General features: G+C 35.7%; 1 protein-coding gene across 1 annotated transcript; it reads right to left on the bottom strand.

Moving 5' to 3' along the window:
* Positions 1-27,119: 27,119 nt before the first annotated feature.
* Positions 27,120-46,423, bottom strand: LOC149153496 (pentatricopeptide repeat-containing protein At1g69290-like). The gene is made up of 4 exons (XM_089443833.1): positions 46,293-46,423; positions 28,137-28,438; positions 27,587-27,967; positions 27,120-27,442 (listed from the first exon to the last, which is right to left on the bottom strand). The coding sequence occupies exons 1-4, from the start codon at positions 46,421-46,423 to the stop codon at positions 27,120-27,122; spliced, it is 1,137 nt and encodes a 378-aa protein (XP_089299959.1).
* Positions 46,424-72,089: the final 25,666 nt, after the last annotated feature.

Below are 72,089 nucleotides of genomic sequence, written 5' to 3'. Positions count from 1 at the left end.
ACAAAAGATAGAGTATTTAGACAAAAGGTCATGGAGGAGTCACAGGTGGGAATTATGCAGGAAAGGCCATTGCACAGAAAATCTTGATAGCTGGGCTATGTTGACCCATAGTACATAATGACGCAAAATAATTTTGTAAAGCATGTGATGTATGTCAAAGAACATGAAGTCCATATAGAAGAGACGAGATGTCACTAGTGCTACAGGTAACTTTGTAGGGCTTTGAAAAATGGGCTATTGACTTTGTTGGACCTATCAGCCTGCTAGGAAAGAAGACTAGTGTGAGGTATATCATGCCTGCCATTGATTATTTGACAAGATGGGCTGAGGCACAACTAGTGAAGGATTAAAGTGCATAAACTGCTGTGAAGTTCATATTTGAATATATATTGTCTAGGTTTGGCTGTCTGAAGATCTTGATGAGTGACCAAGGCACACATTTCTTGAATAAGACCATTAAAGCATTAACTAAGGAATTTCAGGTTTACCACCAGAAGAGCACTCCTTATCATCCTAAGGCAAATAAAACAATGGAAGCTTTCAATAAGATTATGGAGAATGCATTGACCAAGGTATGCAATGTGAACACAAATGATTGGGATTTAAGGATTCCAGCTGTGTTGTGGGCATAAAGAACACCATGCAAGAAATTGACAGGGCAGACACCTTTCAGGTTAGTATATGGACAAGACGCAGTTATGCCTATGGAATACATTGTGCCAAGTTTGAGAATTGCAACTGTCACAGATATGGCGGACCCTGAAATTATGAAGGAAAGGAGAAATTGACAGGGCAGACACCTTTCAGGTTTGTTTATGGACAAGACGTAGTTATGCCTATGGAATACATTGTGCCAAGTTTGAGAATTGCAACTATCAATGATATGGAAGACACTAAAATTATGAAGGAAAGGATGTTGCAGATACTATCTCTAGAAGAAGACAGGTTCATAACATGGTTCCATCAGCAAGTGCAGAAAGCAAGGGAGAAATCTTAACATGATAGGCATAGCAATAAGAAGACATTCTGGGAAGGATATCTTGTATTATTATATGACAAAAAATTCCCAAAGTTTCCAAGAAAATTTAAAACACACTGGTTAGGATCATATATCATCAAGCACATCTCTAATGGTGGTGCAGTTCAGCTCACAAAGCTGAATGATTAGCTGATTCTAGGATGAGTGAATGGTAGTAGATTGAAGATATATAGGGATGACTCTATCCCTGAGCTTCACATTGAAAAATGAATGGAGGAAAGTCTTAGTGCTACCTGCAGTTGAAAGTGGATGTGAGACCATAAACTACTCTACAGGAAGGGACTTTGCCAAAGAAAAATTACTGTGCGATACTCAAGAGTATGACGAAGTCCGAAGAAACTCCGAAAAAGAAAAGGTGATTGCGCCATGAGGGAAGGTTCATCGAAGTTGGCCAGAAATATGACCGTTGGAAGGAAAAATATACCATTAAGAGGAAATTGTCGTTAAGGTTCGCTGGAAAAGAACATTTATGAAGCACAACTAGTTGTATCTAGCCCCATACTTGCATTAATTGAGAAAATATTGAACCAATCATGAGTATGGAATTCAAATTCATTATAAAAACCATATCTCTGAGAAGAGTTTTGAGGAACTTGTTAGAATATTTGAAGAAAGAGGATTAGCGGGTATTATGGAGGCACAAGAAATGAATATACCTATGTCCCCAAGTGCGCGAGGTCACTGAGAAAGTAGGTACTCACAAAACCACAACCACAAAAGAAGCAGGAGAAGGGACCAGCTGAGGTCTCCGGGGCAGAACTAAGAACATCCTCGAGGAATAAAACACAGAAGGAAGTGTGCACAAATAACAAAGAAGATAAGGGGAAGAATCCTATGCATAAAGAAAATAAGCTGATGTAGCAGAAGGTGCCTCAAAAGATCAATGATAGTGAAGAGGAGGTTGAATTTCATCGAATGGAGATAGGGGATGAAGGGATTCCTATTGTGCTCCCACCTTACATGCCACCGTGAAATCTGAGCACCAAGCCGGTTAAGGATCCAAAGGATGGAAAGTTTGGAACATTTACTCCATTGCCAATAGAGGAAGTGATAATTAATGTTGAATTGTTGGGGAAGATCCCACAGTTGAATATGGAATATTGGGACTTTAACGATCAGAGAAAATACCCACAATTTGAACCAAGTAGATATCTGAAGCAACTTCAGTACCCAGAAAGTAGATTCATGAGGCTCGAGCCATACCAATGAGCCGTAAGATTGTAGAGAGAGGGCCTCTTGAACATGTTGAATGTGCCACACTTCGATAGAAGCTCATCTAGTACAACCTGTGTGCGACAAATCCTTGCACTAGTACTTGATGGATGCCTCTGGCTAGGGACAAGGATCCTGATCGATGAGATGTCAATCAAAAGAATCACAATGTTACGTCATCAGGGAAAAGACCCTACAAAAGAATTTGTGGGAAAAAATAAGATATATATATATATATATATATATATATGTGGGAAAAAATAAGGACAAGGATATGGCACAAATGATGAAGGACAAACTCAAACTAGTAAAGAAGTCGCAGGGATATGATATCAATTCCAGCGATGACCAAGGAATGTGTTTTTCCGTGCACATATTGGCAAGTAAGATAATGAGGAAGTACATGGCCAATGAGGTGCCTGCAACTGTAGTATCTTTGGTTGCGCAGTGCAATATGGTGGTCCAGTTTAACTGGGTTGTCTATCTGTGTAAGGAAATTTTGATATATTGCAGGGAAGAACAGGAAGAGGGGAAGATGTTCCACTACGCTTGTATGATAATCCTCATCGCGCTAGTTGCATGGAAAAAACCAAAAGAATCGCAGTTTCCATGTGTTGAGGTGGATATTTGTGAAGCAGCAAGGTATGCCTCCCTCTGGTTTACTAAGGAGACAACACAAGCAACAAAGAATAGAATTTTCTTTGTGGTGACGTCAATGGATCTACACATGGTGGTGAATCAACATCCAATGTTGTCACCTAGATTATATAAGCATGTTTGTCACACTGGGGACTTCAAAGCAAACTTCCACAGAGCCTATGTGAAGGCAATGAAGGACTCGACTAGGACATGGAATTCATTGCCATACTTAGTAACCGAAGATGATTTTATTGCAGTAATACAAAAATGGTCAAAAGAATGGATGACTCCATCCAATGGAGCGATTGGAACAAATAAGGGTACCTTGTACGATGCAGGTACAAGTGGAACGGATGTAGAGATAGAAACAGAGGAAACAAATCATGAGCATGAGGAACCCCTCAATGATGCAGGAATATTAGAGTCACCTTTTATTATAAAAAAGAGAGTACCAACAACTGCAGTGGGCAAGAGGAAAAATCAGAAAGAAAATAAGTCTAAGGGTGCAGTACCGCTTGTCCTGATTGATAGGGACATCGACGAGATCAGAGAGAATATCCAAGAGATCACAATGGAGACCTAGGACAAAAGTGACGATTGCTATAGAACGATATTGACAGAGGTACAATAGGGAATCGCGGATTTGAAGGCTTTGCTGCAAAAAACAAAATAACCAGAAAAAATAACTCAGCCACTGCAGGTAGATTGGAGAATAGAGACATGGTTTGGCGTTAGAATTTTGCAGGTGCCAACTGGGGCACTATAGTTCTCCACACCAGAGGACAACGAATGATCCAAAGCATTGAATAACATTAACATGAATATTTCCATGCTACCCATGCAGGTGCTTCACGAATTCCATCAAAGTTTAACAACCGAGCTACAGGGGCAGGAACATAGAACCTCGATGTTGACGGTGCAGGTGGAAAAGGAGAAATTTGTGCTGAAGAAGGAGTTGGAGAATGTGGCTAAGGAAAGAGACGATGCATGGCAGCAATGACAACAGTTGGAAAACACCATCGAAGATACTTGCAACACAATCCTGTTGTGGTAAAACACAACCCCCCCATATTTTTTATTTTATGTACTCAAAATGGGGACCCTTTCTATAAATTTTTGGCTAAAGAATCTTTTTTGATTTTCATTTAAGATTGTCTTACAATTTTGTCATTTTTTTATTTTCATCGGATTTATGTTTTGATTGTTTCATTGAATCCAACATTTTACAAGCTTTTCATCGATACTTGTTTCGACTCATTTGGTCAACCAGGTTGTAAATGGCACTCCTTTGAAGTTTGATCGTTTTCTCGCGTGGATAAAAATGTAAATAACCGTATAATATTTCAATTTTCGTAGCTAATTAAATTTAATAGTCATTCATTGTAAATATTGGCTTTTAGTTAGCTTCTATTAATTTTTCTTTTTTTCGCCAACGGTCCTACAAAATGACCCAACTAAATCATACAATGGACGAAATCATGTTTCGGAATCTTCGTAATTTACTCCAATTTATTATTTTAAAACAAATTACCAAGACCGGATTCTCAAAAATACAAAATAGCTATAATTCAATTTATAAAATTAATAATTTACGCAACCCCACACATCTTTATTAATTTAATAACCCCAAAACCCAAATCACAAAAAACTTATAAGAAAAACATTTCTCACAAAAAAAACAATATCTCATATCACAAACAAAATTTCTCGCAAAAATATTTCTTTCAAAATATTATCGCAAAAAACTTAAACGTTAAGCATGAACGTTTAAAAATGCGATGTGCAAAAAGCCGGTGCGATAGATCTTTGAAATCATATTTTCATTACGATTAGTTTATTTCACTTTCATTTGTTTTGAATTCATTTTAGTAAAATGGATAATGTAATATGACTTATATTAAAACATTTTAAATATAATTAATTAAATCAATTAATATATGATATTTTTTGATTTAATTAAATTAAAATTAATGGTTAATTAGATTAATATTAATTATTAATTAGTTTATAAATAATTAATTTGTTTTATAGTTAGATTAAAATTAATTACTAGATAATTAAAATCTAATTTAGAATTAGAATTTAATTAAAATTTCTGATTTTTTTAGCCCAACAATAGAATTTCCACAATTAATAGATTTAACTCATCAACTTTGGAGGCTAATCGATTGAGTTTTACTTGGCCAAATGAGGCCTAGGATAGCTCATTGGAAAGATAAAATCATAGAAAACATTTTTGAGCAGGTTTTATTAACAGATTTGATCATTAATTGGGTCTAAAACCTAGCATAAGGTCAAGCTTCGAATTTTGAATAAAATTAATTTTCCTGAGTTTTATTTTCTGCAGTTTCATTTGCCCAAGCCTCTTCTGAATACAAATCCATTCGTCAATGATATCCTTAGCCAATTAAATCATCATAGGAATCATTAGAAAGCTTGGATTTCCTTTTCAATTATTTATTTAATTAAATTTGATTAGATTTGTTTTAATTCCAGATTTGGCATCTTGATTTTATTTTTACATTTTAATTTTGTTTTGATTTGTTTTTGCAGGAAAATAGCTGAAAAGATGAGGAGAACAAGATCTCAATCAATGAAAATGCTCTAGTAATTAAAGAATGGAATTTTCAGCAGATGAAAATTGATTGAAAAAATCTCTTCTTCAACAAATTTTCTTGTAAAGAATTCCTTTGCAAATATTATAAATAACAGATTGCAAAATGTAATAAGGGCTTCTCTCCTCTACAATTCTGGAATTCTAAAAGCACTTTTGTAATAGGGATTTAGTGTTGTAGGTGAGAAGAGAGGAATCTCAAATTTGGAAATTATTGAGGTTTTTCTTTTACATTCTGAGTTATGTATAATGAACAGAGTTTGCACTATTGTAGCTTTGTTTTTGAAAGCAGAAACTCAGACATTATAAAAGACTTTTGGAGACCAGAGCTAGAGAATGTATTCAATAAATTGGTATTTATTATATTATTATTTTAAATGCTGGTTTCATTTTATGATGACAGGATTGTGTCAATTTACTTTCATATTTGTGCACTTTTGTCGATATGGGTAATTTGTCTCAATTTTATGTTATTATGTATATCTCTACTCTTATGGATTAAATTCTGATTTATGAGTAACTATTTACTTAGAAATATGTCTTATAAAACTGATTTGTTGAATAGTGATATGTTGTGAACTTCTTCCTGAGTGTTGTTGATTGATTATTTCAGTTAAGAGGTCTCAATAGGATGTGTTAGGGTATTCATACTGTCAGTTAATTGAACTACTTCATTAACTTGATATTCATTATAAACCAGACATATTTAAATCTCAATTATTTAAAATTATCTTGTTTTTAATTGGATTAGATCTATATCTGCCTAATTGAGATAGGATTAAGATAGTTGCTTTTATCTGCATCTTATAGTAAGTTTGCATTTAGATTAATTTCTACATTCTTTTAAGTCCTCTTCCCAAAGAGGAAAACTTTAGTAGTGGCTTGGTTGAGCCCCAAATCAGCTTAAGGATCACTTTCTTCCCTGATCAACAAGAGGGTTGATCTGATGTCTCTTCTCCATTGGTGAATGAAAGTCATATTTTAAATCCATTAGAGATTGAGAGAAGGTAATTGGACCTAGTTGAACCAATCAGAACTACCATTTTAAACGGAAAATGAGCTGCTTTAAGGTCTGGACCGGGTGGTCATCCCCTATGTTGTTGCAGCGAATTTCGAGGCTTCAACATTTTGGCACTAGAAGGAGGGCCTGAAACTTGTTGTCTAAGTAGAGTCTTTGTAGTCTAACATCTTATTATTTATCATAATGACTCCCATTAAACTTCCAATTTGGAGTTGTATCCATGGGCGTGCATCTTCAAATACTCCACCCGAAGTGGTAAGATGCTTGTTTCAGGTAACGTTTAATGGTAAGAGAAACTCTTATGCTTTTAATCATATCTTTCAATTTATTCAAAATATTTCAAATTACGATTTTCAAGGAATTGATGAAGGCATTTTATGCAGAATTTTTACTCTCACATTCACGGAAAAAGCCAAAAACTGGTGTCGAACTCTTCCAGTTGCCTCAATTCACAGCTGGGATAAATTTGTTACAATTTTCATTTGTCAATTTGACGACTATGATTATGAACATGTATGTGATGAAATTGAATATCTACGAAGGTTTGAAAATGAGTCTGTTAGTGATTTTAATATTTGATTTCATTTGAATTGTTTAAAATTTAAAGTCGAAGATAAACCTCCGGAAGAAGAATCTTTAGATTGGTTTGAACGTATTTGTTCTCTTCCTCCCATTCCCAATCGATATGAAATTAGTTCAAGCTTTGTTCCATCCCCTTCCAACATAAATGTGAATTCCAATATGGATGTGCAAATAAATTATGATGAAAAGGTCTCACAAAGATTGGAAAATATTTCTATACAAATGCAAGAAAACAACAACAAGTTTGGAGAAAGAGCTAACTTGAAATCTGAAATTTATTGTGCATTGAATTCAGAAAATCAGATATCAAATCAACAAGTACAAGTAGCAATCAAAGAACCAATAACTCACAAACTGCTATACAGATTTATGAATTCTTTCATGATGAGAAAATGTCAAAATTAGAGCAACAAAGCAACCTTCTTCAAGAAAGCATGAGTACACAAAGGAATGATTTAGAATCTGAAATTTATAATGAAGAGAATGCACAAGAGTTGTCAAACAGAGAAACTTTTAAGTTCATTATTCCTGATTCTCATTTTTCCCTTTATCATGATATTTTTATTGATGGTAAGTTTTCCCCTCTTGGTATTAATGATATTTCAGAAAATACAGAGGCTGATCTAAATGAAATGCCAATTAATTTTTATCAAGATAGAGAAACAATATTCGATCATTTTTTTAGCATTAATAAACATGTACTTTATATTCCTTCTTGTTTTAATACATTGCATGAGATCGAAATGAATTCTAATAAATATCATGAATTCATTTATGATAATTACTCTAACAATGAAGATGTTGATTTGTATTCTTCTCAAGTCAATCCTCATGAGAAAATTCAAAACACATATGAGGATGAAAAATGCTTTAATTCATAAATTATTCCAACTAATCCTCATTCTCAAGCAGCAAATTATCTTCATGTTTTCGACATCCAAGAAATCATTCCAATTTATGATTCATATCATGATCAAGCTCTCATTCCTATTCATGGTCATAATTCTCTTTCTAATTCACAAGTTGGAATTCGCAATCATTCAAATTCCATTATTCTGGCCAAATCTTATGAAAAAGAAATTATTTCAAAACAATACCAATTGTGTTGTGACATTAGTTGTACCAATAGTAATTTTATTTTATTTTTGTTTCCTAACTTATTTTGTCTAAAATCATATTTAAATTCTAATTTTATTTTTCAAATTTTTGATACTTTATGCTGGCATATTGAACATTGCACTATCAAACACTCAATTGATGCATTGCCCTATTGGGAAATTGAAGTTTCATATTATAATCATAAACATCAAAATCTATCAATATTTCAATTTAAATCGATGCTAATTTTTTATCAAAAGCTTTTATCTTCTCAAAAGCAGTATCAACAAGAAAATGTATTTTTACAATTTGCCCAACAATCTAATTCAATTAATACTCTTCCATTGTATCTGACGGATTTCCATTCATTTTTCATTAACTTATTTGAAAAATATTTAGAAAGTTTTCCTTCATGGAAGATTGTTAATAGCTTAACACTTACACAACACTAACAATTTTTTTCAGGCTTGTGAATCTAAAAGCTCATATCCACAATCTAGCATGTTATCTTCTCTTTTTAATCTCTTCCAATCATTAATCGAAATCCATTTAAATTTTTGTGATCAATTGAAATCCAGTTGAAAATGGCATTTTAAAAGAAGGAGATTTTAAATAAATTGCTAACAATAACTGTACATTCAGCTTTCATATTTAGCTTTCTTACTTTAATTAGATTTGTATTTCTATTACTATTGTTTTCACTGTACATATATGCAGGAATTAAAATGAGAGAGTGGTTACATTGGAAATATGACTATACCTAGTCATTTTCATGTATATAGTTAGGAGAGGAGTAGAATTAATGTAATTAGTTTGCTTATATAGTTAATTTATTTTTAACAATTATGCAGATAAAAATAAAGCAAACAATCAACCATTCTCATGTCATATATATGTTCACAGAAATATTTTCGTCTTATCATAAACTTTTTTATTTTTTCTTCCCATCTTTAAATCAAAAATTTCTTACAACAATACCTCTACCCATGACTACATCGATGCTTATTTCGAATAATGTCTTGACTGAATTTAATTGAGTATGCACTTGGCACACATCACCTCAAAGCCACTTTTCTCTGTTTCGACATTTCCTTCTAAGATTTTCTTCTTAGATTGTTATGTTGACAATTTCGATGATGCAAAATCTTCCTAATATCATTGTCCCGTAAAATATATGACTCTCTAAGCTCGTAAGCTTAATGCCAATTCGATTATTATTAATCAATCTTAATTTTTGTTGTAAACACATGAAATAATTTGTTAAAATGACCTTAAAAGTGTCCATTTCGCTGTGGGCGCACATTTGAAGTTGTGTTGATATTCTTTCATAATTAGTGGCTTTATTCTATTCTAATCTTTACTTTATTATTTGATGTTTTAATATGCACCATATTTATTTACTAAAGGCATTATTGAACAACCACCTTATCAATACAGGCTTCGGTTAAGTTAATTCATAATGAGCAAAGGTAATAATCACTGTTGCAATTCAAAGAGGAGCATATTTTCATTTACATTTTTGATAAATTCTATAAATTTCAGATTTCCTGAACATGAATAACTTATTTTCTTTAAGTTGATTGCACACTCTAGTTTAGAATAAATAATGAGATGATTTTGAACAAAATCCGAATTTTGACAACTCCATGGAAGAAATTAAAGATTCATGAGATAAAATTTACAGACAAATTTTCTTCCAAGTACGCATTCATCAGTTCATTTTTATCTATTGTTGGTTTTTTTCCTTTTTTCTTAGTTTATTTTTTATTCTTGTTCTGTTTCATTTGCAAGTTTTCATTCATTTTCGAAACTTGAAGTAAGCAACAAACCCATTTCAAATCCGCAAAACGTTCAGGAAAATTTTGTTTGTTGTTCATTAGAATTTGAGCATTCTTTAATTTTGCTTTCATTCATTAGAAAACCCAATAGGCCTTTAAAACATTATCGCAAAATTCATATCGAAATATTTCAACTTGACTTTCATATCACTGATACTACGATGAATATACATTTGTGATATTCCCTTCTCGTTCATTTTTATCAATTCTTTCCTTTCAATATTACATCATCCATATCACAACTATTTGTATCGCAATATCCCATCAGAAGCAGCCCTTAACATCACTGATAAAAAATTGTTGATACTAGACCTTTGATGTTCTTTTACACGCCTCTCTCGCAAAATTCCACAATTATCATATCGCATTTCGCATATCCAATAGTTGAATTTGCCAATATTGCTACGTTCACTCAATTCCAGACCCAATATAAAATTTAAATCAAGTTCATTAAAAATATTGTGTCCATTCAATTGCAATAATGGTAAGGGCATAGTTTTAAAAGTCTCGATGTTTCGGATCCGATACGATATTAAATTCACATAATAAATTTATCGGGTCCGTTCTTCATCACACATAGGCGTATCAACAATGTTACATTATGTACTTAAATTTTCCGATCGCCGATTTTCTTTGGGATCCAAAGCCGGTCCCACCAATTTGCCACGTCATCAATCACATCCCCGCAGTCGCAGAATAATATGGGCATTTTCGACATGACTATTTCACAATGTCCCAATATGCCAATATCACAATCGCTTCATTGTAATTTTTATTAATATGCTTATATCACAATTCTGAATCTGTGATGTGCAATGTGAATATTCCCCAATATAACGATTCTTTGATATTGTCATCGCCCATCGCATCACATATTTTCACATAGCATATGTCCATATCACAAATTTGCCACCGCAACAAATATATCGCATCGCAAAACTCAAATGAAGCTTTACCTTAAGATTTTCCGCTGTGATAGACTCTGATACGTGCCCCTTTGCCATTAACATTCAATCGGCCAAGGTAAAAATTGTGGATTGAAATTTAAGTATATTGAAATTTAAGTATGGCGAAGAAACTTGCAATGCGAAACACCCACTGAGGCATTGCGTTGTATAAAATGTTTTTAGGCAATCTTGGGTAATCACTATGGTATTAAAGCAATTAATAGGAAATTTGCAACAAGGTTAGATCATTTCGATTTCTCTTATATTTTAGTTTTAGATATACCACTCGATATTTAATATGAAATTTAAAACCTTCCCATCTATATATATAAATTTCATTATCTCGGATTTGGTCTTAATTCTGGACAATTTATGAAATGGAGTTGATATGAAACTTATAATATTATGAGAACATTCATCGTTGCAAGAAGCATAATTTCATTCTCATTTCTGATGGATTTATTTTACTTTCGGTTCTCTGAACACAAAGCATTATCTCCTTATAGTTTATTGGTTGCTTTGGTTTAAATAAAACAAATAATGATTTTGGGTTATAAGATTACGGTTAGTTCAATTTCTTCATGCTTTTAATTTTAATTAAAAGAAGTTAGCCAACATTGGAGAAGATGATGCCTTACAGGTAAAATTAAATGCAATTATCTAATGGTAAGTTTCATATACCCACTTTCAAATATTTTTATTACTTTACTTTAGTTTAATTTTTGTTTTTAAATTCTACTGATATAAAAATTTGTTTTGCAACTCTTCATAAAAGCTTTCAATCCTCCACCATATCAGATTTTGAAGCCCTATACTCTTTCACTGGTTTTCTTTCAAGAAACAGCTACACTAGGAAATTTCTGAACCCTTAAGATTGTTTCTTTAAGCATTCCCTTTATTAGAAAACGATTAAAATGATGCTTTGAAACAAAAAGATTGACACCAGACATAAATTTTTTCATTGTGGTTGAATTTTATCATCACTGGTATCTGAGGCCTAAAACTCTTATAACCCTGCAAGGTAAAATTTATTTGAATCTTGACATAAGAATGAATGGTTACGTGATTATTTTCTTTTACTTCATTTTGTTGAGAGATTGGTATAAACATTCTTATTGGAGTTTATCTTTTAAAACTTGGATTTTCCTTTCTGCTCTTACCTTTTTCATTTTTATTTTTGTTTGTTGATTTTTTTTGTCAATCCAGGGTAGGAATTATTTTCTTATTATTTTTCAGTTTTGATTTTGGTGACTCTGCCATAATTTATATGAAAAGCCTTTTTGTTACCTAACAATGGTCAACATGTGCAGAAAAAAATGTTAATAGTCTACTATTGGTTTTTTCTTAAATCTCTTAATAAAGATAGTTTTTCTTATTATAAAGGTAGACATATTTAGGGAAGAGATTACAAAACAAGAGAAGTTGACAAAGTATCATAAAATCTGAGAAATTTCTTTTTCATCAAAATTGTAATTATTTTGAGATTTCAATATTTTATTAAGATCTTTCAAAATTTTATTATCAGTCAAGAAAAGTTACTTTTAACCAAGTAAAGACACTTTACAACAAAACATATTTAACTTTGAAATTGCCATTCTTAACTCTTAAGAAGTCAATAATTCTCCCTGTCCAAAAATTCTTGTTTTTCTAAAGTGTAATCCAAAAATATATTTAAACTTAAAAGATAAGAAGTCTCATCATGAGCTTGCTTACCATGATCATAGGGGAAAAATAAGCTAACATTACCAACACTGTGAAACAAACCAGGGTAATGGCTTATGATTGCAAACAATTAGAAGACAAGGAGTCTCATCGTGAGCCAACTTGTTTAGTCCAATTATAACCAGTGAATGTCATTGTCAACTATCTGGCTACCAAACCAGGACAATAGTTTTTAAGAACTAAAAATAAAAAACAAATACAAAGAAAATAAACATATATAAATGGATTTATCTCTAAATCAATAATTCTTAAATAGATGGGATTTTGAATCGTTGATGATTAAATGGTAACCCTATCAAGACTATAGATGTTTGTTGGCAGCAGTGGCTCTACCTATGACAAATGAGTATATTTTGAAAGCTAAGTTGTAAAGTGACCATTGCTTTATCTCTACAATTAATTAAAGACTGATATAGAGTTATGAGATATTTTGATTTATGAGGAATTTTAAGAAAATTATAGTTAGATGATTCTTGTTTTTATTCAGACTAATTAACCTAGTCAAACATTTCAAAAATAATTCTCTCTTCTTCAATTATTTTTACTTTAATTTTAGGAAAATCTCATTCATATAAAACAGAGATAACTAGTTCTTCTCCTGTGTGTCGCCATTGTTGTGGTAAAACACAACCTCCCTATATTTTTTATTTTATGTACGCAAATAATGGGGACCCTTTCTATAAATTTTTGGCTAAAGAATCTTTTTTGATTTCCATTTAAGATTGTCTTACAATTTTGTTATTTTTTATGTTCATCGGATTTATGTTTTGATTGTTTCATTGAATCCAACTTTTCACAAGCTTTCCATCGATACTTGTTTCGACTCATTTGGTCAACCAGGTTGTAAATGGTACTCCTTTGAAGTTTGATCGTTTTTTCGCGTGGACTAAAAATGTAAATAATTGTATAATATTTCAATTTTCGTATCTAATTAAGTTTAATAGTCATCCATTGTAAATATTGGCTTTTAGTTAACTTTTATTAATTTTTCATTTTTCGCCAACGGTCCTACAAAATGACCCCAGCTAAATCATACAACGGATGAAATCATGTTTCGAGATCTTCGTAATTTACTCCAATTTATTATTTTAAAACAAATTGCCAAGATCAGATTTTCAAATATGCATAATAACTATAGTTCAATTTGTAAAATTAATAATTCACGAAAACCCCACACATCTTCATTCACATCTTCATTAATTTAATAGCCTCCAAAACCCCGATCAAAAAACTTTTTCATAAAATTTCTCATATCACAAACAAAATTTCAATTTCTCGCTAAAATATTTTCTCGCAAAACACTTTCTCGTAAAATATTACACAAAAAACTTAAATGTTATGCATGAACATTTAAAAATGCTAAGTGCGAAAATCCGATGCGATAAATCTTTGAAATCATATTTTCATTACGATTCGTTTATTTCACTTTCATTTGTTTTGAATGCCTTTTAGTAAAATGGGTAATGTAAAATGACTTATATTAAAATATTTTAAATATTATTAATTAAATTAAATAATATATAATATATTTTTTAATTTAATTAAATTAAAATTAATTTTTAATTAGATTAATATTAATTATTAATTAGTTTATAAATAATTAATTTATTTTATAGTTAGATTAAATTTAATTATTAGATAATTAAAATCTAATTTAGGATTAGAATTTAATTAAAAATTCTGTTTTTTTGTCTAGCAACAGAATTTTTAGAATTATGTCAGATTTAACTCATCAACTTTGGAGGCTAATAAATTGAGTTTTACTTAGCCAAATGAGGCCTAGGACAGCGCATTGGAAAGATAAAAGTATGGAGAACATTTCTGAGGAGGTTTTATTAACAGATTTGATCATTGATTGGGTCTAAAATCTAGCAGAAGATCAAGCTCCGAATTTTGAATAAAACTAATTTCCCTGAGTTTTATTTTCTGCATTTTCATTTGCCCAAGCCTCTTCTAAATGCAAATCCATTCGTCAATGATATCATTGGCCAATTAAATCATCAAATGAATCAATAGAAAGCTTGGATTTCCTTTTCAATTATTTATTTAGTTAAATTTGATTAGATTTTTTTTTTTTTTTTTATTCCAGATTTGGCATTTTGATTTTAATTTTACATTTTAATTTTGCTTTGATTTGTTTTTGCAGGAAAACAATTGAAAAGATGAGGAGAACAAGATCTCAATCAATGAGAATGCTCCAACAATTAAAGAATGAGATTTTTAGCAGATGAAAATTGATTGAGAAAATCTCTTTTTCAACAAACTTTCTTGTAAAGAATTCCTTTGTAAATATTATAAATAGCAGATTGCAAAATGTAATAAGGGCTTCTCTCCTCTGCAATTCTGGAATTCTAAAAGCACTTCTGTAATAGGGATTTAGAGTTGTAGGTGGGAGGAGACGAATTTCAGATCTGGATATTATTGAGGTTTTTCTTTTACACTCTGAGTTATGTATAATGAACAAAGTTTGCACTATTGTAGCTCTGCTTTTGAAAGCAGAAGCTCAGGCACTATAAAAGAATGTTGGAGACCGGAACTAGAGAATGGATTCAATAAATTGGTATTTATTATAATATTATTTTAAATGTTGGTTTCATTTTATGATGACAAGATTGTGTCAATTTACTTTCATATTTGTGCACTTTTGTCAATATGGGTAATTTATCTCAATTTTATGTTATTACATATCTATACTCTTATGGATTAAATTCTGATTTCTGAGTAACTATTTACTCATAAATTTGTCTTATACACCATACATATTTAAATCTCAATTATTTAAAATTATCTTACTTTTAATTGGGTTAGATCTATATCTGCCTAATTGAGATAGGATTAAGATAATCCCTTTTGCTTGCATCTTAGAATAAGTTTGCATGTAGTTTAATTTCTACATTCTTTTAAGTCCTCTTCCCAAAGAGGCAAACTTTAGTAGTGGCTTGGCTAAGCCCCAATTCAGCTTAAGGATCACTTTCTTCTCTGATCAGCAAGAGGGTTGATCTGATGTCTCTTCTCCATTGGTGAATGAAAGTCATATTTTAAATCCATTGGAGATTGAGAGAAGGTAACTGGACCTAGTTGAACCAGTCGGAACCACCATTTCAAATGGAAAAGGAGTTGTTTTAAAGTCTGGACTGGGTGGTCATCCCCCACGATGTTGAAGCGAATTTCAAGGCTTCAACAAGTCCTAGACGTGAAGGTAAGTGAGAAGGAACAACTAGCAGAGAAGGTCGCGAAGCTCACCCTTGTGATCAAGAAATCAAAGAATACACTGGAAAAGGTAAAAATTTGAGTATGAAGTGCAGATATCAGAGCTGCAAATAAGGCTACAGCCAACCACGCCACAAGAAGTGTGGGATCAGAGGCAGAAAGACTTAAAAACAACATTAAAAGGCATCTTCGAAACAATGGTAAACTGCGGGAAATTATTGGATTACACGATGCAGATTTGGACCTCACTGTCAGAGGATCTAAACAACCAAAAGATCGAGAAGGAATTACAGGTGAAGCAGAAGTCGTGCAGCGAGATCTTGGCAGCTGTGAAGACCCTACCAGTCTTACAGAGGCTCGCTAGTATTCCCGAAGGAAAGAACCTTAAAAAGAAGATAGATGATCTTCGGAGGAAGGAGAAAATTTGTAACCGAGGACTCATCCATGGCAGGATGACACCCTCAAACTTTCTAAAGCAGTGGACAAAAAGCTCAAAGAATTGAAGAAAATGGAGACAAAAATACTACAGAAGGCTGCTAGCCCAACCATAAAGGCATTGTTGGAAGAGGTGCGTCGAGAGGAGAAACAAATGGCAGAGACAGTTCAACAGTATAATGCAGTTTACAATGGAATTGCAACGAAAATAAAGGGAACCGCAACTAACTGACTCGGGAAGAGTCACGGGTGAGTGTTGGGAGCTTGTTGGGCACATCCCATCTTGGTCCAAGTTTTCATTATAGACTCCACATTTTGAGGAGCGGAGCTGGTGAAAGTTCTATTCATCACGCAATGTTTAGGGGTTGTGGGGTGGGCCAACGTCCCTTATTTTGTAACGGGTATCGGGTATTATTCCATTGTTTTATCGAATCCATGGTATGTGGATCATGGTCTTGTAGTAAGGAAATTTATGTATAGAAAGATGTAATTCTTTGTTGAAAATAGCTAGGCATAGAAAAAATTCAGATATTGATCATATTTTCTATCTTGGGTCTGTATTTTTGGGAAGGCTCTGCAGCTGAGTGCGCGGAGGCCTTGAAAAGTCTACAACTGAGTGCGCAAAACACCTGCAGCTGGGTGTGCAGGTCAGATAAGTGTATGTATTGAAGATCCTTATTAATAAAGAAGAATTTTTGGCGAAGTATTGTGCATCTTTTTGTTTTCATTATCTGTTGTTATAAAAATATTCATGCATGTCTTTTACTGAATTATGTGAAATACTATATGTTATATTATTCTCTATTATTTTTATGTGCTAAGTACCAATCTGTGAAGTTAATCATCAGCATGAAGTTATTAATGTATGTGAAGTTGTAGATATATATATAAGGCATAAGTGAACACATGGGTGCTACAACGTATATATCCCTTTGGATGCAGAAACCTGGTTCTGTAATATCCCATAACCGCTTTGTGTGAGACTCCAATATGCTTGCAGGTCGTTTTCGAAAGTTCTAGTGGTTGAGGGTTTTGTTGGTACGCGGTACACTTGGAACCTGGGTCAAGCCACCTTAAACCAACATGACACGTTGTATATGCTCTTCCCAAAATTTTTTATAGATTAGGATGTCATCAAAAAATACTAACATAAGTTTTCTAAGGAAGGGCTTGAAAATATAATTCATCAAGATTTGAAATGTTGAAGCTACATTAGTAAATCCAAATGGCATGACCAAAAACTCATAATGAGCTTCATGTGTTCCAAAGGTTGTTTTGGAAATATTTTTCCTCATTCTAATTTGATGATATCCAGAACAAAGATCCAACTTTAGTAAAGAAAATGTATCCATGCAATTCATCTATAATTCATCAATGAACAAAATAGGGAACTTATATTTGTTTGTCATTTTTTTGAGTTGTTTATAATATGGAAACATATGCTTGACCCATCCTTTTTTATAACCATCACCACTGCAGAAAAGAAAGAACTTTTTCTAGGTTGAATGATGCTAGCCTCTAATTTTTCTTGAACCATATGCTCAATCTCACTTTTCTTTTCATATGGATACATGTAAGGCCTAATTTTAGGTGATACACTCTAGGTTGTAAACAACTACCATGGTCATGAACTCTAGTAGATGAAAGACCCTTAGGCATGTTCCCAAATATCTTGGAATGGTTTTTGATAACTTTTTGGAGATCCACTAGAATAAAGGATATAAATGTTTGAACATCTAATAAACATAATCATGTAATTACACCATGGTATCCATTTTTTAATAATTTTGTCATGCTATTAGAGCTTATCACGTTATAGGGTTTCCCTTGGATACCTCTAAGTTCAATTACCTTTCCTTCTAAGGAACCTGTAACTATGGCTTGTGGTACACCAAACTGGGCAACCACATGGTTAAAAAAGAAAATAAGAGTTGTTTCGCCACTGTTATTCAATGTTGGCATCGCCTCGGCCCATTTGGTAAAATAGTCAACGGCGACTATAATACACCCATGCCCCCCGGCCGAGGTGGGGTTACATGTCATAAAGTCAATGCCCTATTTGGTGAATTGTCCAACAACAATGATTGGATGCAATGGTGCAGGTGGTAATATGGTTTTTCGTTCATATATCTGGAATGTGTCATAGCTTCTGATAGCAATAATACAATCTTTGAATATAGTTGGCCAGAAGTAACTGGCACAAAGAATTCTCTGTGTGATCTCATATCCAGATAAGTGTCCACCACAGGCACCTGAATGGCAATCATTCAATGCTTTCTTAGCTTCCTCATGCATGAGGCACCTCTGTAAAATCGTATCAATACCATGACGGTAAAGAGTGTCACCAATGATCAGATAATCTTTGGCTTGGTATCGAATACGTCGTTGTTGCGAGCGAGAGGTATCAGGCTGGAAAGTTTGGGTCTGGAGATAGATCAGTATATCTCCATACCACGCGTCAGATGATGATATCAGAAATAGAGACTCATCCAAGATTGATGGTTCAAATGTTGAATCAATGGAGGTTGAGGGAAGGTCGCAAAGTAACTCTGTGAAAACTAGAGATTTCTTTGATTTGGACTTGCTGAATTCCATATCAAACTCTTGCAAAATGACTATCCATTTTGAGTATTTTCCCCCTAGCAATTGATGTGACAAAATGTGTGTCATAGGGTTGCAATCCGAAATGACAGTTGTTTTCTGGCGCATGATGTAATGGCGAAATCTTTGAATATCTTGCACAGCTGCTAAAGCTAGTTTCTCGATATAAGAGTACTACTTTTTGTATCATTGAGATTTCGGCTCAAATAATAAATCAGATGTTCAATCCCATTTTCCTCTTGGACTAAAACCATGCCAATGGTTGTATTTGCAGCGGCAAGATACAGGTAATAGTCATTTTGATAATTTGGAGAATATATTAATGAAGCTCTAATCAAGGTATCTTTAAGAGCATCAAAGGAAGCTTGCACAACCTGATCCCAATGGAAGGGTATCTCCTTTTTCAAATGATGTGTAAAACCTTTAGCCATCTCAGCATAATTAGGAAAGAACCTCCTCAGAAAGTTAGCCTTCCCTTGGAGTCTCTGTAGCTGTAAAAGATTTGAAGGTGGAAGCAGATCAAGAATTGTCTGAACCTTTAATGGATCGAGTCGAATCCCCTCTCTAGACACTACAAATCCAAGCAACCGACCAGAACCAACACAAAACACACATTTGTGTGGATTGAGTTGTATCTTGTAGTGTCAACACCGTAAAAATATTGCTCTCAAATGTTGTGGGTGATCAGTCCACTTTTGTGAATGAGCAAGTAAATCATCAAGGTAAGGTTGAACAATGTGCTTGATGTCATGGAAGGCATAGTTCATTGCCCTCTGAAATGTGGCCCCTGCATTCTTCAAATCGAATGGGAGTTTCCTATACGCGAATGTGCCCCATGGAAAAATAAAAGTTGTTTTATATTGGTCCTGTGAGTGGATATTGATTTGATTATAGCCGAAAAACCATCCATAAATGAGAATATTTCGCATCTGGCACATTCGTCAATAATCTGGTCGATAAAAGGAGTAGGATAATTGTCCTTTGGACATGCCTGATTTACATCCCTATAATTGACGCACACTCGAATTGTCCCTTGTTTCTTCATGACAGGAACAATGTTGGAAACCCAGTCAATAAGAGGTACAGGGTAAATGAAACCAGCATGCAAAAGTTTTTCAACTTCTGCTTTAATTGCAGTGGCCTTCTTTGGATGAACAGGTTGAAGCCATTGTCGTACTGGCTTGACATTAGGGTACATTTTGATTTCATGTTCAATAATACTAGAGTCAATGCCTCGCGTCTCCTCGTAAGACCATGCAAATATATTTTGAAATTCACGAAAGAGATTACGGTAACTATCAAGTTCTGATGGAGAACAAGATTTTCTAACATGAATGTTCTATACAACATCAGGTTTGGTTGAAATATTAATAGAAATCATTTCTTCAATATTTGACAAGTTTTGCTTAGATTCTACTGTGTCTATGAAAACTGAATTCGAAAGGAAATCAACAACTGAAGGGTGGTTTAGTTCATTTGAATAATCTTCGATGTCATCTGGAATATGGCAACGATGATGATAATATTCCCAAGGTTCTTCTCTTAGCATCATTGATTGGACGATTCCTTCATCCGTAGAATGTATACGTGAAAAAGGATCTGAAGAAGTACCATATTCTAACAAATGGTCTACCCATACAATTGGTGAATGTGGATTTGGGTTTGCCGCACAAGCCAGAAAAATTGATTGCTATGCTAGCTCAATGAGGCTTAGTGGCATAACCTCAGTATAACTATCAACTTCAGAATTGTTGGTAATCCTCCTTAAATCAGATGAGGTGGAGGAAATCATGTTGCAAGTCTCTACTCTTGCCACTTTTACCAAATCAGATGGTGATGGTAGTGTAAAAGCACCCATTAGGGAAGGATCTTTAAAGAGACCTACTCCAACAATTTGAAGTGACAGCGAGGGTCCGTGTACCAATGAAATGCTTCATGTAGCCTGTGAACTATTGGAAAAGAAGGTAAGTTGATTGATAATTGTGATTCCACCCTTATGAGGGAATGAAATAGTATGGAAGTACGTGGAAACCATAGCAACCATAGCATATACCCATGGCCTTCCTAATAAAATGTTGTAATCGAGGGTTCTGTCAACTACCTCAACTTCAACAGTAATTGTTTTTCCCCTAGTTCGATTTGCAGGTTACTCAAAATCCCACAAGGAGTATATGTTAATACGTCAAAAGCTTTTAACATGGTTGGTGATCATGACAATGATGATGAACCAAGTGTTTTCCAACAGCTCATTAACATAATGCAAGTAGATGCCCTCTCATCAATAATAGTTCGGTGAACATTCTTATTGAGAGCTTTTACTTGAATTAGGAAAGATAATTGTGCCGGTAACTGTGGTGTATATCCCGCATGGTTAAAAACCATAAGATTGGAATCTGTAGGGTCTATTCTGCCAATTGCTGACAGTAAAGCCTGCTTCTGGGAGGGACAGTTTTGTAACACCTCAAGTGTCAACATAGTAGAAGGTGATTGAGCAAGATATTTCACTATGTTATACTTCTAAGCTGCTTGAGCTCGAAGGTTAAATGTCGATTTATGCATAACTCCCTTTGGTGGTTTTATTGTCAATTCTGGTGCAATAGGTGGTGGAATATTTTTAGATGAAGTCGAAGTCGAAGGATTAGGTTGATCAATGGCCTCATTATTCGACGATGATGGTGGATCTCCATAATATTTATTTCTCGTTGACACTAAAACTTCATTTTGTGGCTTTGTGATGGATAACATGAGTACTTGGGATGTGGAAGCATGGTCTGTCGCAACCAAATGTGTCTCTGGGTTTGGAAACGGATCCCTCAACACTGCAGATGTGTTAGAAGTCTTTATAATTTTAGAGATTTCTGAATGGTGTGGACAATCTCTTGTAAAATTCTCGTCATTACAGATCATGGGTCGCATTTTCGCAATCACATGATGGCTGAGTTGACTGCTAAGTTAGGACTGTCACAGATAGTTCTACCCCTTATTACCCGCAAGCGAATGGACAAGTTGAGGCCATCAACAAAGTCTTGAAGAGGATGTTGCAGAGAATGACAGGGGTTCATAATAAAAACTAGCACTTAATATTGTACTCTACCTTGTGGGCATATCGAACCTCAGTGAGAAATACAACTGGATTCACACCCTTTCAATTGGTGTATGGTTTGGAAGCAATCTTACCGATACAATGCGATATTTCATCTCTCAAACTCGCAATTGACCTGTTACCCGACACTTCTGAAGAAGAAGCATGTTTCTTGGAATTAATCCATCTGGATGAAACCCGTTGTGATGTTGCATTGGCTAACGAAGCACATAAGAAACGAATTAAGGCGCAATATGATAGAAATGTCAAGCCTCGTATCTTCTCAGAAGGAGACCCGATCTTACTTTACAATCAGAAAACTGATAAACTTGGAGCAAGGAAATTCGAACCGATGTGGATGGGTCCTTATATTTTCAAGCGTGTTCTGGAAAAAGGTGCTTACGAGTTAGTAGATTATGATGGGATTCCATTGTCACAGCCCCGAAACAAGTTGTACCTCAAACTTTACTATGCTTGATTAAGTGTAGTAAAACTCACTGTATATATGCTTTCATTGCATATGTGTGTGTGTGTCTTTTAAAGTTTTTATATAGTTGGTAATCCGCTTTGCATTTTTTGCAGATGTCAGAGTCTTTGGAGCCTTTTGTTGGTTATGTCGATGGTGCTAGTCGTAGTACGCAGAACTTGTCTTCTACAACATGGGCTATTTTCGCTCTAAGTGGCGAGTTAGTGAGTTTTCAAGGGATTTGTATCAGTCGATCGATAAACAACATTGCTGAGTATAGCAAATTGATTGAACTTCTCTCTGATTCCATTTCACTTGGCATTCGCCGAATCATTGTTAGGCTGGACTCGCAACTCATTGTACTACAACTAACAAACATTTATACTATCTGAAATCCAACAATTTTCCGTATGTTCCTTAGAGTTCATATTTTGGAAAGGCATTTTGAACACATTCAATATCAAGGTCGCCAATTTGTTTTGGAGAATTTGGTATCTACGAATAAATACTAATTCCCTAGATAAGTAGCCATATCTAAAACAACAGTTTAAAGTGTTGTAGACTTTCCCTATAAGCAATAGATAAGATGAGAAGATGAGAAGACCTACTTGTAGTTCCGCTTTCCTCTCGTCTCCTTTATATCGATCCCGTCGCTCCTTCCCGTACTTAATACGCTTGAGAATTACCTGTAAACACATCAGAAAACAAAGAATCGATCAAAGCAAAAGATCTATTGAATATAAGTGAATGGAATCATATACATTTCACACATATAATAATTATAAAACAATACAAACATATGGGAGAAAGGTTCAAACACTTTATTGAATAGAATAAGGAATTACAACCATTTGTGTTTGATTCAAAGCCATTCCTCCAACTTGGATCCCATCCACATCACATCAAAAGCATGACAAACTTGTAGCATTAAAATACTTACTTGAAAGCCAAATCTCATAGCAGCATTATCTCCTTCCAATTCAACATAATCCAACCCCTGATCACTTAGATGAGGGGACAATTTATAGGAATATGAAGGAGGTTTTGTCATAAATGGTGGCATTGAATGGCCTTCCATACTTAGAATTAGTTCCATGGAGGAAGGGATGAGAGAATAGGATGCATCTTAACTCATTCCTCATCCATTTTCGAGCTCATAGGAGTTGATAAGTGAGGGAAACTTCTAGATGACTCCAAAAGATGAGAATATTTCCCAAACCCTATGTGAATTTCACTCAAACTCGCCCAACACAAGTGAAAAGAAGCCTAAGTGCTTTGGAGAGCACCCTGGGTGGACTTAACTGCTCTGTAGCACACCTTTACATGGGCCTGCCTGCGCTGGTCCCTCTAGAGGCTATTTCTAGATGTCTTCGAGTCATGAAAATGTCTGGGAAGGAGGCATTCAAAGGGGTGACTTGTTTATGGCATGTAGCAACTGAAATTAGGGTTTGATGAACCCTAAAACACTGATCTGGATGATGGGATTGATGTGCCCAAATGGATCTGTAACACATATCAAGCTATATTTGGGAAGAAGTCTCTATTGAATTTATCACAGGTCTACCAAAATTAGAAGGGGAAAATGCCATCATGTTGGTAGTAGATAAACTCACATAGTATGACCATTTTCCCTCACTATCTCATGTTTTTAAAACAAGTACAATGGTCCCCACATTCATGAAAATAATTCAAAAGGTACATAGAGATCTCAAAATTATTATAAGTGATAGAGGTCCTATTTTCAATAGCAATTTTTGGATTGACTTGTTTTCTTGTTTGAGTACTCAACTAGCTGACAAATCCTCATACTATCCCAATTTGATGGGAAAACTAGTAATGTAAATAAGAATTTAAAAGTTTATCATTGTTGCTTGCATCTAATAAATGGTCACAATGCCTCAAGTGGTTACCTTTCACAAAATGTTGGTACACCATTACATACCATACATATTCCAAAACATCCTTCTTTATCACACTATACGGGGAGCATCCTCTATCACATTCCATAGCAATAAGAGGTTATCCATATTTTGAATTACAGTAAAGTAAAAAAATTAAGATGAAACAAGTAGGAAATATACATCATAGAAAAAGGCACTTTAAGGTGAGGGATTGAGTAATTTTGAGGTTGCAACAACACAAAATGATATCCTTAAAGCAACAAAATATTGGAATCCAACTACTATGTTCCCTATAAAATATTGCAAAGCATTAGTAGTATTTCTTGTAGATTGGTATTTTTTATTTCTTCACATGTACATATCATATTATGTGTTTCGTGTTCAACGAAGGTAATTGGTGACGATATCCCAATTCATACTATTCTTCCAAAGATCAATAAGAGGGAATATTCATACTAGGACCTAAAATAGTGATTGAAACAACAATTAAGAAACTAAAATATATAGCTATTACTAAATACCTCATCAAGTGAAAGAATCTATCGACTTTGGGAAGATGATGTAATGCCCTACTTAATCTTATCATGCAAATTTTACTAGTGTTTAAATTACCTGAAAATATTGACTTATAATTATCAAGAAATATTGGTACATACCTACATTGGTGAAACTGTAAATTTATTACTGATATAAATTTTATTATTTCAATTCCCAACTTACCTCCTCGAATTCACATTTTGATAAGATATGGTCTCCTTCCATTTATCGCAATTTAAATATCCATATCCCCAAAATGTCCTCTCAAATTTACTTGGGAGAAGATATGGCCATCTCTAATTAACTACTAAATTATATATTCATATCTCAACCCCAAAATGTCCTCTCAAATTTACTTGGGAGAAGATATGGTCCTCTCAAATTAATTACCAAATTATATATTCATATCTCATCCCCAAAATGTCCTCTCAAAATTACTTGGGAGAAGATATGGTAAGAAAATTCAAATGTAAGGATGAGGGGGTAGTTATGACATTAATGACAGGTGGTTGAAGTGAAGAAGAAAAGGGGGCATAAAATGGGAAGGGTGAGGAGAGGAGGGGGGATACTTGGTCTCGGTTTTGGTTTGGTTCTGTTTGGGAGAATTTTGTTTTGGAGGAGGGATGTGGAGAAAGAGGAGGGAGATCAAACTTGGATCTGGAGAGTGTTTTCAAAACATGGACACACTACATCTAGTTGGACTTGGGCTCGGAGGGCTAGGGAACCTATGGAGGTTTCTTAGGATAGGAATTACTTCCTAGTTGGCTGGGAGGCAAATCTAATAGGGTTGTCAAGAGGATCATGGAGCTTAGGAGCATCTCAACTAAGCTATTGGAACATGTATTATCAATCATTTATTTTAGCTATGTAAATTATTACAAGTTATACATATTGCAGATAATTTGTTATACATGTAGATTAAATTAATTTATTTTCATGCTTATGATGTATTATAAACCTGAAATTTTCCTTGTTATAAAAATTAGCGAAATTTATTTAAATGAGTATAGCAGTAGTTAGAGGACCTATAGAGGGGCCCTCACACATGGTATGGTATCAGAGCCCAGATTCAAAATCTGGACCCAAAACCCACTAAACCCAAATTTCCGCTATAAGAACTTGTAACCCTCATAATTACTTGTAATCCTAATATATATATATATATATATATATAGATGACCCTATAAATATATAAAAATTTGTTTTTATATTGAAAATGATACGTCTCTTTATTGCCTTGGAAAGCAATAAAATTTCAGTAAAGACATGTTAGAGCTGGTCCATCCTTGAGATGATTCTCTGTGAATGTACATGTAGTGAAACAATTGTATGTTCAATTAGGTGATCATAAGCTAAATGAACAAACACATAAAAAATTTCCCCTTTTCTTGTACGAATCACCAGTTATCAAGGTTTTAATATTAGGTTCTTTTAGTCTGGTATTGTTTATAACATGAGTCATACTAGTGATTTCTGAATGAAATCTGGTGGAACTTGTCCTTGTTTGATGAAATTGGATATATCAGATCCATAAATTGCATAATATGGGTGCAGTGGGGGTTTGCAAAACTGCTTAATCCATATGTGAATGATCAAGATCTGTAATTACAAGCAATTAGATGGTGAATTTCAGGAAAGATTGGATTGTTGGATTCCAGTGAGCAAATCAGAAGAGGGGTGAATCATTGGCCTGTTATCGTAATCTGTATTTTGTTGGTTGAAGTTGACTATTTAACTAGGTGTAGTGAGGGAAGTAGTAGTATTAGACATAAAAGTGGAATATACAGGGAAATCCTTCACCCACTCAAAACATAGTGACCTATTTAGTTTCTACGAGTCCAACATGCCTCCTAGAAGATGAATTTGTGTCTTGGGATTAAAGATAGGGCTTAATTGAATGAGTTCCAGTAGTAGTTGTTAAAATTTTAACCATACTTGATCATTGATGAATGCAAGTCCTATATGCCTAAGGAGCTTGAATTGTGTCCTTAAATTCAGTTTAGCCCTTAATTTAAAAAAAAAAAAACCAGGGAAAATAATTTATAGTAGAGATGAACGTTGTAAGCATTCTGCAGATGTCATTTCAATTGAAAAGTCGAATGTTACACTATTGCACCCATACAAACCCAAATTTCAAAAATGCCATCCCTGAACCTTGCAGGCTTTCAGTCAAACTCAGCCCTTCACCAAAACCCCTGCTTCTCTCATGTCCCTAAAGAGTGCAAAGGCTGCTTTAAAATATTGTGTCATCATGCAAACATCTACCACTGCATCATAACTACTCGCATCAAGTTCAAGCCTAGCCATATTGAGATCAGAGACTAGTTGAGTAGCTTTCGTTGTTAGTTTTTCTTTGCAATAGGCTTTGAGAAGTGAAAAATAAACCCCAAGTCCGACGTTGGCTCCTTGAGTATTCATTTCATCTAGTATGTTATGTGCCTTATCTAGATAACCAAGGCTTACACACGCATTAATTATATATACACTAGCAGTTTGATCTGTAGCCACCAACTGTTGTTCCATTTCTTATGACCTGATGATGAATCATGTGAGATATTTAGTAGTTATTACATCCAGGAGACCCTTTACAAGCATATTATAAATTTATTCATTAGGGAACACTGTGGCCTATGGACCACAACATTCATTGACTGTCTCCACCAGATTATCACATTTTTGGCATGCCTTTTTCAACACAAGAAACACAACTTCTGAAGCAGAATCCAAATCACCTAAACTCAGATACCCACTAACCAAACTGCCATAGAACTCCCCAATATAAAAAACCTTGTAAAGATTCATGACCTCATCCAACTTCAGAATCTTATCTTTAAGACCACTCTTTGGATAGACATAAGCAAGTATACCAAACCTCCTACCATTTTCCCTCAAACCCACTTCGTGTAGCATTTTAAGGAGTCCTTTAGCTCGTTCTACTGACCCCAGACTTAAGCAAGCATTGAGAGTTTCATTAAAGGCTCTCGTATCAGGTTTCATATTAGTAGTCAGTGCATTGTCTTTCACTTCACTCCCAACATTGCAAATTTCAAATGAAAATTTCCAGAGTCCAAAGGGAAGTACCCTCTACCCTAGACATGTGCTCGACAACAGGGCTCCATAGGCCGAGATGAGGATAACAATGGTTTTTTTTCAACATAGCTTTTATAATGGTAGAAGCAGGTACTGTCATACTGACCCTCTCAAGTGTGGAGACCAAATGGGCTATTGAGCCCATATCAAGTAAGTGATGTTGTTGTTTTTCCAATAGAAGAAAGACAATGGAAAAATATCCTTGGAGGCTATGTAAGTCCTTTGCAGATGTGAGCTCATTCACTAATTTATTCAATAATTCCTTATTGGGGAATGCTCTATTGGTCCTCAAAAATTTGAAGGCTTTCCAGGCATCATTGACTTTGTTGTGAGCAAGCGTCATTTCAAGTTCTCTTTCAAGCTCAGAATTATCAATCCGCTCATTTTTTTTGGTAGATGGTCCTCTGAAGCCAGAGGTGGAGGTGGAGGTGAAGGATTAATAGTATTAAATACTCTAGGTTGAAGGAAGGAATGGATGATGGGTATTTTGGCAATTGACTTAGAAGACGAGTATGTTTTTTTACCCAATGACAAAAAAATTGGCAAGCTACATGGTGATGATGACTGTGATGATAGAAGAAAGGAACACCTACTGCAATTTGAAAGAAGGAAAAAGTAGTAAAATATTCCAGCCCTTCTCATCTCAGCTCATGCTTATTTATCATAATATTAAGAATAAATGTTACATGCAATGCCATTCAGCAGAAGGGCATCTTGTTTGTTGATTGTTTCATTATCCTGTCTGAGAAAACAATACCATGTGATTAGAATCAACACTTCCGAGATCCTCTCGAATTTTCATCCATATGGGGTTCTAGAGACCATGTCACTCTATGGGTGAATTTTGGAAGGTTATCAGCATAAAATTCTTAATTCCATGGACTCCCTGTGTTTTCCATCCTTGAAATTAACTATGTCAAAACATTTCACAAAATTTAAGCATAAAAACATTATGGTGTAGCTCTTATGGCGTAGATCCGTTTGTGTGGGGTTATTTAAATTTTATGAGAGGAGTGAAGTGTGGGACTCAAAAATGGTTTTACATAATATTCAAATTCAAACCCATCTTAGCCTATCTTTGCATAACATCTAAACAAATCATTTCTCCATCCAACATTGTGCCATGTCTCCACAGATACCTCTGTACCTCAAAGGATAAATCTTAGAGTTGATGACCCAAGGAAGTGGTCCCATTCCAGGAGAAAAGAAAATAATGTATAGTGCCAGTCCAAGAATAGCCATCCAACCATACTGGCTTGGGCATCCTCGGGTGTTACACAAAAATATCGTCACCATGATTATTTGCAGTCAGTATGGGTCTATCATCACTTGTACTGTCCTCCTAAGCAAGTCTCAGACCTCAGCTCTTCAAGTCAAGCTTTGAAAATGGGAGAAAGACATTAAAAATCAATGTAACTCTGGTTCCACACTTTCTCTCACTGTCACCTACGGTCCTGCACCTTTTGTTCACAAAAACTGTAGACCTGCCCGCTCTGTCCCTAACGGTGTAGGTGCGGACCCCTGTGAAATTCAAAAGGTGCAAGTTTTATCTTAAAAAACTCACTTTGGGTTAATTCTAGAGGATTCTAGAAGGAATTTTGACGTGGATTTTTCGCTCTGAGGTGGTTCATGCATCCCAAAAGAGAAGGAGCTAATCTCTTGATGAGAGGAGCTATCCCTTTGAAGGAGAGCTTTATCCCTTTGAAGGAGGACCTAGTAACCTCCCTCCATTGCACTATAAATACAGGCATTGGGCTGGTTGCTGGAGAGGTTAGAAGCTGAACATTTTTTAGGGTAAATGCTGGTGAAATCAAGACTTCTTAGTTGAGCTTAAGAGGAGAGATCACATACCTTTTTGGCTTCATTGGGGAGTGAGTGAAACTTGTCAAAGTAGAGGAGACTTCTTGCTGGACCCTAGGAGGAGCTTGTACAGCGTCAAGGAAAAGGTTGTAAAGTTCTTCTTCTTTTGAATTAATACAATCAAACTCATTTTTCTCAACAAGTATCTCATGTTATTTGTTTCATGGACTCCTTGACTTTCATGTTAAATATGTTTTATGATTTTGGCTTTTCAGGTGCTATTTAATTTGTTTGCCTTGTTTGTGTTTGCAGATTCGCAACAAAGGAGCTCATTTGGATCGAAGGAGCGAGGGCATCCACAAGCTTGCGTTGGACCTAAGGTAGGCCCTAAAACACTTGTTTGCCATTGTTTATTAAAGCATATTTAGAGAAAGATAATGTCTGGTTGGTTTGCTTGTCATTAGGTCTTCTTTAGATTCTAGGAAGGTCTATCTTGTCCGCAAGATCGACTTATTCCGTGTGACAAAATGGCGACTCCACTGGGGACTTGATTGTTTTCCTTGTTTTTACTTTGACCTGAGAAACTGTGTTTTTGTTTCTGTTTTTGGCTTGTTGTGTGTAAAATTGGATAGAGTTTGTAGATCCAGGGTTATTTTTTGTTTTTCATAGATTTGGGAGAGGACCGCACCCTAGCCGTTTGACACAGTGCGTATCTACCCGCAGCTTGGCTTTTAGCACAGAGCGGGACCGCACTTGTGTCAACTGTGGGCCTGCGGACCCTATCAAAATTTTGAAAAACCTAAGATTTCCTCTGTTAGTCAGCTTAGTGTTTGTTTAGAAATTGTTGTCCACTGCCCAGACCTGCATATAACTTGTCAGAAGCTTTCCTTAGGTTGATTTCGTTAGTGTTAAGGTTTTAGGTGAAATTCCTAGGAGTTTTGCTTGTTGGGTTTGCTTTTCATTTTGGTTGTGTAGTGGCTCTGAGCTTAGAAGCTGTAGGGACTTCAGATCACCTTAGTGTCTACCAGCCTTCTTATGAGTCTGACCATTTATGAAATCTCCCCTTGTTGAGGAATCCGCTTTGAGTTTTCTCTTTACAAAACTTCGAAAAGCTTGTGTTTGAGAGTTTGGATTTTCATTTTCAAAAGGAAAACAAAATTGGTTGTTCTTGACTTATTTGTGATTCTGCATAAATTGGTCCTTAGCTTACATCTAGCTAAGTAAAACATCCTTAAAAAAGACATTTAGTAAGCTTTGACTTCAAATAGGTTTTTATAATTTATAGATCTCAAAGTTAGTCATTTTCATAGTTTTGAGTGTTTTATTAAAAAATATAAAAATCTCTTTTGAAAAAAGTTTGTTTTTGTAGTGATTGAGTGCTTTGAAACGAAAAGGGAAATTTTTGTGAAATAACTAGTTGTCTCATTTTGAGTGCATTGGAAAAGGACAAAAACTCTTCTTTTAATTTGTTTGATTGAGAAAGATTTGTGTTTACAAAGTATTTGTATTCTCAAACTCTTTCTTAGTTTAGAAGCTCATCGAAGAGAAAAAGATTGTTTAAATCATCTTAGGTGCATTTTTAGTGATTTTGAGTCGAGTCTTCATACCACGAGTTTCATCTCCGCACCTTTTGACTTAAACAAAAACCAATAAAAAATAACGCTTAAAGTAAAATTCATCTAGTAACATTTTTATTTCTAGGGCTCTGATACACCAACTTAGCTTAGGCTAGTGTCTTGGAGTAGGAGAGTAATTAACTCTCCAAGACAATAAAAAAAAACTAGTTGTATCTTGTGGTAGGGAAGAAATCCAATTGTTGCATTTATGCTCTGGGAAAGCTCCTCTTAAAGGAGAAGCACAAGATCGTGTCTGAACCAGTGTGGGAATCAATCCTTCCTCATTGGTAACGACGCCAAATATTCACGTATTAAAAACGGTAAACCTCGGATTAACCATTGTCGAGGAGCCTAGGGTCACTTGTTGGTAAACCTTGGATTATGTCAAGGAGCCTTCAAGGGGATTGAGCTTGCTACTTTGCCCTTGCGTGCGTATCGGATCGTAGACTGTTGCCCTAGGTGTATTTGTCTCAGTTGGTAACCTTAGTGGCCATATTCTTTAGGACTCTTCCTGAGGTGACAGTGGTGGGAAGATCCCACCGTACCTGGAGCAGACGTCGGCTAGACTCACTTGGATTTTCTGGGGGGTTCTCTTCACTCAAGATGGTTAAGTGGAGGAACTTGTGCCAGTCTATTCATTAAGCAGGTTGTCGGGGTAACTGTTCCAACCGCCATTTCTGTATTGAACTTTGCGACGTTGGATTTCATCACCAACTAGTGTTTTCAGTACGGAAAGTTATTGTTTGTGTGTGTTTGATCTCTTAGATTCTTTAGGCGTGTGATTCAAATTTGTTTGGTTCTTTAGAGGCTTTAGGTGGTTTTAATTGATATTTTACTTTGTTTGCGTGTGAAGTAGTTAAAAGTTTTTAACTGTGGCTGAATTTCCAAGGCAGTCCCATAGACTTCGGGGTCAATCTCCTGAGTTTGTAAACGTGGCTGAGTTACTGAGGAAGTCCCGTAGACTTCAGGGCCAACCTCCTGAGGAAGTACTGAGCCAGCTTGAAGGCTTGAAAGTCCTAGTAACTCCTAGAGACAGTAGAGTTGGGTCACCTGAAGAAGGAGAATCTTCTTTGATAGTACATCCTGATTTTCAACCATTAGTAGCAGATTATAATCCACAGTCAGTGTCTGTTTCCGAAGTTACTGGTAGCTTTTCATCTACTAGTGATATAGGTGAGGAACCTAAAATATCCGAGCCTGAAAGTGAATTTGCTGCTACTCTGACATCGGGGTTTGTTTCTCCAACTTCTAGTGGTCCTGGTTCACCTAGGGTAGAAAGAGTAATCACCCAAGATCTTCCTTCTGGACTTATTGCTATTGAAGAACTTGCTCCGGAAGAAGAAGTTGGCATCCCTATCCCTGAAAATCAACCTGTTATTGAGCTAAGGGAGAGTGAATCAATTTTTTACAGTCCACCTAGGAGTAGTTCTTGGTATCTTTCTTTGACTAATTTCTTAGAAAACTCAGGTTTAAGTTTTTCACCACCTCGTGATCCTTATCACCCAACACCTAGAGGTTTTTATACTCCCGTAAATATGTCAGGACAATCATCCATGTTTACTCAATCGCCTGAATCCTTTTTGTACGGCGGTCCTTCTGTTCCCTCTGGGTATCAGTCCCTTTCTGGTACTTTTTAGGGAGCATCTCCTCAACCCATTGAGCAAGGGTTATTAACTGGAAGCAATGGTACTAAACCGTTGAGCGTAGAAGACATTCTTATGATGTCAGGTTCTATTACCAATCCTCAACCTCAAGGTGACCAGTTACCGCCTGGGGGGCAGCATCAATTCTCACCTGGGGGGAAACCTCAAGGTACACAATTTGCATCTGAGGGGCAACCTCAAGGACAGTACATACCTACGGGACAATATGTTCCTCAAGGTCAACCCCAGACTCAATATGTACCCCAAGGTCAACCCCAGTATCAATTTATACCTCAAGGTCAACCCCAATATCAGTACGTGCCTCAAGGTTATCAACCCCAAGGTCAGTACTCAAACCAAGGTTTCCAACCACCCTCCGGTCAAACGTATGTTCAAGGAACGGGAAATGTACCTTTCGATTATCAATCCTACCCTCAACCCGGTTATGGTCCTCAGTATTCTCAACCTGTTATGGGTCAGTACCCCGGAATGAATATAGTGTGGGATCCATCACAAACTCAACAGGTGTTGCAGCCAAGTGTACAGTTGTCATCTCAAACTGGACAACCCTTAGTTTCTGGTACACCCCAGCAACCAGTCCAGTCTAACATTCAAACTTTTGTACCTTCAGTAGTTTCTCAGCCTGGGCCTAGTACGCCTCGTACTCCGCCCCAAACGACTGCTACAACTGCCACAACATCCGTTCAATCTACCCCACCTACTTCTGGAGTATCGACAGCTCCGGTTTCTACTGTTCCTGTATCTACTCCTCAGACATCTTTACCACCGTCTGGATCTACGATTCAAACTTCGGTTCAGATGCCTGTAGGACAACCTGGTTTAAGTACGGTTGTCACAAGTCAACCACAATTTACCTATCAACCGTACCAGGGACAGTACCAATTCGGTCCTGCTGTGCAGCAGCCAGTCTATCAGTATCAACCGTACCCTACGTACACTTATCAACAACCTCAACAACCCCAGTACGGTCCAGTTAATCCTGGTTTTCCAGGAGGATACAATATCCCAAACGCAATTCCTATTCCTAGTTATCCTGTATATCCTCCTCCTGGGGCTGGTCTCATGACCCAGTGTTTTAGGGATCCTAATCGGCAATTACCGTTTATCGCAACTTTGGACTTACCTGACTTGTCGCGCCTAACGAACGATCCCATTAATTATCTTCTGTTTTGGCCGCCAATGCAGAATAAGTTGCCCAGTGACATTCCTAAGTTCGAAGGTAAATCAAGACAGGACCCATCGAACCATGTGATGACTTACCACCTCTGGTGTGCGTCTAACTCCATTTCAGATGATTCAATCCGTCTTAGACTTTTCCAGCGCACTCTAATTGGTCTCGCGGCCAAGTGGTACATTGAGTTACCACAAGGCACTTTTTATCATTTTAGTCAGTTAGCTACCTCGTTTTTAACTCATTTTCAGTTGCCAGTCTGATACGACAATGGCACGGAATTGCTAACTTCGCTAAAACAATCGATGTCTACTTATATTTTAGATCATATTCATGAGTGGAGACGTCGACAGCGTTTAGTGAAGGTATTTATTCCGGATCAGATCTTGGCCGAGTGGTTTGTAAAATCTTTGTTGCCAAAGATCACTGAAGATGTAGCTAAAGCCGGAGTAGTTACTGAGGAGCAAGTGATTGCTCAAGCACAATACCTTGACTTAGTCTATACTTAGTCAGGTACGTTACACGAAAAAATCCCTGATCTTCCCAAGCAAAATCAAATCGCTGCAGCTCCTTCGGGATCTCATGCCGCCAATGGTATGATTGGTACGGTTAACACTAAAAGTAAGAAGAAGTCTTCCAAGAATTCTTCCCCTATCATAACCTTGCCTGATTCCCCAACAGGAGATTCTTCTGCAGAGATTTCCGCCGATATTCACGTTGTAGAGTCATCTATAGCCAAATCAAAATCCGGTGGAAAGAAGAAGAATAAAACAGACAAAAGTTCAAAGGAGAAACCTAAAAAGGTGGAATCCAATGATGAAAAGCGCAAACCTCGTTATCCTTGTCTCATTTGTGACGATGAACATTTTACAAGAGACTGCCCTCATCGTGCATAGGTTGAGAAGATTGTCAAGGGTTCCCAAATTCCTGCTGTTTTGAAGGATCCTTTTCCGGCTCAAGACAGTAAGATGATAGGTTCGTCCTCGAGTGCCAATGAAGAACCCATACTGATGATGTCCCATGTTAGGATTGCGACTCGATCGCAAGATTATGGTAGTAAAAGTCCTGTTGATGGTAAAGAAGCAGAATCTTCTCATTCTAATCCATCAACCTCAGCTCCCGGTTCCAATCCACTATAGATCGAGAAACCTAATCCACACTTGGTAATCAAACCGCCCGCCAAGGGTATACTTCGAAAGTCAGCTTTCAATCCACATGTGAGAGCGGCTCAGAATTATAACATTGTTGAGGATTTAGATGTTTCACCCTCAGCAATGTCAGCTTTGGAAGTGCTGCAATCATGTCCAGCACAACGTAAATTACTTTTGTCGGCTATAGGAGCTGTTGACGTTCAGGACTCGAACCTAATAATTATTCGATCTAGAAAATAGTACACCGCGTTTACCTCATCAAATGGCTTTCCAGATTCCAGTGATAGTCAAAACAGGCCTATTCATCGGACTGTAATTGATGAGGGAGCCTCAACGTGTATTATGTCGATACAGTTTTGGAGATCGCTTGGTTCTCCTTCGCTAAATCAATCCCCGACGATTCTAAAGGCCTTTGATGGCCGTGGGTTTCATCCTTTTGGCATTCAACAGGATTTGCCTATAGGGGTTGAAGGAAAAACCGTTAGTCTAGATGTGGAGGTGGTTGATGCCCCTCTAGATTACAACCTTCTCTTGGGTCGAAGTTGGTCTTACGCTATGACAGCGGTCGTTTCATCGGTCTTTCGAGTAATAAAGTTTCCACATAATGGAAAGATCGTAACAATAGACCAACTGGATTACTTTTCATCCGACCCAGCCTCTTCTGAGAGTATTCAGCATGTCGGTAAAACGACTATCCCATATAAGGATGTTGGAGTAGGACTAGCTAAAGATGCCGGTTTACTGGGAAATTTTCCTTTTCCTCCGATCAACGCATCGCCTTCATTTGAAACCATTCATATGATTACATCAGACACCATTGTTTATGATGATCCTTGGATCGTTCCTTCTGAATCTGAGATAGACTCATTTGGTAATTCCATGCCTTTGAGTCCATATGAAATTGCTTATGAAGCCGTGCAGTCATTTTCCGACCCACCTTCAACCAAAAATGACTTCATGAATGTGGTCCGTGAGGAATCACTTTTCACATCAAACTCGGATTTAATCACGTTTTCTGAACTTGTTCACTCTGACGAGCAAATTCGTGAAATCCTATGTGTAGATGATTTACCATGGGAAGATCTCCATCACAGATCTTCGTTTTTACCCGAGGATGATTGTTTTGAAAATGATTTCTCATCAATTTTTACAACTGAATATGTCAAGGAACCTCAGAATCCAATGAAACATCCTGATTCAAAGTTAAATTTGGGAAACATCTCTCGAATTATTCCTATTGACATTTCGGTTAAGCCCGGAATTGTTGAGAACATTCATATAGGTGCCTCGTGTACAGATGATGAAATTCAACTATATAAGGCCCTATTTCAAGAATTCCGCGACGTGTTTGCCTGGTCCTATGAGGAAATGCCAGGAATCGATCCTGCAATTGTTGTTCATGAGATCAAGACTTACCCAGACGCTAAACCCGTCTGGCATCGTTTGCGTCAAATTCACCCACGAAAAGCTGTTGCAATTAATGCAGAAGTTGAAAAACTATTGAAAGCAGGTTTCATTTATCCGATCCCGTTAACGGATTGGGTATCGAATATTGTTTTGGTTAACAAAAAACAGGGAACAATAAGAATATGCATCGACTATAGGGACATTAATCGAGCCTGTCCAAAGGAAAATTACCCAACTCCCTATATCGATCAAATTATTGATGATTGTGCCGGTAGCGAAATATTCTCCTTTATGGACGGTTTTTCCGGATACAATCAAATCAATATTCTACCTGCCGATCAACCAAAAATGGCTTTCATTTGTCCATGGGGGACATATTCTTATTGCAAATTACCCTTTGGGCTTAAGAATGCCAGAGCAACTTTTCAAAGGGCGATGTCTTATGCGTTTCATGACATCAAGCACATTGTGCAACCCTATCTCGATGACTTGCCTGCTCATTCATTACATCAAGTTGATCACCTCGTCCATTTACGAGCAATCTTTATGAGGTGTAGGCATTATCGGATTCGGTTGAACCCACACAAATATGTCTTCTGTATAGAAACGGGTCGATTGCTGGGGTTTGTAGTTTCGAAAGCTGGCATTCGCGTTGATCCCTCGAAGGTCGAAGCTATCATCAAATTGCCTCCTCCTTCGAGTCTTCGCCAACTCCAAATCTTGCAAGGGAAAGAAAACTTTTTACGACGATTCATTCCTAACTACGCCGAGGTTACAAAGGGTTTTACCCGGTTGTTGAAGCAGGATACTCCATTCTATTGGGATGAGATAGCTCAGAAATATTTTGATGCACTCAAACACGCGTTGACCCATGCACCGTTGTTGCATCCTCCCAACTACAACCAGGATTACTTCTTGTATCTCGCCGCCTCTCATTCCACCATTGGAATGGTCTTAGCTCAGGAAGATGAATTCGGAACTGAACATGTGATATATTACCTTAGTCGAACTTTAAATCCAACTGAGCTAAAATACTCACATGTGGAGAAATTGGCATTGGCAGCCGTTCAAGCTGTCCAACGTTTTCGTCACTACATTTTACTACGTAAAACTACAGTAATTTCGGATTGCAACCCTATGATCTACATTTTGACCAAGCAATTGCTAGGGGGCAAGTACTCTAAATGGATCGTTATCCTGCAGGAGTTCGACTTGGAATTTGAAAAATCCAAGTCTAAGAAATCTTTAGTTTTTGCGGAGTTAATGTGTGACTTCCCGCGTGCTGACACGGAAACTGTGGCGGAGGAGCCCATTGCGGACGAATCCTTGTTTCTAATCAGCACTTTAGATCCGTGGTATGGGGATATCATTGTTTATCTCCAGACCCAATCCTTTCGGCCAGAAATTTCAAGGTCGGAACGTCGAAAAATTCGATTCCAGTCCCAACAATTCAGGATTATTGGAGATACTCTTTATCGCCGTGGGGCGGACTCTGTTTTTCGACGTTGCTTAACTCACGACGAAGCTGAAAGGGTTCTAAATGACTGTCACTCTAGAGCGTGTGGCGGTCATATGTCTGGGTATGCCACAGCCCAAAATATATTGCGCGCTGGCTACTTCTGGCCGTCTTTATTTAAATATTATATTACGGTGGTCTGAAAATGCCACAACTGCCAAATTTTTTATCGTAAGATGCGCGCTCCACCTGCTCCTCTCCACCCTATAATTTTCGTTGGTCCTTTTGCCAAATGGGGTATCGATTTTGTTACACGTAACCCTCACTCGGCCGGGGGGCATGCGTATATCATCCTTGCGATAGATTATTTTACCAAGTGGGCAAAGGCGATGCCTACATTTGAGGCAAATGGCAAGACACCTGCAATTTGCGTGTTCAATCATATAATTGCTAGGTTTGGTGTCCCGCAAGCGATAATCACTGATCATGGGCACCATTTTCGAAACGTTATGATGACCGAACTTACAGGCCAGCTTGGTTTACGTCACGATAGTTCAACCCCTTATTATCCACAAGCGAATGGTCTGGTTGAATCCATCAACAAAGTTTTAGTTATCATGATCCGACGAATCATTGGGATTCATCGGTTGAATTGGCACAACATGCTATTTCCAGCACTTTGGGCGTACCTAACTTCAGTAAAAACATCAACAGGGTTCACTCCTTTCCAACTAGTCTATGGTTTGGAAGCCGTGTTACCCATTGAATGTGAAATCTCGTCACTGCAAATGGCCATCGAGTTACTTCCAGCCACTTCCGAAGAGGAAAAGCGTTTGTTATACTTGGATCAATTAGATGAGAATCGACGTGATGCTGCATTGGCGATCGAGACTCACGCAAAACGCATGAAAGCTCAGTATGATCGAAATGTGACCCCTCGAAATTTTTCGGAAGGAGATCTAGTCTTAGTTTATGATCAAGCTAATGATAAATTAGGCGCTGGAAAATTCGTTCCTATGTGGCATGGTCCCTATGTTGTCAAGCGAAAGCTAGCCAAAGGGGCCTATGAATTGGTAGAATTTGACGGGGACTCTTTGGGTAAACCCAGAAATGGTCTTTACTTGAAGAGGTATTATGCTTAAAGGATGGGTATGGAGATTTTTAGTTAGGATAGTTTTTTCTTTCTAGCTGGTGTGTTTTAGTTTAAACAGTGTGCTTAGCTTAGAGAGTGTTTTTCGTCATTATTCCTGCTTATCTTGGTTTTACTCTTGATATTGCAGATGTCGATGCCTCTCCAAACATACATTGGTTTCGCTGATGGTGCTTGTTGTAATACACGGAACATCTCTTCCGCAGCTTGGGTTATCTATTCGCCCTCTGACGAGTTAGTATCTATGCATGGGGTAAGCCTCGGTCAAACAACGAACAACATTGTCGAGTATAGTGCAGTGATTGAGTTATTATTTGAATCTATTTCATTTGGGATTCGGAGTTTGATAGTGAGGTTAGATTCTGAACTCGTTGTATTACAGCTTAATAGAGTGTATGCCATTAGAAATCCAGTGTTATTAAGATTATTTTTTAGAGTGCGTCTCTTGGAATGTGAATTTGATTATATTGAATATCAGCATATTCCAAGATCGTTAAATACATTAGCAGATGCAATTGCTTCTCGAATGTTAAATAGACATTTGCAATAATCATACATGTAAATTTAAAACCATTCCATAACATGATTTACAAGATAAGTCGGTAATAGTGATATATATATAGGAGTGTGTCAAAAAATACATCATCCTCGATCATAGGTTGAAAAACACCTTATGATCAGCAAAAATGATAAGTACAAAAAACAAAAATTTCACATGTGCCCACAATAGGCTATCATCCTATCACTGGTGATGATCTCTATAAGAAACCACTGCACGGGCCACCTTGCAAAGGAACCTCCTAAAAGGTCCTGGGACCCCAATCACATAGCGCTGAAGTCGACGAGGAATGTCATCTATAGTGGTCTCCGGAATATCTCTTGTCAAGCGCTCGAGATGACCCTCCAACTCGGCCAAAACCTCTGCTGATTCGTCCTGTGGGGCTGGCGCGGTTGCAACTAGTTGCTTCCTCTCGTAAGGCCAAAGAGCGGCTGGTCACTGTGGACCCACATCTACATTTGAAACATTTTTTATCAGTTTTGAGACAATGGAAAAAATAACAAAAAAATTAAAATAGGAAAAATGTTGAAAAGGATTTTACCTGACTCATCCCACTACTCTCCTGGTGGAAGAACCATGTCTGGGTCACCACGAAAATCTATCCCAGCGTAAGGGAAGTCTTGAATAGAAAAGACCTGGTTTTCTAGCCATTGGAAATACTCAGGTTTGAATCGAGCGGCCTCTGTCCTCTCGTCCTGGTGACGGGCCATAACTGCGACCCATCGCATCAGTTTGGGCTCTCGAGGAAGCCCAGCTCCAATAGTAAGGTGCTGCGGGATCAGCATAGGAACCCTCTCCAGGCCAAAACTCATGACCAAAGCCCCATAACCAAAGGTCTTTAGTCGTCCGTTCTTGGCCCTGGTCAGTTGGCCTTTCACATTGGCCAACACGGCATCGCACCAGTTGAAGATGGTGCCTCGGAAGCAATCAACTGCCATACGCATCTGGGATCCGATGGCAATATGTAATACGGTAGCCCCGCAAAGTCTGGTGAAAGTGAACGCAATCACCATGAGCTCAGGACGGGATATGGTCTTTATGTCTATCCCTTTGTCTCTAGCCTCGTTATTGCAGTACTCTAGCCTGAGGCTATCGACAGACTGGCCACCTGCCCTAGCCCCAAACAGAGTCAAGTCTTCACCTCTCTTAGGCAAACCAGTCAAGAAATATATGTCCGTCAGCTTGATTTCAAGCTGGTGGCCGCCAATGAAGAAGCACTGGTCCTGTACGCTCCATCTGTCAACCATCCACTGTAAGAAATCCACCTGAGCCCTCATGCCAGGAATGGCCCAGAATTTGTACAATCCGCATGCCCTCAAAGCATCAAGTGAAGGCTGATGATTCCATGCGGCACATCCACGTCCTCATGCTCTCGTTCACGCCAATCTAGCATGATGTACTCTCTGCATCAAGTATAAGGATAAATTAAATTGCTAGAAATTATTTTGATTGGTCCATTTTTGAGAATTTTTGGGTTAAAAACCCTTGCGACGGGGACCGCACCCTCCGGGTTAGACACAGTGCGTGGGACCGCATTTTGTCTACATGGAAGGTGCGAACCTCGAGCTTTTTCCCAATGGAGAAAAATTCGGGGTCCGCAGGCCAGCAGTGGTAAACCTGCGGGCCCCCACGCACGGATTTTATGCCTAAAAACCTCCCAAAAATGAAATAAATGACTAAAACAAAAAATGAAACGGTTAAAAATGAAGAGTAGGATGATGTGGATTACCTCGAGAAGACGGCGTTCGATTCCGACGGTTGGATTTTCCGCAATCTTCACGGGAAGTTTTCTGAGCAAAAGCACTATTTTCTCACCCAAACTCAAATGGCAAAAATGAATTGACAAAGACCCTTTTTATAAGTTTTTTGAGTAAATAAATTGCAAATTTGTTTATGTTTCACTTTGAAAAGGTATTTTTGCAACATTTTTATCCATTTCAAACAGGTATGAGTAATGTTTCTGTTTTCGTGCAGGATAATGGATTATTCAGGCGAAATCTATCATTTTCGACGAAAAACATTTAGAGTCACCTTTAAGCTCTTTTCTGACTCCTGAAACATGAAAAGATTGCCGAGTTCTTCTTTTAAACTCGTTAAAATGGAATTAAAAGACGGTCCACTTACAGCTCTTTTCCGACCGTAAAAACATGAAAAGATTGCCGGATTTTTGTCGTTTTAAATTCGATATCGGTTATAAAACGACGTGTCGTTGGTCGCTTTTTTACTTTTTCGGATCAAGGGCACTAATAACGAAAAGTACTCCTTGGTCGTAAAAGATCAAGCAGTTCTCTCAAGTATTATTTTATACTTTTTCGGGCTTGGGAGACACAAATTTACGAAAAAGGTCAACCCTGGAGTCTTCTTAAGTTTTTTCAGACTCTCTAAAATTGAAAAACGCGGAGTTTCTCCTATACTGGACTCGTTAAAATTTCACAATAAAGGACCTGTTCGATTACAAACAGGAATGAACCACTCCTTCTTAGGGTTCGAATTTAATCTAAGTTGGACTCATCCGAAGGATGAGCTTATAATCAAGCAAATGTTATCCTCCTCAAGCTTGTCAAAAATAAAGAGGTACTTGCCAGAAATGGTGGGGGAAAAGAGAGAAAAATGAATCTGTTTGTCATACTTTGTAACCACTCTTGAACACGACACTTTTATTCACCAGGGTTGGGAAATCATTTGCCTAACAGTTGATCAAACCACATTGAAAGTCTTCAGCCGGTTTCTGGGTATTAACTTTGGGTCAATTGTGACCAAACCATCTGTTGTGTCGTTATGTGTTCAAGAGGTCACTGCCAATAAGCCATTCATCTACAAAATATCTATCATCCATCTTGACCATCCCTGAGTCAGTCCTTGCAACTAAATTTCTTCAACTTGATCTATGATTTCGTGTTGTGGGCTTGCCTACGACGGATCGCTTTCTATCGACATTAGCTCATTATCTAGAAAGATGATCTAGAAATCATCAGTACCTTGAGATCTGCATGCCTCAATGGCAGGTTTCTCACCTTTGATGACATTTTGCATCATTGACTTTCGATCAAAGAATTTTGTGCCATGTTTGACATCAACACATTTATTCGCATCTCATGGGTTGTACTGGGTACTTTGAGAGCCATTGACATCACTGGTGGTTTCTCTCACACTTGTTAATAGTTTACATCATTGACTGGTAATCAAGTGGTTTCTACCATGTTCGACATCAACATATTCATTCGCATGGATAGAATCGTACTGTTTCGGGAAGTAGAAATGAAGACCCTGGATCTAGTTTGCACAATCCAGGCTGCGAGGAATTTTGTATTCATTATATAATGGACTATTCATAAACAGATGGCTGCGTCCATACTGTGTCCACCTGAGTCTATACTTGTGATGTTTTACAAGATCATTCCTATATCAGAGCAGTAGTTAGTTTTTCTAGTCAGTTTTGATCTAAGTATGGGAATGCCTACCTCAGCGATGATATGATCTCATATATATATCTTGCATTGAATGTTTTTACAGGTTCCAACTGGGCTCTCCACAAGATGATCCTCGAAATGATAAAGTACTTCACTCTTCCTAAATGATCAATGAAATCCTCATCTACTACAGACTTCGCACTTTAGGGGGCAATCTGTTACACAAAAATATCGTCACCATGATTATTTGCAGTTAGTATGGGTCTATCATCACTTGTACTATCCTCCTAAGCAAGTCTCAGACCTCAGCTCTTCAAGTCAAGCTTTGAAAATGGGAGAAAGACATTAAAAATCAATGTAACTCTGGTTCCGCACTTTCTCTCACTGTCACCTGCGGTCCCGCACCTTCTGTTCACAAAAACTGTGGACCTGCCCGCTCTGTCCCTAACGGTGTAGGTGAAGACCCCTGTGAAAGTCAAAAGGCACAAGTTTTATCTTAAAAAACTCACTTTGGGTTAATTCTAGAGGATTCTAGAAGGAATTTTGACGTGGATTGTTCGCTCTGAGGTGGTTCATGCATCCCAAAAGAGAAGGAGCTAATCCCTTGATGAGAGGAGCTATCCCTTTGAAGGAGGGCTTTATCCCTTTGAAGGAGGACCTAGTAACCTCCCTCCATTGCACTATAAATACAGGCATTGGGCTGGTTGTTGGAGAGGTTAGAAGCTAAACATTTTTTAGGGTAAATGTTGGTGAAATCAAGACTTCCTAGTTGAGCTTAAGAGGAGAGATCACATACCTTTTTGGCTTCATTGGGGAGTGAGTGAAACTTGTCAAAGTAGAGGAGACTTCTTGCTGGACCTTGGGAGGAGCTTGTACAGCGTCAAGGCAAAGGTTGTAAAGTTCTTCTTCTTTTGAATTAATAAAATCAAACTCATTTTTCTCAACAAGTATCTCATGTTATTTGTTTCATGGACTCCTTGACTTTCATGTTAAATATGTTTTATGATTTTGGCTTTTCAGGTGCTATTTAATTTGTTTGCCTTGTTTGTGTTTGCAGATTCGCGACAAAGGAGCTCATTTGGATCGAAGGAGCGAGGGCATCCACAAGCTTGCGTTGGACCTAAGGTAGGCCCTAAAACACTTGTTTGTCATTGTTTATTAAAGCATATTTAGAGAAAGATAATGTCTGGTTGGTTTGCTTGTCATTAGGTCTTCTTTAGATTCTAGGAAGGTCTATCTTGTCCGCAAGATCGACTTATTCCGTGTGACATCGGGTAAACCATGGTCGAGAATCACCTTCACAAACATGCTTCACTATTGAATTTGACAGTAAACAGGCTCCTGGCAACAACTGATAAAAAAAAAAATTGAAATAATAAAATCCTCTGTACTCTTTCATTGTCAATTCTCAATACCTGGTTACCTCCATGATGCACAGAATCCACATTCAGGATTGTCCTTTAGGCATTGAATACAGTCCCATGTTCCAAGTGAGAGAGACTGTCATGATAACAAACTTCCTTGTCATTTGTATTTTCTCTGGTAATGAAACTGGAGGTGCTTTGGTGAAGGCGTTTATTGTTTCTACCTCAATTCGAGCTACAGAAGCTGAAAATGTAGAAGTGTTGATGCTAAAGCTTCTTCTAAAGATAGTCCTGGATTTTGAGGAGTTGAAACCTCTGAACCAGAAAGTACCCCTTCTATTGAACATTGTACACTCTGGGAATCCTTATCTATGAAATATTCATCCTTTGGATAGCCATACTGGTCCAAACTACTAGATACTGACTCATTGAGGACAATGTCTAGAGATATGTGAAAGCCAACTTTTGATGGCTCCTCATGACAAGGTAATGAATGCATATTCTTTGACTCCAAACTTACAGAAGTACCCAGATAGGAGGCATCTGATGGCAAGATCACAAAAGAGCTTGAAGCATCACATACAAGAGAAGGCTCAGTGAATGACATTGGAGATGCCCTTGGCATAGAAATTGAAGACAGAACCTCAGCACACGATGGACTTGGTGTATTTACAGAAACAATATGCTTCAAATCATTGTCACTTAACATTTCTAGGCAAGAAACTGAAGAATTCAAAAATGAGTTTGATGACAAACATGAGCTACAATGAACAGTCGCACCCTCCATTTTTGTCATCAGAGATTGATTCGACAACATTTGATATGACTCAACAATTTTAATCCTCCATTCCATGTTACTCATGGATCTGTGCATATATTCCTCAACCCGCATACACAAAGCTTCTAATCTGTCCATACGTTTGTAGACATATTCAAACATCTTTTCTTCCCACCTGGGATCCCCTTATATTTATCCATTTGAGTGTTACCTGACCAATTTTGAGGAAGTTGTACAAACTTAACCTTCTTTTTATTTGAATGGGTTCTGAAATCCTTTGAAAGCAAAATATTCACAAAACCTTGTTCAACATTATCATGATGATTATTAGCTAATTGTGTCCCATCTACATGTCCCTTTTGAAACCCCCCTTTTAGAATGTTCTTGAGCGTCTACTGTTGAAATGTTGCCAGCCTCTTCACTGACAGGGATAGATTCCCTGAGCTGTTCCAGATTAATATCAGAGTCTTTATTTATAATAGGATTTCTAGATCGTCCTTTCTGTAAACTACTTTTGGAGGTACAATTCTAGAGGTATCTTGTCCATCATCAAGATCCACACAACTTTCTTCACCACTGCTTTCAGAATCCATTGTGTCCTCTTCATCACTGTCTAACATTTCTTCAAAACCTCTATCCAATAGCCACAAAGAATATTGTAACTCAGAAAAACTTCCACCTATTCCATCAAAATAATCTTTTGTTGTTTCCTCATCTATATCTGAGGAATACATAATTTCATCCTCCGGTGAACTGTCAGATAACTCAGACAAGCTGGTGGAAGAAATTTCTGCACTTGTAGCTTTCAAGCTATTGACAATTTCATTATTAGAATGCCCATGTCTTTCTGCACTGTCCTCCATGTCCTGTTCCAACATTTCACTATCTTCCTCATTTGAAATTGAAACATCATCAATATAAATGTGCATTCCTCCAATCACCAAAATTCCTTTGTCTTTATGTTTATCTGCATTCTTCTCCTTTTTCTTTTGGACTGCTTTTGAAATTTTTGTTGAATTGTATGTTTCTTCATTTCATTAGGCATTTCCTGATCTCTGTAACTTGGTCCACCTTCATGTTATATATCCCGACCTACTTTCTCCACTTAATTCAATATATGTGCTTTTATTGTAAATAGCAGATTCTAAGACAAGCCCTTTACTAGGCTTTTTGTCAAGAAAGACTGCACCATGAGTTTCTGAGGGCGGAAGGGCAGTGACTGGACAGTTACTTGTGGTAACTTGCACTTTAGTTGTTGAATATATAATCTCTTGAGACCGATCACTGGAGATGCATTTCGTATTGGATTTGATATCATCACCCAAACAAAAGGAGAAGGCACAGTTCGAACAGGAAACCAAACTCTATAGACTCCAATATAGACATGAGTTAATTTCTCCATGATAATTTGAATTGAGAGTAGAGACGCATCCCAAATGGAGACTCAGACACTAAAATAGATGAGGCAGGAGTTACATTACAAAGATGGATGACTTCATCTGAGTAATGCATTTAGTTATAAGAACTTGTAAAAAAAAAAAAAAATCAGTATAGAAAAACATACATTAATAGAGCTTATATTGTCACGCGTAAAGTCAATTTTGATTCAATTTATAGGCTTGGATGTTAAGCTTGAATTCATTAGGTAATACATTGCATATTTGTGTCATTTTTACAAAGTAAACGTAATAGGAGAAATGTTTTTTACTGAAATGTTCAGATCAAAATTTTGGTCCCTATATTTATAGATCATTATCATGTTTACTAATTTTATTTTTTCTGCTATACAGTCAATTCTGTCAGACATTTTCTCGTTTTGTTGGTTCATATTTAGGCTTAGTGTTTTTTTTTGGTATCTTTCATAGTAGCTATTGTAGATATTTCATGCCTATCTTGTCTTTCTCTGCATCTTTTGCAGCTGGTGTAGTGTAACAAATACTCAACCTGGAGATTCACCATGCTTTAACTAAAAACTAAAATATGTTGACAAGCAACAAAAAAAAACAAACAAAAACAAAACAAAAAAAAACAAAACAAAAACAAAAACCAAAAAAAAAAAAAAAAAAAAAAATTGTTTATTAATGACCAAAGACTGTCAAACTATCAAAGTAACCCAACAACTAACAACATTGGCAACTATCAATTGAGCTAGCAGAGGCAAAAAACAAAGCCACGTTTTGAGAATATTAACTTGTTAGATATGATAATGTTGATATCTCTCTGCCTCACAGAAGGGGGGCCTTTCTATTGTGCAGAAACAATCACAACATGTACGAAAAACGCAATCGTATACACATTTCCAGAAAGAAATAATCAATGTGGTTTGAAAATGCAAAATGCAAAGTATATTTTTATGAACATTCATTTTATTTAAATTACATTTGACTTATTGGATAGGTTTCATTGATGTGGGAGAATAATTAATTATCTAAAACTAAACACCTTCCCATTTTGTATATTCAATACATCTATTTCCATCTTGTATTTTCAACACATTTATTTCATATAGAATTAGTTAAGTCGAGAAAGACCATTAATACTATATATATACTAAAAGGTATAATCTCACCATGAATCTTTGATAAATGAATTTATGAGGATTTTAAGCCACATTTTTTTTTATGGCATTTTGAAGTTTTATGAATTGTGAAATATGATGTGGATTGGTAACTATATTGAAAAGCCTTATAGAATTTAGGGATTTTTCTGTATTAAATTCATGCATTTTGATATTAATGACAAGTCACACTTGATGAAGGATTTATATAAAAAAAGATATAGAGCTTTGTGAATGGCATTCATCTCCCTAGCCTTTTAGCATCATGTTATTACATTAGTTGCTTTATTAGTCTAATCCATATCATTTATTTTTCTTCACAATATTGAATAAAGAGTTATTCCTTTTTAAATCAAGGTTGAGTGCTAGATGGTGTTGTTAACCCTAACCAAGCATGTTGCACATGGAGTATTGATATTTTTTTTGCATATCTTGTTACCAAATGCACTTATATAAGTGACTATCAATTAACATATTCTTATTACTAAGCTTGCAATTGTAGGATTATTTGATGGATCTTAATGCTTTTATTGAAGGAAGTCATGGCTTGTGCTTACATTCCCCTTGACACTTCCCTCATGACATTGTTGATCACCTCTGGTGAGTGCTGAGGTGTCTTAAGGAAAGTTGTTCTTATGTGCACTTACCTAGTGTTTTTGTCCTCAAATTCACATAACCATGGGGGTTTGTTACTATGATTTACTATTGATATCCCATGTTAGATAATGCACATTATGTCCTTTGTTGGCATCATCATTTCTTGTTTGGAGGCTTGAATCTAGCACATATGGTGTTTGAAATATGATTGAGGGCCTTGCATAACATTGCTCAAACATTTGATTTACCCTTAGCACATTTATGATGAGAGATATCCATCAACTAAGAGTTTCCTTAAGTATTGTTGGATAATTATTGCTCCTTGACATAGTGAATTAGTTGTTTAGAATGTTTGCATGTGTTCATAGGGTTTCACTTGGATTATTGTTTCATGATTTTGATTGATGAACCTTGAAGTAATACACCCACCCTTTGTTTCATTGTTGATGTTCCTTTTGGTGGATGTCTTGATGACATGGAAAAGTGGTTGTGGTTTGTTAGAAGAATGTCAACGGATATTTATAGTTTGGTTATGATGTGGCATGTTGTGAGTAGTTATTTTCTTGATATATGAAATCACTCCCCTTATTTGGCATCTTCTCATGCATTTGGAGGCATTCAACCTTACTTGGGCAGTGTCTAGTCAATTTAACGTCTTAAATTGCTCTACATAAACTATCAATCAGGGTATCGTAAACCGATGAAGTGTGGTGCACCATATGTGCTTAGTTAATCTTTTTCTTACTTCGTTGTTTTATAGATTTTATTTTGTTTTGGGGTTTTGTTCTTGTTGATCTCCTAAAGTGTCTAATGCAAATGGAAATCCTATTCTAAGGTCTTAAGAATACTTTTAAAGGTCAAGTATGGATGTAGATTTCAAGACAAGGTTTATGTCCCTAATGGTAACTTCCAAAACTTAGCACTTCAAAAGATCTCAAAACATGTTATTGATGAAATTAGTACTTAAACAAGAATGGAAATGTGTTGCTATTCAAATCAAACAAATGATGAACTACTGATCATGAAATCACTATCTCTGTTGTTTATCTAAATACAGAAATAAAAGTTAAGCTATTACACTCAACAAATCAAAAACTACAAACTAATAAAAGTAAAATCAAATCACATCATTCATAGTCCGATAGCTTGCCAGGTAGTCTAAGCTATGGCTTTAGGAGATAACGTCAATGATATGAGGAATTTGATATCTAATTGTAGAAAAATAAAACTAAAATCAAATCACATCATTCATAGTCCGATAGCTCGCCAGGTAGTCTAAGTTATGGCTTTAGGAGATAACGTCAATGATATGAGGAATTTGATATCTAATTGCAGAAAAATAAAGCTAAAATCAAATCACATCATTCATAGTCTGATAGTTGGCCAGGTAGTCTAAGCTATGGCTTTAGGAGATAATGTCAATGATATGAGGAATTTGATATCTAATTGTAGAAAAATAAAGCTAAAGTCAAATCACATCATTCATAGTCTGATAGCTCACCAGGTAGTCTAAGCTATGGATTTAGGAGATAATGTCAATGATATGAGGAATTTGATATCTAATTGCAGAAAAATAAAGCTAAAATCAAATCACATCATTCATAGTCCGATAGCCCGCTAGGTAGTCTAAGCTATGGCTTTAGGAGATAACGTCAATGATATGAGGAATTTGATATCTAAACTAACTAACAAAGCAAATGAATAAGAATGAAATCAAATCATAACTGAAATTGAAAAGCTAAAAAATACAAAGTCAGCAAAGAGGCAAATCTCATGTCACTATTTGATGCAAAAAAATGTAAAAAAAAACTAATCTACAATCAACTGGTTGAACACACTTACATGAATTAAAATTGCATGAATGGAAAATCTAATCTATCAAAATTGAAATCAATCAAATGACATAATGAAATCAAAGCAAAATTACAAAATGAAATCTACTCTACCTTACATTCTAATATGTTCCATGACATCTACTTCACATCTCCTTCCATGTTGAGAACATCAAAGCTTTATTCAAATTATTCAAAATTACAAAGTACAACAAAGCTCTCCAAAGCTTTCAAAAGCCATCAAGGAAGAACTACAAACTCCAAGCTAAGCTTAGACTCACAAGCTAAGCTCTAAACTCTAAGCTAACAAATGAAGGAAAAAGATCTCTTATTTATACAAAAATATGAGAAGCCATCTCATTAATGAGAGTCCATGAATCTCTCCCTCTACCTCTAGAGTCCTAATCAAAATAGGAACTGATAAGACACGTCTTCTTAGAGTTTCAATACAATTAGGAGATGTGACACATATCCCCATGATCCCATGATTCTTTCCACTCAAATTCGAATTTGGCCTTAGAGTGCCACATAAGGGTCTTCTAGAAGTCTCCTTTTGACCTACACATGTCAACAATCTCAATCCACTTGTTAGGTATAAGCATATGCACATTATTTTCTAATTTTTAACCACAAATTCACTTAAAAAGGCTAAGAATTAATAAAGTTTGGAAAAACATAAATGTGGCCAAATGATAATGAAAGTGGGATGAATGTAGTGACATAGTAGTGAAATGGAGGTGATATAATGGACATAATAGTGAAAGTGTAATGGAAATGAATGACATTTTCAAGACCCAACATACCCCCCAACTGAAGTTATTGCATGTCCTCATGCAATATATATTACATTAACTCTTTCAATCCTTGAGCTTTGGCTTAACTTTGCATGATATCATTTGATAACTTCATATTTCTGCAAAGTGTTTTACTTGAATTGCAACATGGTTGGTTCTTATGTTACAACCAGTTTTTTTTTGTCGTTGCATTCTATTTTGATCTTTGAACTTTGCATAATAATATTTTCATTATTTTTGCAAAGTATATCTTTATTGGATTGCATGATGGTTGGTTCTTGTATGACAACCATGATTTTGTTTGTATCCAATTTATCCTTTAAGCACTTTTTTGAAAAGCCATTGTATGCTCATAATAACAATGTAATAGTTAATATATGTTGGAAGTATGTGGGCTCTTGAGTATGATATGGACATGGCAAGATATGAAGATGAATATATTCCCCCGCCAACTGATGGTATTGACAATTTTATGAAATGAGGAAGAGAAATGTTTTTCCAACAATTATCATTCTAGCTTTTTATGGAATTCTATGGTCAAAAGTTAGAAAATGGTGTACCTTAACTTACCCTTTGGAACGGATGAGTTGTATGTGTGGTGGCTGCAAAATTCTAATCATATTCTTCTTCAAGTGGCTGAACAAGAGGAGTCATGGATAAAGAGATAAGATGACTTTTTATTGCTTCTACTAAAACTTGCTGAATCTGCTCCAAAATGCTGAAAATGATAGTCTTCATGTCTTCAAAACTCATTGGCACAATTCCTACTATGTGAAAAGATGTTTTGATGTCGAACATAGTAGGAAATTGTTGACTTAGTGGCCATTAATGGATGCCACTAGTCGACACGAGAACTCTCACCATTGATGACAATGAGAGTCAAGATGCCCAAACACATCTTGCTAGGTATGAATGATTTTGCAGATGTCGAGTCACTTAGAAGATTTGACGAACAAGGGATATTAATGTATTCCCATTGTTTGTCAGCATGAGAACTTGCCATTAAGGCATGCAAGCCTCAAGGTGTTTTTACAAAGAACTTATACTCAAAGGACTATGGACTCAATAATTTGCATTGAAGCAGGGCTTATTTGCGAAATGAAAATGACAAGAAATGGAAGATGAAAATGGAAGATGGCAATGGAGAGTAGAAATGGCAATGGGCAATAAGCATGTGAATGAGCCTCTTGCTTTTATTTGTGGGTTATGAATGGACAAAAAGAGATGGAAAGTATATGTGAATGTAAATGGAAAATATGGATTGAAATGAGGTGAATGGTTTATTATGAAGTATGGATGTGATGGAGACAATAGTATCTGAAAGTTTTTCAAGTGTTTGGATCTGATTTTGTATCAGCATATTTCCTCTTTGTTGCTAATCATCCTCTTATGAAACAAATTGGTCTCTTAGAGAGACACCATTCTCTTGTAGTCATTTCTCCTTCCTCCTAGAACCTGCAAAAAAACTAATACTTCTTCTGCAATGGAATGTAAGATTATCAAAAGAGAGAGGTGATCAATCTCTCTAGTTATGATATTTACACACAAAACTAATAATTTGTATTAATGAAACAAGTTCTCAAAGGAAAAATCAAAAGAATTTATACCTGCTTTGGAATTGGTGCCCCAAGTTGAACGTTGCTTCTTTTTAGCAATTTATTTCATTATTTGTCATTTCAAACTCTAATGATGGATTTCTCATTGTGTAGATCTTGTTGAGATCTTTCCAACGATACTTGAATCATCAAAATCTAATTTTGTATGAGAAAGTTAGGCTGATTTGAACAATGAGGTTTTTCAGCTGCGGAATTGGACTTTAGCTGCGAAATGTCGACGGTTTCTGTAGCTAAAAATCTTGAATAAAAAGTTAGCCATTCATCTTTCATCATCAGCCCAAAATTAATCAATACCTTCAGAAAAGTGAGCAAATAACTTATTCATTTCATTGATTCGAAATTATTATTATTTTTCTTGACACGCGGCGACTTAGTGTGGCGACTTAGTGATAACACACAACTTGACTTCCCTTTGACCAAGGTCTTTTTCATCGAATTGGATCAAATGAATAGGACACCATCCATGTACTGACATTTTCCCAACTACCCATGTGGTTTGTTTCATCTCTTGACACCTATAACCTATAGAAGTAATAAAATGGTTGCGGAATTGCCAGTTAGCTGTGGAATCAGGCTGCATTCCGCAGCTAAAAGACAGTCAACCATTAGTTTTCTGATTTAAGTTATTGGAAAAGAGATTTTATGCAGCCAAGTACCAGGGAGAAAGAGCCTAAGATCACAGCTGGTGCACAAGACCAATTATTCATGAGCTTCTCTGCTATTTTTCAAAAAAAAATTCTTCACTATTTTGCTTGAAAAATAAAAATTTTATAAATGGTATATGAAGCAAAACAGTTTTAATAATGAAAATATTTCAGAGTAATGGAACTGTATGATCTTTTCAACAACTTTAATGACTCCTACAGCAATCGTTTAATGCATATCCCTGACTGCCCATTTGATCTAACTAAAGAAAGTCCAAGTCCAAGTGTGTTCAACTGAATTAGCTCTCCATATGAGCCCATCATTTTTGTTCTCAGCTACTCTTCAGAATTCTCTTTACTGTTTGAGAAATGGAGTGATTGCATGGATAGAAATCAGACATTTATGGATATGGAAATGGAATGAAAATGTATATGGCAGCAGATGACTGTGACTAAAGCAATTGTATGTACAGAGTATGTGAAGACAGAGTGAATATATGAGTAGACTATGTGAAAACAAGGTGACTGAGTATGCAAAGAGGCTGCGAAGATATGAAAAAGGGAAAAAAACTCAGTGTAATGAACAACTAATCATGGTTTGAGAGTCGTATGCAAATAGGTTACGATTCACAAGAATCCAGTATTTCCATTCACGAGAATGTTGCTGCAATTCAAATCTCTACGAATCATGCAAGGCGTGACTATGCAAATAATGAAATCCATCCAAGTAAGGCATCGAGCATTTTATGAAAAGAACATAGGAATAGCTGTTTAAACAGGTGGAGTAGTGAAGTTCAATTGAAATTGACAGATCAGTTTGGAAGAGGCGTACTCAACCGGTTCACGTAATGGAGTTAATCACTAAACAGAGCCGTCTTCAATTGGGATTGCTATTAACAGGTGTTAATGAGTTATAGACAAGTGGCAATAAAAGGCGGGAGACATGGTGGAGTAAACGCCAGCACATAATCAAATTATAATTCCCCTTTCCGAATTAAACCACAGCATGTTCATTAAAATCCGTTTTTCTTCACGCGGTAGGCAAAAAGAGGCTTCAGAGAACTGAGAAATTCTCTCAAACCGCCACGAATTTCTAAAAACCATTTCTGGGTTATCTAACTGACCCTACTGGCGAACAAACCCATGTTTTATTTTTTCCAAATTCGCCTCCATTTGGCCAAATTGTGCATTCAAAGTTTGACATTTTTCTCTGTTTTGCGTTTTTCCTGAATTATTGCATTCGGCTGTAAAAGTTTCAAATTAGAGGTAAGACAATATGCCTTTGTTTGACAGTGGTGGTGTGCACACTGTTGATCCTTATTGTAAATCTATGTGGGAGACAAGAAATTTCCAATCCAACCATAGGAAAGGCACACTAATGAAGAACACACTATTTGAAGAGTCGCAAAGCCATTTCATAAAGAAAAGTGGGGAATCGTTGAACAAAACCACGACCGAGAGACTACACATGGGGTTTGTAATGTTGAACTGAAGTCGTTGGATTAGGAACAATTGACATGTTGAAGCCATGGAAATCATATTGCAGGGTCAGCGATGCATTGGTTTGACTTATTAGTAGCATGAGGGATCCATACAAAGTGGACGTGAAACTGTTGTGGAGTGTATTACAGCGCGAAGATATCATCAATAAAGACCACAGGAGTCGTGCCATTGAATTGTTTTTTCTTTTTTTCTTTTTCTTTTTTCTGAAATTGTAAAATTTATGAAAATGATTAATGGTTTTCAATTTCAGGCAGCAAAGACTTCAAAGTAAACATGCTAAAAACAGGGCTTTGATTGAGATTTTAAGCTGATTTTTTTTATCAATCTGGGCTAGGTGACTAGGATAGGATCCATGTCGTGACAATTCTGGAGATGCCCATGTGGTCAGTTTCTTCATTGGATGCCTGTAACCTGCTAAACCTTGAAATGAGCTGCGAAATTCACAATTAGCTGCGGAACCAGGCCACATTCCATAGCTAAGTTGCAAAATCTTATTAAAACAAGATACAGTGTTTTGAGGACCACTATAAACCATAACCAGTCAATCTTGGTCAGCTGAATCTATCAAAGCAGTTGGGTTTTTATTTTTTCTCTTTTTTTTTTGAATCAAATGAAATGATGAAGTTTATTTTATCCTCCTTTTCTCTCTTTTTTTTTTTTTACATAACAATCCTTTTTTTGATCCTCCAGATCACACAAAGTGCAGGAGGAGAGCATACTCAAGAATTATTAATTTTTTTTTAGATGTAAGAAATAAGGTCTCATAATTACACTTCCCCAGCAACGGCGCCAAAATGTCTAGTAAATTTAACGTCTTAAATTGCTCTACATAAATTATCGATCCGGGTATCTAAACTGATGAAGTGTGGTGCACCATATGTGCTTAGTTAACATTTTTCTTACTTCATTATTTTATAGATTTTATTTTGTTTTGGGGTTTTTTTCTTATTGATCTCCTAAAGTGTCTATTGCAAATGGAAATCATATTCTAAGGTCTTAAGAATACTTTTAAAGGTCAAGTATGGATGTAGATTTCAAGACAAGGATTATGTCCCTAATGGTAACTTCCAAAACTTAGCACTTCAAAAGATCTCAAAACATGTTATTGATGAAATTAGTACTTAAACAAGAATGGAAATGTGCTACTATTCAAATCAAACAAATGATGAACTACTGATCATGAAATCACTATCTCTGTTGTTTATCTAAATACAAAAATAAAAGTTAAGCTATTGCACTCAACAAATCAAAAACTACAAACTAATAAAAGTAAAATCAAATCATATCATTCATAGTCGGATAGCTCGCCAGGTAGTCTAAGTTATGACTTTAGGAGATAACGTCAATGATATGAGGAATTTGATATCTAATTGTAGAAAAATAAAGCTAAAATCAAATCACATCATTCATAGTCCGATAGCTCGCCAGGTAGTCTAAGCTATGGCTTTAGGAAATAACGTCAATGATATGAGGAATTTGATATCTAATTGCAGAAAAATAAAGCTAAAATCAAATCACATCATTCATAGTCCGATAGTTCGTCAGGTAGTCTAAGCTATGGCTTTAGGAGATAACGTCAATGATATGAGGAATTTGATATCTAATTGCAGAAAAATAAAGTTAAAATTAAATCGCATCATTCATAGTCCGATAGCTCGCCAGGTAATCTAAGTTATGGCTTTGGGAGATAACGTCAATGATATGAGAAATTTGATATCTAAACTAACTAACAAAGCAAATGAATAAGAATGAAATCAAAGCATAACTGAAATTGAAAAGCTAAAAAAAACAAAGTCAGCAGAGAGGTAAATCTCATGTCACTATTTGATGCAAAAACATATAAAGAAAAATTAATCTACAATTAACTGGTTGAACACACTTACATGAATTAAAATTGCATGAATGAAAAATGTAATCTATCAAACTTGAAAGCAATCAAATGACATAATGAAATCAAAGAAAAATTACAAAATGAAATCTACACTACCTTACATTCTAATATGCTCCATGACATCTACTTCACATCTTCTTCCATGTTGAGAACATCAAAGCTTTATTCAAATTATTCAAAATTACAAAGTACAACAAAGCTCTCCAAAGCTTTCAAAAGCCATCAAGGAAGAACTACAAACTCCAAGCTAAGCTAAGACTCACAAGCTAAGCTCTAAACTCTAAGCTAACAAATGAAGGAAAAAGATCTCCTATTTATACAAAAATATGAGAAGCCATCTCATTGAGAGTTCATGAATCTCTCCCTCTACCTCTAGAGTCTTAATCAAAATAGGAATTGATAAAACACGTCTTCTTAGAGTTTCAATACAATTTTGAGATGTGACACATATCCCCATGATCCCATGATTCTTTCCACTCAAATTCGAATTTGGCCTTAGAGTGCCACATAATGGTCTTCTAGAAGTCTCATTTTGACCTACACATGTCAACAATCTCAATTCACTTGTTAGGTATAAGCATATGCACATTATTTCTAATTTTTAATCAAAATTCACTTAAAAAGGCTAAGAATTAATAAAGTTTGTAAAAACATAAATGTGGCCCATTGATAATGAAAGTGGGATGAATGTAATGACATAGTAGTGAAATGGAGGTGATATAATAGACATAATAGTGAAAATGTAATGGAAATGAATGACATTTTCAAGATCCAACAGACAATATTTTACATTGACACCCATGGTTTTGGTCACTTGGTATGTTATTTTCACATTGTATCATATAGTTTCTCTTGGTTTGGGAAGCTTTTGTATTACTATATTGGAGAGTGTCCTAGCCTCATTACACAATCTCTTAGGGTGAATTATTTATCATATTCCTTAGGGATAAGTGTTGGTACATGTGCATTTAACCACTTTGGCACATATATTGAGGATGCCCCACTTCTTTGAGGAGGTTATAACGATTTTATGGACAATTGTGGCACATGTTTCTATGAGATTACTATTTATGGCCAATTTTGTTGATCCTGGGAGATAATTCCCTAACATATTTATACTATTTCCATTTGGAGAAGTTACGTTTCTTGTCTACAAGACTCTAATTACCTAGGCATATGATTTGAATTCACTCCACTTGCAAAGGTGGTCATGCCCATTATTTGCAAATATTGTTTTGAATTACTCTTGAAGGATGAGTTTCTCCCTTCTTGGAGAAACAACCTTAACACATTATATTTTGGCCATGTATTTGGTATCTCTAGGTGGCTAACTACCTTTTCTAAGAGACTTCTCCCATTTTGGCTTGAGTATTTATAGGTGAAGTTATCTAGCTACATGGGTTACCCACAAGATCATTTTGATAGGAAATCTCCCTTTACATATACATTTTGGACAAGTTTGCAGTTAGTGTTGGGGACTTAGTTAAACCTTAGCACTGCATATTGACTATAAATAGATGGAAAGACTAAAATAGTAAATCAAGTTATAGAATGTATGCCTATAATGTATGACATGGATAATTAGACTCGATGGGAAAGGTTCTTACCATTGGTAGAGTTTTACTATGATAACAATAACCACAATTCAATTAGGAAGCCTCCTTATCAAGCTCTATATGGGAGGCCATGCAGGACATCATTGAGTCGACGAAAGGATGCAAAGACTGTATGTCACAATTACCCCACTTTTTAACCATTTATGATGTCCATCTTGACTTATATAGCTACCTATGCTAAGGCTCTATTTTGTAGTTCCATGTTATTTATTTATGAACGTTATGTAATATTGATGCATTTAGTTGGATAGATGAAACTACTTATATAAATCATTAGATGGATTAGGTATTGATGATGGAAATATTTGATGTATGACCTAATGTATGACTTACTTGGTTATAATTTATCTAGTGCATGACTTATCAGAGTTATTATTGTTTCTGATCTGAATGGAAAATGGCATCAACCAATGTTATTCATCCACTAATGTTATTCATCCACGCATGGAATTTACCCATGGTATTGTAAGTGGCATCCACCCATGGTATTCATTCACCCATGGTATTTTCCGATGGTATTGTGACATCCACCCATGGTATTCATTCACCCATGGAATTGACCCATGGTATTCATTCACCAATGGAATTGAGCCATGGTATTGTAACTGAAAAATACTATAAGTAACAAGTCGCATTTTGTAAAAGGACAACTTGTCCACCACAATGTAGTCCTTACATTTATTTTATGTTTTAGAAAAAAATTTCTTTGTGGTTTGATTTATTGGGCATTCTACTCTTTTTCTTCTGGCAATTTCAATCTTTTAGATCTTGGGGGCCTCCCCCCCAAGATCTAGATCAGTGGTATCAGAGCAAGTTATGATTCCATGGGAATGAGGGTTTGATGCATATTTCAGTTTCAAATTTTGCAGAAATATTCAACAAACTTCACACATATGCTACGTTCTCCACAGAGCATTTTCTTGGGCCAAGCGGGAAGAATTTTTCTTTTTCCATTTAATGCAAGAATGTTTTTGGGTGGCGATTTTGCAAATCAGATCTAAAAATTTGGTACAAAATTTACAAAAACAAATACCAAATCTGTATTCCTTGCAAAAAATACCAAAATTAAAAAAAAAAAAAAATCAGTTGAATCAGAGTCCTGATGAGGGAGATATTGCTGATTTAAAATCAGCTATGTTGTAGATTATTTTCTAACGACAGCTGGTGGACGACGAATCTCCTATAATTTGCTGCGTTCTTGTGCATAATTTCAAATTAATGATTACAGATCTAATTTCCTCTCAAAAACTCACCCAATTTCAAAAAAATCGGGTCGAATCAGAGTTCGGACGTGGGAGATATCGCTAATTTAAAATCAGCTATTTTTCCAGAACTTTTGTGACAGTGGAATAGTTGCAGCGCGAATTTGAGATTTCAGAGTGTCCAATAAGAATTTCCAACACATGGGAAGATGCAAAATGATCCTTTTGTTTCCAAAAACAGGTTATAATAAATATTTTGAGTTATATTGACCGAGTTATGTCCATTTTAATTCTGGAGCAGCATTCGGAGCAGGTTCCCTTTGGAGACATGCCCTCCCACCCCGCTTTAGTAGTCACCTGGTTCACATTCATCAGTTTCATCATAGCAGCATTCGGCTTGGGTTCTTTGGAGACGTTCCCTCCCACCTCAGGCTATGTAGGCACCTGCTACTTCATCAACAACCAACATCACGGTTATGGGTCAACCGCACAAAATCCTTGTCATCGAAGTCCATTTGCTAGGCCGCACACTGTTAGCATCACAGTTGCTCACAAGCATTACAGGGTATCTCTATCCTTAGATCTTCGTTTGTCATGGTTATGGGTCATCCACAAATCCACACTTCATCGAAGTCCATTTTCTAGGCCACACATTGTCAGTATCACAGTTGGTCACAAGTATTACAGGGTATCTCTATCCTCGGATCTTCAGTCATCATGATTATGGGTCATCCACAAAACTACACTTCATCGAAGTCCATTTGCTAGGCCGCACACTGTCAATATCACAGTTGGTCACAAGCATTACATGGTATCTCTATCCTCGGATCTTCGTTCATCATGGTTATGGGTCATCCACAAACCCACACTTCATCGAAGTCCATTTGCTAGGCCGCACACTGTTAGTATCACAATTGGTCACAAGCATTACAGAGTATCTCCATCCTCGGATCTTCATTCATCATGGTTATGGGTTAACCATATAAAACCCTTATCTTCAGTGGCTCTTCATATTCAATAAAGGCTTCGCGGGAGGGAACTTCACGCAATGGGAACCATTGCTTCTTAAGGAAGGAGGAATGATCCAAATGGAAAATGGCATCAACCTATGGTATTCATCCACCCATGGAATTTACCCATGGTATTGTAAGTGGCATCCACCCATGGTATTTATCCACCCATAGTATTGTAAGTGACATCCACCCATGGAATTTGTGACATCCACCCATGGTATTATTCACCCATGGAATTGACCCGTGGTATTGTGACATCCACCCATGGTATTCATTCACCCATGGAATTGACCCATGGTATTGTGACATCCACCCATGGTATTCATTCACCCATGTAATTGACCCATAATATTGTGACATCCACCCATGGTATTCATTCACCCATGGAAATGACCCATGGTATTGTAACTGAAAAATACTATAAGTAACAAGTCGCATTTTGTAAAATGACAGTTTGTCCACCACAATGTAGTCCTTACAGTTATTATCTGTTTTAATAAAAAGTTTCTTTGTGATTTGGTTTATTGGGCATTCTACTCTCTTTCTTCTGGCAATTTCAATCTTTTAGATCTTGGGGCCTCCCCCCAAGATCCAGATCAGTTTCATGTATGGCTTAAGTAGATATGACTTATCTAATGAATGACTTAGTGAAATTATGATTTATCCAATGTAATATTTATTTCCAGTATGAACTACAAAATTGATACGTGGATACTAGACTTAATAATATGATGTTTAAGATCACTTATCTATATCTATTTTGTTGTTATATATATGCATGGATAAGAACTAACCTGCAGATTGGAAATAACTATATGATAACCAAGATCTACTCTTTCATTGGGGAAGGTCGAGACATCCAATGAGGAAAGGAATGATGTACATTGTTCCATTACATTTGGCATCTACTTGATATGCACTCTTATGACATAGGTAAATTGTAAATGATAGGTGGCAGGACTACCTGACTGGGTTATTCAATGACAAGTCCAACTAGCGTTGTAGTGTGGTCCATACTAGTGTGTTGATCCTAGTTGTAAGGAGGGGTGGAGGTATTTCCCACAGTGTAACCTCTAAACGTGGAACCGTGGGAGGGCAATGATGGACATGCTCCCCTAGACGTGTCATGACAATTTCTAGTTAGTGTTGACCCAAGCTGTAAGGAGGAATGGAGGTATTTCCCACCATGTAACCTCCAAACCTGGAATCATGGGAGGGTAGTGATGGACACGCTCTGCTAGACGTGTGATGATGATTTCCAGTTGCCTATTGAGGAAGTTAGGTCGATATAGTCTATGCTTCCGCCATATTGGTTTTATCAGTGGTTAGATTGGTATAGTTGATGCCATAATATATAACAGCAGAGGATGGATAGGGTGGGAAAAGAAGTAGGTTAGGAAGGATAAGAGGATATAGATTAGTTGGAGACTCTTGATGGGAAGTGGTATCATTACCTGACTTATTAAATTTTACTATTATAAATCTCTATCTATTTTGTTATGCCTTTGGACTCCTTGTATGTTTTCAATCTAAGTTCGGGAAGAAGTTTTCTGAAGGAGGGGTATATGTAATGCCCTACTTAATCTTATCATGCAAATTTTACTAGTGTTTAAATTACCTGAAGATATTGACTTATAAATATCAAGAAATATTGGTACATACCTACATTAGTGAAACTGTAAATTTATTACTGATATAAATTTTATTATTTCAATTCCCAACTTACCTCCTCAAATTCACATTTTGATAGGATATGGTCTCCTTCCATTTATTCAAATTTAAAAATCCATATCCCCAAAATGTCCTCTCAAATTCACTTGCGAGAAGATATGGTCCTCTCCAATTAATTACCAAATTATATATTCATATCTCATCCCCAAAATGTCCTCTCAAATTTACTTGGGGGAAGATATGGTCCTCTCAAATTAATTACCAAATTATATATTCATATCTCATCCCCAAAATGTCCTCTTAAGTTTACTTGGGAGAAGACATGGTAAGAAAAGTCAAATGTAAGGATGAGGGGGTAGTTATGACATTAATGACAGGTGGTTGAGGTGGAGAAGAGAAGGAGGCATAAAAGGGGAAGGATGATGAGAGGAGAGGGGGATCATTGGTCTTGGTTTTGGTTTGGTTTGTTTTGGAGGAGTGATGTGGAGAAAGAGGAGAGATATCAAACCTGGATCTGGAGAGTGTTTGCAAAACTTGGACACACTACATTTTGTTGGACTTGGGCTCGGAGGGCTAGGGAACTTGTAGAGGTTTCTTGGAATAGGAATTACTTCCTAGTTGACTTGGAGACAAATCCAGTCGGGTTTTCAAGAGGAGCATCTCAACTAAGCTATTGGAACATGTATTATCAGTCATTTATTTTAGTTATGTAAATTATTACAAGTTATACATGTTGCAGATAAATTGTTATACATGTTGTAGATTAAATTAATTCATGTTCATGCGTATGATGTATTATAAACCTAAAATTTTCCTTGTTATAAAAATTAGCGAAATTTATTTAAATGAGCATAGTAGTAGTTAGAGGACCTATAGAGGGGCCCTCACAGAGGAGCTCATCATACAAAAAATTCACAATTCATCAAAAATGAGAAAAACCCTTGTTTGAAATGGAGAGACATTCTATACCCCTAAGTCTCCTCTCTGATTAATTATAGTTGTAAGCATATTATTTCCTTCCAACATTATATCTATCTATATATATATATATATATATATAGAGAGAGAGAGAGAGAGAGAGCGAGAGAGAGAGAGAGAGAGAGAGAGAGAGTCATTTGAATGGTCATCTTACCATGTGCATTTATATTTGTAAAAGGTGCTTTCTCCTTCGAAAAATGATTTTATTTTATTTTCACTCTTTTAAACTCTCTTGGCACGAAACTATTGAATTGGATCATTTTCATGTTTATTTACCTCTTTGGTTCAAAGAAATCAGCAAGTTAGGAAACCTTAATCCACTAATGACTGATAAAAATTGGTTGCTTAAGATACTTTTGGAATTCTTCGAGGGTATTCCCAGAAAGGAATCCAAATATTGGACTCTTTCTATCTACATTGAAAAGAGCTTAAACAGAATACCTGTGGGGGATTGTTGAGGAGAGAAACGAAAGATCATCCATGTATTGTGTAAGGTAGTGAAAGAGTTTACCATGGTTGTTTGATGGCTAGATGAGATCCTTTGAGTTCTCTATAGTGAGTATATTGGCTAAGCTATAACAATAATGGGTTGGGTTGAGTGAGTTGTAAGTCTACAACGTGGATTAATTCGCCTTGGTGGTCTCATAGTGCAACATGGGATTGGCATATATACTAGATGCATATATGATTAGGAGGGAAATTTCTCATAACCAACAAATTTCTTGGACCTTTATTGTAAAAATATAAGTGTTCTCACTTTGTTCTCTATACAATTAAATTATAATCCTATTATAAAATTACATATAGTATGCATGTTGTGTGTATGGATGTATTTAATTAGGAATATGGTTAATTGCTACCATGAATCCTTTTATTCCAAATTGTTATATACCATTGAATCTATATATTTCACTTATGCATTTTGTATTCTTTTGGGTCTTTTTGAGAAGCTATTTTTTTCAAGCTATGTCAAAATGGTCTTTAAAGGTTCAAAACCTTAATGGGTTGTTAGTGTGACCACTCCATGGATACAAGTGCATAGTTTGGGAGCCACAACATCAACGATAAAATTCACAAGCATTCTCCATATAATTTTTGTTGAGTATGTTGTCATTGATGTCAAATCGAGTGTAGGATGTCATCTAATTGATGTCCTCGATATGTTGGATGTCATGAATGAGATTATGCAGTAATGAAACCCTAGATCTAGGGTTTGGTTTCCTTGGATGATGATAATGCCCCACAGTTGTTGGATTTTTTGAAGCAACAAACCAATGATTTTACCATGGAGACCCTCGCCATTTGATTCCCCTGTCATGTCGATTTTGTTGATATATGGAGCACCACAAGAGTCCTCACGATTCGAGAGATTTGCTTAGTCAAAGTTGGTACACCCAATTTGTGGCTCAAAGCCCAAAAGGGTTACTAATATCGCAGCATGGTAGAGCTGGTCAAGAAGGGAATTAAATGAGAAAATTATTTCAAATTTTCAAATAATTAATTTGTATTGATCATTGTCCAAAGGAGTTAACATGGCAGCTAAGGCACAAAATTAAGACCAAAAAGGGGTTTAAAATTGATCAAAATTAAAGGAGATCACTATCATCGTAAAAAAGGGGGGATTATTATTTAAATTATTTAAAGGAGGACCTGTTGTTCAACCCTAGGCCACCTAGGGATTTGGACCAGTTTTTTAATTTTCATTTTTCCCTCCAAGTCAGCTTTAAAGGAAAGCCATTCTCTCCTATATAAATCAATGTATTATCTCCTTCAAGAAATAACAAGAAAATTGCATCTCTGTGAAAAAGACCTGCAACTTGTAGTTGGAAGTGCTTGATTATAATTTCTCTCTGCAATTCTAATTCAGCCCTATGGGATATAGAACGAGAAGGTCATATATCAAAGTATTGAAGGGTTTATGGTCTGTGGGTCTTTGTTTATGTGTTTCGTTGGTATTTTATGTTTCAGGTTCTAAGGCTCTGAGGCATGTCACCATTTTCTATGGCCTTGTGGAGTCTCCTTGGGTTATTGGATTTTGGTTTGGATTGAAAAGGGATTTTCGATAGCTTTATTTTGTAGGACAGTGTGGTCATCTCCTAAGCAACGTTTCAAAAATTTTGACATTGTCAAGAGATATCCATAAACTAAAAGGCATGTAAATATTAGTGTTAAATCAAGATGGAAGTGGCATGAATAAGTCTCTGTTGGGTGATTTAATTTTTTGTTAAATCCCTATCATTTAATTTGTTAACCCGGGGGTTTCGTAAAACTTAAAAGCAAACCAAAATATATGGGACCTCATATGCAACTATAATCAACTTTAGAAGATAAATTATGGAAACTGAAGGGAATGCAATTATAAAATAATTAGAAGTGAATATTACAAATATGCAATTTAACTAAGTAATTTCTAATTCATTATGTAATAAGCAGGAGAAGTGGCTCCTAACTTAGGAGAACTAGATTTTTCATTCTTCTAAAATACTACTTCATGAACAGAAATCAAAAACCACTAATGGACAATAGCTTAAGATGAATAAACAAATAATATAAAAGGTTCCTAACTAAGGAGATCCTTACTGTTCTTCATTAAAATTCATTCATCATTAATGCCATTGTTGGAAAACTGGAAATTCAGAAAATCACTTGAAACTAGAAAAAAATAATGAATTTCAATTATTACTCATATCAAATGGAAGAGAACCTAACTTAAACCCTTGTTTGTCCTTTCATATGATGATAAGATTTAAACTAAAATTCATTCATTAATAATGAAAAATCTTCAAACATATAAGTAATTAAATGAAAATAAAATCTATAATGAAATAAAATGTTTCTTTGATCCTTTTAGAGTGAGCTCAATTCTCTTAAGAACAAAGTGACAAACTATTCCATAAATTCATATACTACATTAAGACAATTTATATCTAAAATTGTAGAAAGAAAACTTTATTCTATTCCATCATAAGTTAGGATACATGCTCCAAGAGTCCTCCCTTTGGAATGGAGGAGGTACTCCTATTTATACAAAAACATAAGCAACTAACTCATTAATGGAGATCCACTAATCCCTCCTAGATCCACAAATCCTTCATATGGTTACAACCAATATGAGACACATATTCCTTTATCCATGATTTTTCTCCATGAGATATGCTTGACCCCTATCCCAATTCTTCTTCAAATCTTCAAGAGAATTCGAATTTGAGTCTTGGATTCCACATAAGAGTGTCTTGGAACCTTCTAAATCACCTACACATGTCACCAAACTCAAACCACTTTTAGGTATAAGAAAATACATGTTATTTTTATAACTTTTAATCATAAATTCACTTTAAATACATAAAATAAATAACTTTGGAAAATGAAAATATGAACCCATATGGTAATGGAAATATAGGGTTATGTAATGATAATGTGATGAAATGAGGTGACAAAATGAGGATAAAGGTGAAAATGGAGTGAAAGTGTATGTTAATTTGGTGGCCCAACATACCCCCCAACTTAAGTTATTGCATGTCCTCATGCAATCTATTACATTGAATTGTCTTGATTTTATATGAAATTTGGCTGATGTTAATTTTTCTTTCAACTTTGCATAATTATTTGATAATTTTGTTCTTTTTTCAAAGTGTCCTGTTGAAAAATATTTGATTTCAACATATTACTTTGGTTGGTTCTTGTGTGGAAACAAAATTTTATTACTATTGGTTCTTGTGTAACAATACTTGTGTTATTTTTGTGTTACATCAAAGACTTTGAAAACATTTAATCAGCCATTCATTCTGTGATCATCATTCGCAAAACATGTAACGTTTTGAATCATAATGCAACAGTAGTTGTTTGGAAAAGTATGTTGGTTAGTATGGCATGTGTATAAAGGAAATATATGGCATATGAAAGGTGATATATCACAAAATGTGAATATGAGGTATGAACATGAATTCCCCCTCCAACTAGAGATATGACAATGTGAAAAAGGAAGTGAGGAACTTTCCAAAGTTACAATTTTAAGCATTTTAAGGAATTGCATGACTAAAAATTAGAAAACCACATACCTTCACTTACCCTCAATGTACATGAGTTGTGGAAGCTGAAGAGTGTGGCTGCTGATGTTGTTGGATCATGGAGTATGTAAACAAAGGAATTTGGATCTTCTTCTATGTTCTCTTTGCTGATGAAACGGTTTGAATCTATATTGCTGCTATAACAAATTGATCTGTTGCAAACTGTTAAAATGATATAGTCTTCAATCGTTACAACACCCAATGGTACAATTATAATCATGCAAATAAATGTGTTGATGTCGATCATGAAGAGAAGTCATTGGATTACCAACCATTGATGCATGTCGTTAACCAATGCGAGGCAACTCACCATTAATGTCAATGATTGCCAAGGTACCTAAGTACATCTTGCGAAGGGTGAATAGATGAGCTAATGTCGAGCCACTTGCAAGATCCAACGATCAAGGGACATCGGTGTATTCCCATGATTGTTGGCGAGAGAGTCTGTCATTAAGGCATACAAGCCTCAAGGTACTACTAAGGACTCTAGCCTTGAACCTAGATAATGTGTTGATGTTGATAGGCCAAGACTTGTTAGAAGGGAGGCCTTAAGGAACCCTCCATCATCTGACTCGAGAATGAAACAATAATTTTGAAGGATAATGGATGAGAAATTTTGCAGTGGATCAAGGTTTATTTGGAAAAATGCAAAGCAAACGGAATGAATCAGCTTCGTAGAGGAGCTGAATGTTTTATTGTTGGGTTACAGGGTAGTGAAAGTGAGGCAGGAAAATGATTGTGAAGGAAAATTTATTGACTGAAAAAGTGAGAATGCAATGAAGGTTTTATTTACTGAAAAAGGAGTAATACAATGATGAATGTAAAGGGAAATGAGGTGAATGTTTTATTGACTGAATAATCATGGATGCAATGGAGGCACTGGCATCTGAAAGTCTTGCAAGTGATGGATCTAATCTGGCATCATGTGCTCATGCATTGATGTTTCATCTTTGTTGTTGCTTTGATCATTTTCTTGTGAAAGAAATGTGGCCTTTGAGAGGCTTTTCAATGATTTGATAGATATGATGACATTCTCCCCCTTGGCTTACCCAAAAGCATGTCCTCATGCTTGAAATGGGGTCTTTAAAAGACAATGTTTGCTTGTGCTCATTTGTTTATCTTCTTGGAAACTGCAAAAACTTAGTACGTTTTCTGCAATGAAATATAATTTTATCATAAGAGAGAGGTGATCAATCTCTCTGTTTATGAAATTTACAAAAAAAAGGAGAATTAGTATTAATAAAACAAATTCATGAAAGAAAAACTAATAAAACAAATTCATGAAATACCTGTGTCGAAACTAATGTCTCATTTTACCTATTATATCTTTTCAGCAATTTCTTCATTCTTTAAATGTTTCAAATTTTGATGATATCTTTCTCATTATATAAATCTCGTCGATATCTTTCTAACGATGCTTGAATCGTCGAAATCTGATGTTGTATGAGAAAGTTGTGCTTATTTGAAATTTGGGTGAAATAACAAAGATTGTCATAAGGTTCCTCAGTTGCAGGATTGCACCCTTCCTTCATCTAAAAATATTTTCTATCTTCTTTGGCTATGTCGTGACATAAAATTTTCCAGTTTGTGATGTTGTTGTCTTCTATACCTACAAGACTCAAAGAAACATGATCATATAAAAATACTTTATGAAACGAAAACGCATGTTTATAGGATTCAATCTTCCATCTACAAGAATTTCTTCAAGGTATTTTGCAAAATAATAATCCTGTAGACGAAGCACCCTTATCATTCTTCTTCTTGGTCCATTTTCAATGTTGAAAAATGAGCTGGCAGATGGAGGGTAACTGTGTAATAGTGATGTGGCAGTGGGTGACATGGTAAATGGATGACGTGACATTTGACTGATGAAGTGGCGATGAGTGTGCAATATTGGCCAATGTTGTGCTGCCATGTGGTGGCAAAATTGTTGTTTAATTAATGTTGTGTCAAAATTGTAGAATAACTAACAAATTTCAATCCTCACAAGATTTGAACTCATGACCTACATTATGCAATTTAAATAACATACCAATAAATCACAAGTCACATTTATGAATCTAATGGAATTTTGGAAATTTTAATTATTCTAAAAGTGAAAATTGAAACAACAACTTAACAAGTGGCCAATCTAAATCCAATATTTTTAGGAAAATATGATTCCAAAATATTTGCCAAATCATTTTTCATATATTTTGAATTCATCATTTCGAAGATTTTAGGAAAATGGGATTCCAAAATATTTGCCAAATCAATTTTCATATCTTTTGAACTCATCTTTTTTGCCCACAAAATGGATTTTTTTAACCAATTTTTATTCTATAAAAGCTTGGGAAATGTTTATGATTTTTTATATATATTTTTATTTGTTGCAGGTTGTAAGCATGGAGAAAATATCATTTCTGAAAACTTCTGCAATAAGATTTTTTTTTAATAATTAATATTTTTTTTTATTTAATTATTAAAAAATTTATTGATTGATTATTTTTTCTCTGTAGCTTGGCAACACTGTTGGGTGGTTGGCCATGGCTCTATGGCCGGGTCGTTGGATGGTCGTGACCTTGACTGTTGGCTACATTTAATTGAAAACAGTTTTTTTCACGAAACCTAGAAAATAGGGCTCCAGAGAACCTTGGAAATCTCTCAAATGCTTACGTATTTTGTGAAAATATCATGCGATAAATATAATTCACCTTGTTCTGAGAAAAACCCATGTTTTAGATTTTTGAGATTCGTTTTCATTTGGCCACAAAATGCATTTTTAAAATGACGTTTTTAACCTCGAATTTGGACTCTACTCAGATAACTACGGAGTGAAATTCTTTTCTTTTCTTTTTCTTTTTTTTTCCCTTTTCTTTTGTACATTAGGATAATGCACAGCTATCTTTCATTTTTTCAAAATCACACATAACATTTACCTCCTTGGCTTCCATGAATTTTTTTTATTTGTTTATTTTATTCTCATTTTCGTTTTTGTGTTTTTATTTCTTTTTATTATTTCTTTGTTTTTTTAATGTTGTTTTGGTATTTTTATTTTATTTCAAATCTGTTTAAATAAGAAAATCTCATTTGTTTTTTTTTTTAAAGAAACAAATATTGAAAAAGAATTATTTTTTTTAACAAAAGATATACTAACATGAAAATTCTTTTTCTGATCCTCCTAATCACGCAAAGCACAGGAGGAGAGCATACTCAGGGTTTTATTAGTTGATTCATCTCTTAAAATTTTGGATGCAAAAAAAAATGAAAAGAATCGATCTCTTACCTGAAAATATCATTCTTCCACCTTCGCTTGTGCTCTTTGTTCACAATCGTTTGTTTTATTGCAAATTTTTCCTGCCAAGGGTTAGTAAATCTGTGGTTCTTACTGCAGCACAAAATCACAAATTTATCGTAAAAATCACAAAAACTTGTTTTTTATTTGTTAGTCATATTTTATTGAAAAGAAATCAAACATTCTCTTAAGTATAAGAGAATTTCCAATGCATCTATTTGCGCAACAAGATAATGAATAGACTCGTATCCAAGTTTGAAAAGTAAACCCTATTGAGTTTTAGACATGATCATGAAGACTGACTAGTTGAAACCAAATTTGAATGTGATCTTTATTTTTATTTTCTTCAACTGTCATAGCACGAACCTCTTTAGATATTGTTTTTGCAATTGGATTTTTATTATTATTATCGTTTTTTTTTAATGAATGGGGGTTCTTGATTTTAATGTTCTGTGTTTTCTATATGCAAATGCAAATAAACTTAAATGAAAATGCCTAAATGCATCTAACCCCAAATGAAAATGACCTTAAAAGAAAATGTTTCCTAAACAATCCTCCTAACTTAGTTACATCTAAGTTTACTTCCTCGGCAACGGCACCAAAAAGTTGGGTGATTTAATTGTCTGTTAAATCTTTGTCATTTAATTTGTCAACCCGGGGGTTTCGTAAAACTTAGAAGCAAACCAAAATATATGGAATCTCAGATGCAACTATAATCAACTTTAGAAGATAAGTTATGGAAACTGAATGGAATGCAATTATAAACTAATTAGAAGTGCATATTACAAATATAAAATATAAAATTTAACTAAGTAATTTCTAATTCATTATGTAATAAGTAGGAGAAGTGGCTCCTAACTTAGGAGAACCAGATTTGTCCTTCTTCTAGAATACTACTTCATGAATAGAAATCAAAAAACACTAATGGAAAATAGCTTAAGATGCATAAACAAATAATAGAAAAGGCTCCTAACTAAGGAGGTCCTTAGTATTCTTCATCACAAATTCATTCATCATTAATGCCATTGTTGGAAAACTAGAAATTCAGAAAAACACTTGAAACTAGAAAAAGAGAATGAATTTCAATTATTACTCATATCAAATGGAAGAGAGTCTAACTTAGACCCTTGTTTTTCCTTTCATATGCTGATAAGATTTAAACTAAAATTCATTCATTAATAATGAAAAATCTTCAAACATCTAAGTAATTAAATGAGAATAAAATCTATAATGAAATAAAATAATGAAATTGTTTCTTTGATCCTTTTAGAGTG

Source organism: Pinus tabuliformis, chromosome 9 (genome assembly GCF_031772625.1).
Source record: "Pinus tabuliformis cultivar Carrire ecotype Pingquan chromosome 9, CPIR1, whole genome shotgun sequence".
Lineage (NCBI taxonomy): Eukaryota > Viridiplantae > Streptophyta > Pinopsida > Pinales > Pinaceae > Pinus > Pinus tabuliformis.
Note: the sequence above shows the minus strand (reverse complement) of the source record. Positions and strands in the feature narration are given on the sequence as shown.

Coding starts and splice junctions, on each gene's coding strand:
- LOC149153496 (XM_089443833.1), bottom strand. CDS start 46,423: ATGGAGGACAGTGCAGAAAGACATGGGCATTCTAATAATGAAATTGTC. Junction 28,439..46,292: donor TCACCGGAGGATGAAATTAT/GTATTCCTCAGA, acceptor CTCTGGCTTCAG/AGGACCATCTACCAAAAAAA. Junction 27,968..28,136: donor CTCCACACTTGAGAGGGTCA/GTATGACAGTAC, acceptor TTGGGAGTGAAG/TGAAAGACAATGCACTGACT.